The sequence below is a fragment of the Camellia sinensis genome, chromosome 2, assembly GCF_055761805.1.
Source record: "Camellia sinensis isolate YWXY chromosome 2, ASM5576180v1, whole genome shotgun sequence".
Lineage (NCBI taxonomy): Eukaryota > Viridiplantae > Streptophyta > Magnoliopsida > Ericales > Theaceae > Camellia > Camellia sinensis.
Genome location: NC_138962.1, coordinates 90,643,295 through 90,709,570, shown reverse-complemented (window position 1 = coordinate 90,709,570; position 66,276 = coordinate 90,643,295). Strand labels below are relative to the sequence as shown.

The window sequence follows — 66,276 nt, the reverse complement described above, 5'->3', positions numbered from 1 at the left end:
ATCAAAAAAAAAAAAAAAAATCCAGATACATCAACCCGGCGAACTGGTTCACTGGTTCAACAGCCGATTTTCCCGATTCTCTCTAAATAGGCCGGTTTTAGTTTCGAACGGTTGAGAAGGTATATCCGGACCAGAACCCTGACTGTTCAACTGGTCGAACCAGCCGGTTCGGCTCAATTTTCAAAACCTTATATGAAATATTTATTATATTTGTCTTACCTTGAACGATATGTGTACTTTTTTTATATGTTATGATAAAAAATATTTTTTAGAAAGGTTTTATTTACACATTCATTTTTCTCAATTTATGTTATTTTATAAAAAAAAAATTGTACAAATAGAAACTCTTTGGATTATAAATTTGATTTTAATATTATTAGATATTTTATAGTAGAAGTAGGGGTGTAAATTTGACTCGGCCCGACCTATGTCGGGTCTTGCTAGCTCCCGCCAAAATTCGGGCCGGCCCACGAGCCAAAAATTAAGCCCCAGGTCCAGGCCTAAGCCCAGGGGTATTCGGGCCTTGGGCGGGCTGGTGGGCCGGGGCTCGGGCCAACCCATGGGCTTGGGGTGAGCCTGACCATTTTTTTTTTGTTTTTTAAATTTTTGACAAAATTTTATTATTTTTCATTAAAAAATACACTGGGCCTCGCGCGCGGGCCGGGCTTTGGACCAGGCTCTAAGTGGCCTTTAAGCAGGCCGATGGGCCAGGTCAAGTTTCAAAACGATAGCCCAGGCCCTGGCCTAGAAGCTCGGACTTAGGCCCAAACGAGCCTAAACAGGCCGGACCCATTCAGAATCGCAGGCTATTTTTACACTCCTATCTAAAAGTGGCTAGTGTTTAAAAATATTTGTTGAGATCTGTCTGTTTAAAAAATCTTACATGTGGAGATACTAGAAAGATAAATTGCAATCAATGTTAATATGCATTTTTAATCAAGAACCGCACTGACATGAAATCTATGATCAAAATTATTGAAATTAGAAAGTGACGATGAAAGTAAAATATAAATAAAAGTAGGATAATAATTGCACAATTTGCCCTTTCTAAACTTCCATAGCCAATAGTATGAAGTCTAAACCTTTCTTTTTCACAAACTTCCTCATTACCAAGATTGTACTAACAGATAGAGTAACTCCAATAAGAATATTTTGATGTAATAAAATGGGAACAGCTTCCCTTCAGTCATAGATCGAATTGTAGAGTATTGTTAGGTCTGTAAAGTCTATTACGGGTCTCATTTTGATAATCTGAACCGTTCAATGTATAAAACTCGTTGACTACTATATGTTTGTAAAAAATCATGTTTATTGGATATCGATAGTTATGTGATTAAATCAATTTTGTATAAAACAAAATAAATGGTGAACAAATTAATGGCTGACAAAAACCTCCGTCATAGATCGGATTAGAGGGTGCTATTGGATCCGTGGGGCCTACCACTAGTCTTGTTTCGATAATCTAAACCGTTGAATGTGTAAAACTCGTCAGCTACTATATATTTGTAAAAAATCACGTTTATCGAATATTGATAGCTATGTGATCAAATCAATTTTGTATAAAACAAAATGAACGGCAACCAAATTAACGATTGACAAAAAAATCAATAGCTCCTTTCAGTCCGATCTAAGACTAGAGAGAAGCTACTCCTAATAGAATTAATCTTTTCCCCTTCCTTCAACTGTTGAATTACTTTGGCTGGCTTATGAGAAGTTGAAGACTCATAAATAGAGCAACTAAAAATCAGGTAATGATACTAAAATTTTGAACATAGGTCAAAATACAAAATACAATTTAAACAAATTGATGGTTCAATTCAGTGTTAAATTTTCTTTCACCTCAATTGAACCAAATCGAATCACTTACACTCTTTGTGAAAAGAGAAAAATATAATAATACTAAAGGGGAAAAAGTTTAAAATTTAAAATGGACTTTTGTATTTATTCATCCCCCCTTTTCCCCCACCCCTTTGACCCCCTCTCTCTTTCATTGGTTACTTTTTCTTTTCTTTTTTTCTTTTTTTTCCTGCTTCTCCAATCACCACTCACCACATGACAAAGAGGGTGAGGGAGTGACCCCCAAAAGGGGGTCCCAAGCATTATTCTAAACAATAATACACTTCCATTGTTACCTAAGTGTAGAAGTCTGCAAACAGGAAAAACTAAAAAAAATTTGGGCCTTCATATAGAACGGGCCTTTGGCAGCTGCTAAATGGCCTAGTTGTAAGTCCGGCCCAAGGGAAGTTATAGGTCATGGTGTGTTGGACTCGAAAAATCACACGTAAGCGCATCCTGCTGTAAGTAGGGATGCAACCACGGTAAGGTATGAGTCGAGGCCCTCACCCCACCTCCTCCCATCCAAATTTGTAAGGAAAATGAGTGAGAGTACTAATTAGTATTATCACTAATGATGTGATAGTGGGTCCCACCAGGAATAATTTGATGTTTTGGCCTTAGTGTTGTATTTTTTTTCTTTTTTTATTGAGTGTCATATCATTAGTGGTCTTTTTAGAGCTCCAAAATTAGTGATCTCTATCATTGTTGAATTTGTAAACATAACCCTCACCCTAACCCTACTCGATATGTAATACAATCATAAATTCAACAATAATATTTAAATTTAATAATATATATATAACATGATAGAAAATAATAGATTGTATAGATATTATATTTATTCTATATTATATATAAAACATAATAGAAACTCAATAATATATATATATATATATATATTACATATATATATATATGTAATACTATTATTTATTTATTATTATATTTGCGGGTCGGGTAGGATTCAAGGTAAAAAAAAAAATTTATTGTTCTTGACCCGGATCCAATCGAAATTTTCAAAAGTTTTTCCAAATCCAACCCTACTTTATTCAACCATGCCCAAACTCATCCCAGGGCCGACTCTGATTTTTTCGAAGCTCAAAGCGAAGTTTCAACACGGGACGTTCATATATATATATATATATATATTTAAAATAATTATGTGTCTAATTTTCTTTTTCTTTTTCTTTTTTTGATATTTGACAGTACTCGTAAAAAGGTTACTTCCAATATATATATCCATTAAAAAGTACTTAAATATACATTAAAGTTTACAATTAAAAAAAATAACTAAAATAATCTAAAATGAAAAATAGAATGTAACAAAAATCACTTAAATATCATTCATCTGACATTTTTGGCTATAAAATTACTAATCTAGTTCGTATAATCCAACTTATAAGCTAAATCAATTTCGATAAATAAAATTGTAATCAATTTAATATTTCATTTGACACAGTTGAGTAAAGGTAAGTTTTAATCAACTTTAATTTGAAAAGAGTAACTGTAAGTAACATAATTAATCATATTCTATTTTTAATCCATACATTTGGAAAATAGCCATTCAATAATTTCAAACAATTCATCAGTTCAATTAGTTTTAAATCATAACTAAATTTTGTTGAGACCCTTTAAATTCCAAATGTGATTTTTTTTTATTGGTTAATATAAAATTTTAATTTTGGGACCTTTTTGTCAGTCAATTTTTCGAAGCTCAAAGCAGCAGCTTCCCCGGCTTGTGCCCAAAACTGGCCCATCCCATTAGGATTGCAGAGAGTCAGGGGCTCGACGAATCGGGATATTTTGCCATCCCTAGCTGTAAGTGCGGGTGCAAGTGTGAGTTAGTTTGGGTTGGGTTGGGTTGGGTTGGTTTACTAATATTTTTGAGCCAAAATTATTTGAATTTAGATTTAAATTTTTTTGCACCAATTTGAATTTCATATTAAAATGTTGCGTAAATAATTTTGAAATTCAAATTCAAATTCAAATTCTGATTACCTTCTCCGATTAGTCATATTTTTTTGGCATATGAAAACGATTGTAAAGTCACCTCTTTTCTAGTCATCCAAACAAAATTTTCTTGCTTATATAAAAGCAGTTTTCCATTCATTTTCTCATTCAATTGAATCATTGCTTTCGTCTTCTCTATTCTAATTTGCATATCATATATTTTGAGAGTCAAAATTGCAAGAGTGCAAAGCATAGTTTTTGATTCACTGTACACACATAAATTGTTATGTGTCATGGTGATTGCTATACTGTAAAGATAGGACGTTCGTAATTCTCAAGTACAAGTGAAAATGACATAATACTGCCTTAAAAATATAATTTTCAAACGCTGACCTCAATCACATTTTATCCATCGCATTGTACAAGAAATTTGTAAGTCAGTTTACTATAACTTTGTGGTTCATTTATTTATTTTTTTGTGTTTTTAACATGCATTAAATTAATTCTCTAAAATTATTTCCAACAATACTTTTCTTTGCCACTTTTTTCTTTGAAAAAATTAGTTTAAGGTCCTTCTTTCATTTTTAGTAATAGAATAGATTCACAATATTATTTTATAATATCTAAAGTCCCTAAACCCCATGCCCATGTATTAGAGAGAAATTTGATATATCTCACGACTTCAAACCCTCACCCCTCTCTCTTTCTCTCTCTCTCTCTCTCTCTCTCTCTCTCTCTCTCTTTCTCTCACTCTCTTCTCTTTGTTAGACTGACGCCTTCTCTCTTCTCTTTCCTCGCTGCTTTTCTCTCTCTCTTTCTCTCGTCGATCCAGCTTGATTAGTCCAACAAGCCGTGTGTCAAGAGCTCGTTTCTTAGGTCGTCAATTTTGATTTGTTTTGTTCTTCCACAAGGCCATTCGAACCGAGCTCAATGGCCTCCATCGCACTGCCATGTCCTTTGCTTTCGATCAGGATAGTGACTTGAATCCTCTGTTAGAGTAGTATCACTTCTTTCGGTCAATCTATAAGCACGACTGCAATGCAGAGGACGAGATTTGTTTACAAATTAATTGAGAAAATTTTAAAATTTGGACATACATCTTGATTTTGAGTTTTCATGTGTGTTTAGATGTGTATCTTTCCGTTCTATTACTTTAAAGCAATTGAATTTGGCTTCTGTTTATTTGTTTAATCTGATTATTCTGAGGAGTTTAATATGATTATTCGAAGGGTGTTGTGGACATTTCCACATCTCATATTTGTCTCCGTAAAATGCCATTGCTGTAAAGCTTTTTCTCTATCACTCTCTGGGCCATTGTAATCGTGAATATACAGGTATTCCAAATGGAGAACAGTGAATTTCTCTAAAGAGTGGGAAGACTAAATTGTAGACATGAAGAATTTCTCCAGGTTCAAACCAGAGTAAATTCAAATTTCTCTAAGTTCAAATCAAAGAAAATTGAACAACACATAGAAAATTCAATAACACAGAGAAAATTGAAATTTCTTTGAGTTCAAACTAGAGAAATTCAGAGAAAATTGAATGTTTTGAATTTTCTTTAGTTTGAATTCAAAGAAATTCTTTAAGAAGTTCAGAATTTCTCTGGGGAGAATTTCTCTAGGAAGAATTTCTCTGGATTAAAACTTTTCTGGATCAATGTTGAGAGACCTAAATATCAAAGACCCTAAAAAAAAACCCTAAAAAAACACAAACTTGAAAAAAAATTTAATATCAATGTTTTGAATGTTTTTTATGTTATAAAAGTTTAATATCAAAGACCCCAAAAAAAAAAACCCTTTTTCTTTTAGTTTTATATCTTAAATTTTCAATATTAAATTACAAAAATATGGTTTTACAGACCCGGACTTATTATGGTTGAAGAACACAAACTTGAAAGTTGATCTGCACAATTTGATATTAAAAAATATCGGGATGATATATAGTGGGATTGTAGAGTAAAGAGAGAGAGAGAGAGAGAGAAATATACATACGAAAGTCGTAAAATAAAAAAGAAGAAAATCCTAAATATCATTATATTTTAGGGAAAATTCTAATGCACACATTTTTTAAAGGAGTGTATTAATATGCATTTTTAATTATATTATTTTTTTATATTATTTATGACTAATTTTTTTCTTTAGTTATAATATTATTTTAGTTATAATTTATGATATTTTTAGTTATATTTCATGTTTTGTTACTCAAAAAATATGAAATTATGCTATTTTCTTTTTTGATCATAAAGTGTACATGATACACATCCCTTGAGAGAGGTATACCATAGTGTTTCCCACATTTTAAACATTAATTGAAATATTTTTAAAAAAACAAGAAAGATTAGGAGCATTTTCATAACAATGCATATAAGCGGGTCGAGTACTCTCCCATGAATCCAATCAAATTCTTCATTTCCAAACCAGGCTCTGCGGGGTTGGGATTTGTGAAAACTTTATTGTTTGATTATAGTTGAATGTTTAATTTGATGCAAGTCTCATGATATTTATATATAATCTCTTATGCTGTGTTTGGTTGGGGGATTTGGAGAGGGATTTGGAAAGAGAAAGGGAAAAGGTGTGTGAAACTATGTGAAATATAGGCATGATTTATTCACATTTCACCTACCTTTTCCATTTCTCTTTCCAAATCCCCTCCCAAATCCCCCAACCAAACACAGCATTACGGATTGATAAAAAAATAGTTATAAGTATGGGCAGAATTGTATAGGGGCGGGGAACGGCCTCGACCCCCTCCGATTTTTGACAATTTATTATTATTATTATTAATTATATATCAATGAATATTTATAACATGTATAATGAGATATTTTTAAAATTTTATAAAAATTATTTTACTAATGTTTTATTTCATTAGTATTTTACAATGTCTAATGAAATGATCTCTAATTATTTCACATTTTAAATAATAATATCAATTTTATTAATATAAGAGGTACATGTCACATATTTTTTGAATTTTAAAAATCCAATGGTATATATCTTTTTTTATGAGTAATGCTAGACAATCTAAAACTTACCCTTAAACTTATTGACAATGATATGGTAGGGATTAGGTCTTAGTTGATTGATTTCTAAACAAATCAATTGACATATAACACTCAAAGCCATTGAGTATAAATTTAAGGATCATGTTTTAGAGGTCGTAAGTATGTTTTACTTTTTATTTATTATATTATATGAATCAATAAAATAATTAGAAACAGTAATTTAACTGATTGTATACTGAGATCTAATAATTTAAAACTGGAAAACTATTTTTTTTTAGATTTATTTAGTTTTATTGTGAAATATTTCTTTAGCAATACTTGTATAGAAAAAGTTACATTCAATTAATAATGTATCAAAACTAATTCAATATTTTTTGTGCATATACATTGATTCTGCGTATAAGACTTTTTATAAGTGAATAATTAATGCTCCTTGGCCGATAATGACTCCCAAGTATAGCTACCAGCTCCGTCGGATTTAGATCAAAAGTCAGTTTGAATAGAAGTGCTATTTTTTACACTGAATTGTATTACAATAAAGTCTGATGAAGATTAAATATTCGAATTCTGATTTCCTAGTAAGGTGTAAGAATTTTAATCAACAGATAATTTCAGTCATTCGATGGAGAAATTATGCTTATTTCTTAAAGAAAATTGTAGTCTTCTCATGTATTAGCATCCATAAGGCATTGGACACACACTCCTCATTTTTCTTTTTTCTAATGCATGAAAGATTGAGTCAAAATTAACATCACATGAAGCCTCTAAGTGGTGGCACTGGTCTAATTTACTGGTCTAATTTACTTCAACGGAAACTGTAATACACTTTTTTGCAGTCATTTGAAGAGAGATAAAGCAAGAAACAGATAAAAAAAAAAAATCAAAAAAGCTATTTGGTGAAATAAATATGATAGTTGTACCAAGATGGCCAACATATTAAATATAGCTAATTAATGGTGCATTATATCTTCTTCTTACATGGGGTATACTATTACTAGCTCTGTTATGCCATTGGTGAGAGCTCTTCACCATCTTTCTCTAACCCGACAATGCATTTGCTCGAGGCACCTGTGGTGAACCGTGATGCAACGGAGGCCCCAATCTCACAGGCTTGATGGCTTGCGCTGCTAGGTTTTGGATGATGGAGTTGAAGAGCCAATGACAGACGGCTAAACCAAAGATCGTGATTTTGAGAGCTAGTGCTATTAAGCTTTTTGTAACGAAATCGAGGAGCTTATTGTAGATTTGGTTCTCTCTTTGATCCATTTCTTGGAGTGTTTTTACTCTTTTGGATGAATTTGATGATTGGAATGAATGAGGTGTGTTTTGAGTGTTTGAGAAACAAGAGAGAGGTAGAGTTTGAGCAAAGAGAGATTGTTTAGAAGACATTCTTTTCTTTTCTTGGAAGGAGTCTATTTGTTTTTGTTCATCCACTTTTGCTTAAAGCACTAAATGCTTGCTTGTAAGATTCTCAAAGGCTTGTGGCAATAATGGTGGAAACTTTGTACTTCGTTAAATTTTGCTTTTGCTGTTGCTTTGGATTTTATATACTTTTGGCATATCCAGACCTCAGCACTAATCCTATTCTACAAGGACAATCTCAGAAAACTTCAAAAATTAAAACTTCAAAAATTAAAGCTTCAAAAATAACAGATTTAGGAAATTTGGCAAAAGGTAAACTAAGACGGTATTTGGTTGATAGATTTGGAGAGAGATTTGAAAAGGAAAAAGAAAACATTTTACCTACATTTTTCCTTTCCCTTTCTAATTTTTTTTTTTTCAAATTCATAAACCAAACAGAACCTTCAAAGACCTTCATACTAGAAGGTTGTGTTTTCATTTTTCTTTGACAAACTATTTTCGAGAAAATTTTCTAAAACCAGTCCATTTTTCGAGAAAACACCAATTAATTTTTTTTTTTTTTTTTTTTTAACTTGTTTTGTTAAAAAATAAAAACTATATGAAAACCCTTTCAAACTTTTCAATATTTTTGTTTCCAAAAACCAAAAACACAACCAAACAGAAATGCAGCTGAGCTTGGTTCTGACCCTAAATAAATAAATAAATAAGAAAAAAGAAGAGCTTACATTATCAGGGAGAAGTAGTTATGGTTTCAAGGAGGGTGGAAAGGTAGCCATGGTTGCATTGTGACCTCTGTGTTGGATGGATTTGGTACTCAAATTGAGTAGATTCAAATACACCACCAGTGTAGATTTTGCTTGCATCATCTTTCACTCATGCCACCCAAAAAATATATATATATATATATATATAAAAGAAGGAATAGAGTAGGCCCTGTTCATATTCATTTTTATTTCCTAGACACCAGGATACAAAATGTAATTTTTAAATAAAATAAATAAATGAAATGCCAAAATAATCAGATAAGAAACGATCTTTCTAACTCACAAAACTGGGAGCAGCAAATATTTGCCATCGTCAACACTGAAAGATTGAGCACTGGCAAAAAGGTAAGCCCGGCCCGGCTAGAACTTAATGTTCATATTCATTTTTATTTCCTTGACACCAGGATACAAAATGTAATTTTTAAATAAAAAAAAATTAAATGAAATGCCAAAATGATCAGATAAGGTACAATCTACCTGACTCACAAAACTGGGAGCAGCATATATTTGTCATCATCAACACCAAAAGATTTTGAGTACTGGCAAAAACATTAGCTCGGCTAGAACTTAACTCGTCCACAAAGACGCCAGTAGGATCCAGGGTGGAACATAGATTTCTCAAAAACCCATATATCACGGACAAGTACCTATGCAAAACAAGCGAAGCACCAATTATCTTTTGAAAGAAAAGATGAGAAATTACTGACATAGGAAAATTTGGTAACTCTATCAAGCTATAAGTAGTAACACAGACCACGAGGCCACGAGCTGTTACCTTGAAGAGGAGGTATGGGTTCAAAGACTGCTTGCATGCATATATCGTACAAAAAATAAACAAACTAATTATTATTGAAATAAACAATATTAGTTATGACAAAAGTAGCCATGCGATGGCATAGAATCGATCATTCCCTAAAAATCTGGACGTCAGAGTCAAAGGTCATGCTGACTATATGGTATGGATGCTTAAAAGTCAAAACAGGTTTAAGCAATTTTATACCTTATAGTGTTAAGTGTCCATTGGCATTTTATATAGTATTCATTTCAAAAAAATATCCATAATTGGGTCAATATGGAAAAAGTGGCCTTTCCATAAATTGTGATAATAAATCCTAAAACTGACCCAACACTATACGCCTTCTTGTCCTTTGCACCAGTTAATAGCAAAATAACAACATGAGTAACCATTCATTTTGTTTTCCTTTTAGTCCCTACAAATAGGGACTAATTCTTGCATGTGGGTGTGTAATTTAACCATAACCACACTAGCAGTGACGAGTTACTCTCATAAACCACCCAAAGATAAAACTAGGCTAAGGATATGGAAAATCAAGGTTTTAAGCATAAAATCAAGTTACCCTTATTACCCAATCTAATCACCCCCCCAATGAATACAAACTGTAGTAGAAATTAAGGGAAATCCATGGCGAAGGAAATCATTATTTCTCCAATGTTTGTTCTTATAGTCATAATACAATCATGCATGTCCTTTATCACATAAATATATAATATTTTTTTTTTCAGTCATTCATCTCTAAATGCCACTCACTATATCATATCTTGAAGGACCCTACCATAGGCTATTTACAAGTCTCTACAAAACTTCCACCAAGTCTTGTCGATAAATTATGGGAAATGTTATTCCCACTCCTATTCTTTACAAATGAAGTCCAAAATTTGTCTTCTAAGGTGCATTAAGAATCATGTCAGTTTAATTTTGCACACTAAAGACAAATTTTGGAGTGTTTTTTTTTTTTTTATTAAAAAAAATGCAGGGAAAATTGCAATCCCTAAATTAATAGCTTATACTCTATGTTACATGGACTCTTCAAAATAAATCAAATATCCATATTGAACACCTAACAATTGGACAAGGTTGTGGGACATGTGTCTGAAGATACTTTCATCAAACACTTCTAATTTATTTTTATTTAACACTATCATTAGTTGGGATACTGCCAAGTGCAAGTGGGGGAAGGTGTTGGAAGACTGCGTTAAAGACAAGGCAAGGGTTATATGAATGGATTGACATGCCATTCGGCCCTATTACAGTAAGGGCAATGCACCTACAACCTTTATGTGGCTGATGAACGATGTTCTTACGCCTTATTTAGATTAGATGAATTTGTCACGGTCTATGATGACAACATCAGGTTTATAGCATCGGCCCCATCAAGCAATTTATGTGTTGAAAACAAGCACCCTTACAAGTAAAGCGGCTCGAAAGCAACAAGTGAGAAAAGTCCTATATATTATAATAGTAAAGCCTAAATGCCCTTTACTAATATAATAGAAGCTGGCTTTCTTCGCATGCTTGAGCGCATGAATAAAACACATATATCATATGGTATATGTGTATATTGTTGTATAATTGCTATAAAATGAGTAAAATACCTTTTTGACATTGTATGTCACATGTAAGACTGTTTTATCCCACACAATAGATTAAAACTATAAAAATATGGCCATATTTTTGCTGAGTCCACGTACTCTTACATTGAATGTTTGATAGGTACAACATCTAGATACGCAACTGACACCCATACTCGAGTCCATACAGCATAGCTTCTATTCTTAGCCTCCCAATCATAAATACCAAACAAACTGTTAATGCTACTTCTAACATAATGCTATTTGAAGTGACAATCTAAACTCAAATCACTCTCTTCAAAATTTTGTGTAAGAATCATAAGCTTAATACCCATACAATGTGAACAATATTGATGACTCCCCTTATTTGTATAATAGGTACAAAAAAGACACACCACTCATCTGGCATTTTATTGGTTAGTTTTTTTTCTTTTTTCTTTTTTTATACAGGTAAATGTGTATATTAATCACAAAAATTACCAAAAGGGGCACAACCTCAGAAAACAGTTTGTATACAAAATAAAACTAGATCCTATGTAACAAAAATAAGTTCTCCTGTGAAACTAATAAAAGCAGAAGATGACTCTACTATGCTCATGTTAAATTGTACTGTCCAGCAATTTGTAAGTACCGAAACTTATAGATTGGCCAAGTATCTAACAAATGGAGTCATTCAGCCTATATCAGAAATGACATGTATACAAAGAACAGTTAAGAATAAGAATAGTTGCATTGATTATGATGCATATGTCACAATTATTTTAAAGAAATATTAGGGCAGAATTGACCAGGAAAATTATTACAGTTCTATATACCCTACCTCCTTATTTTTATCTCCAGCAACAACAGCACCTTTTGAATCATATGCCTCAAACTTCTGCAGGAACATATATATACTCGCAATGTTTCAAAACAGATAAAATTCATACCAAATAATCTAACATGATGATGCCAATTTAAAAAAAACAGTTAAGTATGTATGTAATGAACAACAGAATTATTACAATCCTCAAAGAGGAAAGAGGAGAGACAGCTGTGTTCATGGGACTTCCAAAAGCCACTTATGAACAATCCTAAATGCACTCAACCAAAAAAGTCACTGATGATAAAATAAAATGAACATAACACAAGTGCTTTACTACATGAAATATATGTTACGTTTTCCAACAAGACAGTATATATTGTTTTCTAATAAATACAAACATTAAAACCTTTGATTGCCACTTCTTTTCAACTCTTTCACACACCAAAAACCACTGACGATATAATAAAAAGGACATAACACAAGTGCTTTCTCATAATCTTGTGGCTAACGAAGAATTTGCTCCTTTTAATAATTAACTGAAGCTGAATCAGACTAGTCACACAGAATGCCAAGCATAAAACATAATAATAAACAATGAATGGAACACAATAAAATAATTTAGTGCATGAAATTAAAAATACACAGGAAGAAGATAAAGCTTAGCTGGTCAAACTTCAATGACAATCCAGTGAATACACAGCACCGATACGTATATAAAAATCCTTGACACGAAAAGAAAACACAAGACCCTCACTACTAATGTGTCAATAAACTAAAACATAATATTCAAAGGCAAAGCAACCATCCATCAATAAATATTTTGAGGGCTTGTCATAGTGCAATAAAATCAAGTCCTTGGCTAGAAATCTGCATCATAATTGCAATCCCCAAAACTACTCAACAATCTACCTGGCGTAGAGCCCATAACATTTAACATATGTATTACAACTAAGCAACAAAAATATTTCTTATAATATATTTATATTTATTTCATCTAGGCACTCCCAACCTTAGACACTTCCACGTACCCTGAGCCCCCTCTGTGAGAATATTATGTTAATTATGTAAATATATTAGATTGATTGTAAGAATATAGGTTTATTCTTATTTCCCTTTTTAGGTTAGATCTATATAACTCGGTTGTACATTTTGTATTATACATAATTGAATATACAAGTTCTTTCAGAATTCTTACATGGTATCAAAGCTTCTCTGGTTCGCTCGAGTTTGCTCTGTTGGTTCGTTGGGTAGCACTCATTAGAGTTTGAACAAGCGACCTCTATTTGTTCAACCCATCTCACAACCCATCACTGGTTTGTCAGGATTCGACCAATCTACTCCTCCCATTTGTTTGTCACATTAGTTCGTCAAACCCATTGAGTCGCTTGATTCATTTGGCTTGTTCAACCTATCTGGTTGGGTCATTTGGTTTGAGAAGAACAATTTGGTTGTTTCGTCACATCTGTTTGTGGTTTTCTCCCTTGATTGCGATCGACTTGCTGCTTGTCTGGTTCTGCTTCATCAATTCGAAGGTCATTCTCTCTCTCTCTCTCTCTCTCTCTCTCTCTCTCTCTCGTTCGACTAGTCTGCCTGGGTCGACTATTCATCCGGTTCAACTCGATCTATCTAGTTCTCCTCTGGTTTGTGGATTGATTTCTGGTGTTGGTGATTCAATTTCTGGTGTTGTTTTGAAGCTCAACTCTCTCTATCTGGTTTTTATTTGCACCCAGTTCTCCCTCTCTGGGTTTGGGTTTGAGTTGTGACCCATTTGCATTGTCCTTAGTGGTTCTCTTGGTAACTTTTATATTTATTACATATTGGCCCATCTGGTGTTAGCTTTGGCTTATTATAGTTTGACCCCTCAGATTTCTTGTTATTACTCTTCGACTCCTTGTTTAGCTATTTTTTTTCTATTTTGGATTTATTACACTTTAACCCCTTATCTCTCTAGTTATTACGATGTCTCTGACTTTTGATGAATGTGCCTTGCGCCATCAGAGGGGTCATTGGAAGTATCATTGTCCTAAGAAGGGACGTCTGCCTGTCTCGTCTTCTCAGCAATTTCAAACCCAGTTCCGAGCACTTTTCGGCCTCCCGCTGGTTCTATTACATCTGCTTCGACTCCTGATCCTGACTTGACTTCTTTGAGTGCTCAGATTGCTTAACTTCAATATATATTGTCTACCTCTCAACCATCCCCATCTGCCTCCACTGTTTCCTCTATTTATTCAGGTTTGCTTGTGTCTTCTTTAGGTATCTCTTCGTCTATCTGGATTTTTGACCTAGTGTCTCTTATCATATGACTCTCCATCTCTCCTTACTTCAAAATTGTATTCTCCCTCCCTTTCCTATTATTGTTAATGCTGCAAATGGGTTTGGTATGTCTTTTATATCTGTTGGGTTTGTCGTACCGTCTGCTATGTCTACTGTCTTTATTCCATCTGTCCTTCATATTCCTCAGTTATCTGTCAGTTTATTATCTATCAGTCAACTTGATATCTTTAGTTTTGATGTTATTTTTTCTTCTTCTATTTGTTCTGTGCAGGATCGGATGTCCAAGCAGCAAATTAGGACCGACAATAGAGTTGGAGACCTCTCTGTAGTGGAGAGCTTGCATCTGCCTATGACTACCTCTCCAACTACCTTTTCCTCTTTTCAGTTAGATTCTCTGTCAAGTCCTTTCTATTTGTAGCATTTTAGATTAGGGCATTTGTCTGATGACCACTTACAGTCTTTACCTTAGTCAGGTATATTGGGTAAAGTTTATCCTAATCAAATGACCGAGTGCCGGGGGTGTAAACTTGCCAAAATGATAGCTTTACCTTTTTGTAAAAATATTTCTATATTTGATACACCATTTACTTTAATCCATACTGATGTCTGGGATCCTCCTCTTGTCAAAAAAGGTTCTGCATACTATGTATCATTTGTTGATAATTGCACCCGTTACACTTGGGTTTATCTTATGGCTCCTTAGTCTGACTTCTACTAGATACATCGTACTTTTCAGTCTATGATCACTACACAGTTTGGGTCTACTATTAAATTGTTACGATCTGACTTGGGTGGGGAATTTTTTTAAAAATGAAGCTGCGAGTATTTGGCCAAATTGGGTACTATTCACCAAACTTCTTGTACTGATACACCAGGCTAAAATGGTCGAGCTGAGCGTAAACACCGTCATCTCCTTGAGACAACTAGGTCTCTTCTTCTCTCTACCTCTGTTCCGGCTCTGATTTGGGGTGGCGTAGTTCTTACTGCTGTTTTTCTTCTCAATCGTATGCCTACTCCCCTTCTCTTTAGTCGGTCTCCTTATGAGGCTCTATTTTCTCAACTTCCTAATTACTCCCTCCTTCACGTGTTTGGGTCTGCTTGTTTTGTCCTTTTATCCCATAAAGATAGGACTAAACTTAGTGCTCGGTCTGTCTTGTGTGTCTTTTTGGGTTATAGTTTTACTCAGAAAGATTATCGTTGTTATGACCCTATTTCCCATCACCTTTATATCTCTCGCCATGTTACTTTTCTCGAACGTCTTACTTTCAGCTTCCTCCTCTTATAACCCCAATTTCCAAAGAGGATTTGATTCACATTGATCCATTTCCTTCTGAGGTTCTTTCCAACGAGTACATCTCTACTATTCCGCATAAGCTTGTTCCCTCGTCTCCTCCTACCACCCCTCCTGTTGAGTCATTGTCCCCCAAGAGTCTGTTCCTTCTTTTCTTCCTCCTCCTCCTCCTTCGTTAGTCTATTCTCGTCGCAAGGTTCTCCCTCCAGCGATTGCCTCTGCCACTGCTGCTGATCCTCCTGCTTCTGATGACTCTAATCTTGTTAACCGTAAGTATCCCCTTTGCAACCGTAAACAAATTGTCAAACTTGATGTTAAAATTGATGTATATTATTGATTGATATAGATATGTTGATTTGTTAAAATTGATGTATATTATTGATTGATATAGATATGTTGATTACAAGATAGTTGTATTACAATTCCTATACAATCTATATATAGAAGAAAATGTGGTAGTAGGTGTAGTGGAGGTGATAGTGGGTTAGGTGAAGTGGAGTGTGTGGTGAAGTGGAGGTAGGTGAAGTGGAGTGTGTAGTGGAGTAGGTGAAGGTAAAGATGGGAAATTCTAACACTTGATTTTACTAAAACATGTCTTTCTCCTTCATACTGTACCTTTTTGTCTGCTATTCACTCTTTTCAGAACCTCAGTCTTACAAAGAGGCCTGTCAGGATCGTAATTGGATTCAAGCTATGAAGGATGAGTTGTCTGCTTTGTAGAAGACAACTACTTATGAGTTGGTTCCGTTGCCTGCTGGCAAAAATTTGATTGGTTGCAAATGGGTCTATAAAGTCAAGACTCACTCTGATGGCTCTCTTGAGCGCTACAAAGCTCACCTGGTTGGTAAAGGTTTTTCACAAGGCTATGGTATTGATTATAAGGAGGCCTTTGCCCCTATTACCAAGATGGCTATGTCCGTACTTTGATTTCTATTGCTGTTGTTCGTCATTGGCCTCTCTATCAAATGGATGTTAAGAATGCTTCTTTTAATAGCCATGTCACTGAGGAGGTTTACATGCGTTCTCCCCCTGGCCTTCCTCATTCCTTTGGACAAGTTTGTTGTCTTCGGCATGCTTTGTATGGTTTAAAGCAATCCCCTCGTGCTTAGTATGATCGTTTTCAAGCCGCTGTCACTCAACGTGGGTTTCATCCTTGTGTTTAGGATTCTATTTTGTTTCTCCTTCACACCTCTATTGGTTTTATTGCCCTGTTATTATATGTAGATGATATAATTATCACTGGCTCTAACTCTTTTGTTATCTCAAAAGTCAAGCAACATCTCTTTTGCACCTTCGAAATGAAGGATCTCCCTTGCGATATTTTCTTGGTATTGAGATAGCTTCTTCTCCTAAAGGCTACTTTCTGTCTCAAGCTAAGTATGCAAATGAAGTTATTCACCGTGTCGGTCTTACTGACACTAAGATTTCTGATATCCCCATTAAGCTTAATGTGAAGTTTAACACAACTGATGGTGTCCCTCTAGATGATCTTGCTTTGTATCAAGAGCTTGTGGGTTAAGACTGTCAGTCGTCTTGATTTTGCCTATGTTGTTCATGTGGTTAGCCAGTTTGTTTCTGTTCCTCATTCTACACATTGGGCTACTTTGGTTCGTATTCTTCGCTATTTCTGGGGTACTATATTTTAGGGCTTACTACTGTCCTCTACTTTTTTGGACTTGGTGGCCTATGCTGATTCTGATTGAGCTGATGATGTTATTGATTGCAAGTCTACTTTTGGCTTCTGCATGTTTTTTAGTGATTCCTTAATTTCTTAGAAGAGCAAGAAACAGACTATTGTTACACGTTCCACTACCGAGGCTGAGTATCGTACTATGACTTATGCCATTGTTGAGATTGTTTAGCTTTGTTGTCTCTTATTTGATTTGGGTGTCCCTTAATCTCCTCTGACCTCTCTTTACCGTGACATTCACAGTTGTCCAAAACGCTGTCTTCCATGAGCGAACGAAACACATTGAGATTGATTGTCATTTTGTTTGTTAATATTTGCAATCTGGCTCCATCTCGCTTCCTTTCGTCTCTTCGGCACTTTAACTTATTGACTTCTTTACTAAGATTCACATCACTGCTCGTTTTCAGTTTCTTCTTGACAAACTCTTAGTATTTTCTGCTAAAATACATTGAGTTTGAGCGAGAGTGTGAGAATATTATGTTAATTATGTAAATATATTAGATTGATTGTAAGAATATAGGTTTATTCTTATTTCCTTTTTTAGATTAGGTCTATATAACTCGATTGTACACTTTATATTATACATAATTGAATATACAAGTTCTTCCAAAATTCTTACACCCTCTTGCCCTTGCCCCCGTTCCCACTTCATGCAACTAAGGTCCAAGGCATTTTCAAGACAACACATTCATTTAAGAAAAGAGCATAAAAAACTCTGGATCCTGAATCAAATCAATGGAACGCTTATGATAGAGAGCCACCATATATCATATGTGAAACTTTGACCTATTGACAGATAAAATATATACACATCTATACAGATATATGCGGCTACAAGTGAAGTGTTTTTGAGACAAAGTGCTTGATTTGTGGAGAAGCTATCAAGTAGAGGGCAACCCAAGTTTTGTCCTTGCTAAAAGGCTGAAACTCTTATAAAAAGACCTTAAGAGATGGATCAAGGAGCTTAGTAGACTAAAGGTGCAAAAGGCTAAGGTGTTAGAGGAGATCTCAAGCTTTGATGAGATCAAAGCTAGGGTTGGTCTTGGGAGGAAATGGTCAAAACAGAGGATTTGAAGGCAGAGTTTGGGGGAATAATTAAATGGAAGAGATAGTTGGAGGCAAAAGGTTGTCCAGTGAATCAAGGAAGGGGACAAAAATACACTGATCGGTCATTCATAGGATAACCAATGCTCACCCAAGGAACAATCTCATATGAGAGTATGTATTGATGGCAAGGCTCTTAAGGAGTCGGAGATCAGGACAGGGACTACAAACTTCTACGAGGGGGTCTACTTCAAGAGAGGGGAGGGTGGCACCCTCAGCAAAATGACATGGATTTTGATAGTATCTCCTTGGAAGGAGTAGAGTGATTGGAGACACCTTTTTCTGAAGATTAAGATTCTTAGAGCTCTAAAGGACCTCAAAGGGGATAAAAGCTTCGAAGCCGGATGATTAGAAATGATAGGGGGTGGAGAAAAAGGAAGTGAAGGAGGAAGTGAAGGGTATGAACTTTGAAACGAGTTTGAATGCAATCTTTTGCTCGATCCCTAAGAAATGAGGGTAGAGCACACTAGCTATTTCAGACCTATTAGCCTAATTGGTAGGCCTTTAAACTGTTGGCAAAAGTGTTGAATTCTCAAAATGCATTTGTGGAGGGTATGCAGATTCTTGATGTAGTGCTTGAAGCTAATAAACCTTTTTATTCTAGATTAAGGAATGGAAAGGCAGGCCACAGGATGATCTGCAGATTTGATATTGAGAAGGCTTATTATCAAGTGAATTAAAATATTTTATAATACAAGTTAAAAAGAATGGGTTTTGGGAGTAGATGGCCAGGATGGATTTCCTTTTGCATATCTACAGCTCAACTATATATTTTGGCAAATGGTCATCCTGCTACTAACTATTTTTAGAGTTAGAGTGGCTTGAGGCAAGGGGACCCATTCCTTGTGCCAAATCCAATCCAATTGAGTTATCTTTGATATGACCTCTTATGTTTTGAGGTGTTCTCACATTTGAAGGTTAATTTGGCAAAGTTTGAGCTAGTTCCATTGGGAGGATGTTTTGCAAGCTAGTGATTTCATTTGCATTATGAGTTGTAAGATTGGATCCATCCTAGTTACATACCTTGGCTTTCTTTTGGGTCCCACGTTGTCGATTCTTTTGACCTATTTTATGTTTACAAACTTTTCATTTATTGGTTGCCAAGATGCTTGAAAAATTATAGTGAGATTTTTTGTGGAAAGGAGCAGGGAAGAATGCAAATACCATTTTATGGACTAGGACACAGTTTGTACGCCAATGAGCCAGGGGGGATTAAGGATCAAGAGATTATGGCCATTTGCTTATGATAGGGATAGTTATTGTAGGAGGGTGGCGGTGGAAAATTATAGTCCTTTGTTGGGGTGACGGGACAATAGTACAGGTTGTTATGTTATGTCTATAAGAGGGGGTTTTGGAAGGGTATTCGATTAGTTTGGGAGGACTCCTTGAGATTAGTTAGGTTAAAGGTGGGGAGAGGCAATAGGGTGAAATTGGGGTGTCATACATGGTATATTGGTAAGGAGTGGGAGAGATCTTTTTTGTCCTTCTTTCTTCTGGTTGTTGATAGAGAAGCCTCAATGGTAGACCATTTCTGCAATCGGGCTCCGATGTCTTTTGGGAAATTTACCAGATTGGGAATTGGATTAGCTTTCTAACCTTCTTCACCTTCTTTACTTGTATAGGGGCGTTAGAGAGGGTAAAGATTCCTTATTATGGCAATAGGAATGGGAGTATTGATGTGAAATCTTTTTAAGGAGCTTCAATAGGGAATAGAGCGGTGACTTTCCTTGGACTGGTATTTAGTATGTTGAAGCCCTGTCCAAGATTGCTTCCTTTGTGTGGAATACATCTCACAAGAAGATCCTCATAATTGATAATTTTACAAGGAGAAGACATCTTTGTGAATTGGTGTTGTTGTAAGTGTGACGAGGAGACGGTCTCTCACTTGTTCATTCATTTGTGAGATGGCAAGGGATTTTTGGGAGTTGGTTTTGACTTTCTTCAGTTTGCATTGTGCCTTTCATAGAGATGTCATAAGGGTTATGTTTGAATAGTGGGAGGTTGAGTTGGGAAACCAAGGTGGAAGGTGTGGTTGCTAGCTTCTTTGTGCTTGATGTGGCTTTCATGGAGGGAGCGACATAGGAGGGCTTTTCATGGAGTAGATGTGCCTCCCAATAGGCTCAAGAGTACTCTTGTGGCTACTTTCTATAGTTAGGTTTCAGGGAGAGTTATGCTTAGTCTTAACTATTTTGTTGCTTTTGTAGATTCTCTTCATTTCTAAAGAGTTATAGGCCTTTTCTATCTTTTGAGTGTATAGACCACTTTTGTTGTGAAAGGTAGAGGTTATCATGGTTTAAATTTTTGTACATTGTTAGCATTCCTTTCTTATTCTTTTTTAAACCGAACTTAATTTACTTATATGTGGAGTGATTGACAGATTGGTCAGAGTTTCACTGGGGAGTGGTAAAGCACATTAGAAGCACCAAAGACAAATGGGATGGTTGGGGAACTTCGGGGAGACAGAGTTGCGTTGAAGACATCAAAGTACAGACAACAATCTGAGAGACGTATCTAATCATGATTTAAGGGGAGTACCACCTTATAAATATATAAGTGAGCATGTGGCTGTAACAAACTTCTCTAGAAATACATCATATTTTTAGGAAGGTAGTTAGGCTTTGTTAGAATTCAATTAGGCTTTTAAGATTGTCTCTTGGTTCTGGTAAAGTCCAGTGGTGAGGTCTCCCTCTCAATAGGACTGGTCTAAGACAGCTAGACCCACACAAGCACAGTCCAAGGCGGAACAAATCTATAGCCAATGGCAGCAAATCCCCAAAGTCCCTCAGTGCATGCCAAAAACTTCGACACACCTAGGCCCAACATTGTGGTCAGGTTCATGAGTTGTGCAGTAAGATATATGTGGTAATGGAGTAGCTCAACTACTTGCAAACAAGTGCTAGAGCATACAGTAGGACTACTGCCGTAATGTGGTGCATTAGATGAGCATGGTTATGAGGCACACAGTATGACCAATGTATGGGTGAAGTTCAAACAAAAGCATATAATCTTGATTCATGTGGAGATGTCAAATTTGGCGAGCTTTGTAACTATAAAATCTAGGACTTCGGCATATTTCAGATGCCGTGAGTCTATAAAACTCAATCATTTAGGATCGAACAAGCGGTCTGTGTATGTGTCCTACGAGGATTGATACATGTAAGGCACATGTCATCGGTTATATGTCTATGACTCGTGACATGCCAAGTAGTATTGACAATATGGACTTGACAAAATGAAGATGAGAATAAGTCAATGAGTAATGCTAGAATTCATGAAAGAAATATTATGAAAAACTTCATGAAGATTCTCCACCTTTTTGATTAGTTTGTGGTGTTTTATTGTATGTATAATCCAAGGGTGGAGAATCTTCATGAAACTTTTCATGATATTTCTTTCATGAAGCTTAGCATTACTCTAAGTCAATTAAAACTCCCAGCTGGACCATTTGAAATTAAGAATTAACAAGGATTAGAAGGCAGTAAGTTGATGCACAACTAACTAATGGCTGTTGATGGTATCCTATGCCACCCCAAGATGGAGGTGCAGGATTCACAAGTTTGCACGACTGAACTGATCCCCCACGTGAAGTCACAATTGATACTCTCAAGACCAAGCTTAGGAACCCACAAGTGCAAAAACCACATACATAAATGCGAGGACATCATAATATTTTTGGCAGCTAACATGTACAACAGAAACTGAACCTTCTTACAAACAGTATACCTGCTTTGTCAGAAACTCAAGTGTAAGCTGTATAAACGTTTTGTTGAGGTCATTCTGATCAACGCCGATCTGGAAAAGAAATAGGTATGCTATTAGCATACAGTAATGGTAGTAGTTGCTGTCTCATGGTCAAAGTTATTTATCATTGAAGATTTTACTACTTGTTATAATAAATCCAGATTTTTTTTAAAGCTATGATAAATCACCCTGACTGGGACAGAAATAGTAATCCAGAATGAAAATAGAAGAAAAACCCAACTGACCCAACTGCCTTTGTACCATAAACATGGATGATAAAGCAATACCCAGAATTTTGACAAATCTATGTTGGTCATCTATTGTCTACATATTGCCCTCCCCCTGTTTTCCTCATGCTTTTTCACACACACACACACAAAAAGAAAGGATTTTTTTTGCCAAAACCCCCTTGTTGGGCCCCTTTTTAGTGAAAGGGACAGCCCACCTTTTTTGATTTGAAAATCCCCTCAAAAGCGGTATTTCCTTCATGAAGGACAAAAAAAATTATTTTCAATTTTTCATGGACAATCTTGCTCTTCGATACATGTGGTATAGATTTGAATTAAATCTTGGAGATCACCACGTGTTCTCCCAACTCTACGTCTATTTATCCTTGCCGGATCTACCACAACCGGATTATCTCACCATCTCTGTAGCCCTTAGATTTATAACCGATGGTTTTGGACTCGTCACTGACAACACTAGATCTATCAATAATCTGTTAATATATCTATCAACAATCGACGCCGATCTGTTTTATTCTTGTTTGCTCTGGTAATATGTGGCTTGTGTCTTATTAGCTAATATGCTCTGTTTTAAAGTGTCTGGTTTGTTATGGCAATATGTAATCTGTCTTTTGTTTATTAACTCTGTTAAAATCATCATGTCATTACTTTAATAAATTTATTATTCAATATTTCGACTTGTAAAGCAACTATGGTGTTTAATGATGACGATGGTATTTCTCTATTTAAATACTAAAATTTCACAATAAAATTTACTATGAATCAGAGTAAAATTTTGCAGTGAAACAGAATAAAATTTTATTGGTAACCTTAATTTTGACAATAAAAGTTTGGATTTTTTTTTTAAAAGAATTTCATGGCTAACATGGATCTTGTTTAATAGATATTGATGAGAGGATTTTAAAAATATCAATTTCATTAAAAACCAACAAATAGATCAAAAGTCATATCATTTTAAAGTTTAAAATATTATATTAGTCACTGAGGATATTTTGGTAATAGTGATGCACGTTGGACGTTTCAAGAAAAAAAAAATATGCTTGTCCTTAATGCATAAAAGTTTTTTTTACAAGGGGGCATCGACCGAATTCCCCAAAATAAAAAAGGCAAAAGAAAATGATTGCAATTATTTGATGTTTAAGGGCTTCTACAAAAACCAGATGACACTTTTTTAAGGTAATAATAAATAAAAAATAAAACCAAAACACACAAAACTGCCAGAAAAACGAAAATAAAAAGACAAAAAGGTGAGAGAGAGAGAGAGAGAGAGAGAGAGAGAGAGAAATAACAATCAGATAATGTTTCTAAAATTGAATCAAACTTTCAACGAGACCATATCAGTGACTCACCAAATGGCATGTTAACACATACCATCTAACCAATTGTAGTGAAAAAAGAAGTGCATATATATATATATATACCATGTGCAAGGGAAGGGCAATGGTTCATTTTTCATCTTTTCATCCTGACATTAGTATTTCTATTTTGATAAACTTGCAAAACATAAAGACAGATTCTATGAGTTTTGTCAAAAAACACTTGCCAGTCGAGCTCGTAGAGTTCTTATTTTCACAACTGGTTCTACCAGTTCCCAGTAAACCGCACTCCACATGGATTCCCTTTGTTTAATTTCATTCTTGAGGCCCTGTCTTAGAGAACCAGAAAGAAAGAAAGAGAATGAAACACATACACACATACAGAGAGAGCAGAGAGAGGAGAAAAAATAGGTAACATTTTTGGTAAGGTGTCTAAAGAAAGAACGCAGCAAAACTGAATTAGCAAATAGAGATACAATCATAAGAAGCAGAAGCTTACAGAGTACATTTTTTCTGTAACTGTTTTCCTCAATGATGTTTTGTCTCCATTTGAAATTTGGGTGTTTATCTGCACAAGGAAAAAAAAAATCTTGGAGAAAGGGAAACTAGCAGCAAGATAGCATGCAAATTGAACATGGCCATACCCAGCGAGATTACTGCAGAGAAGTGCAATTGAACATGGTATAAAAACAAAATGACAATAAAAGAATTCTGGAAACGATTTGCTTGTTTAATGCATAGCAATTTGTTGGTGGGATGGGGTAACCCTTAGCACAGTATACAACATACTCATTATAGGCCTGGTTCACCTGAGCCTGAGCTTCCGAATTTGAATTGATTTGCTGATCAGAATCTAAAATTTTATTTATCTGGTGTAGAAATTTAATGTATAAAGAGAAATAGAGAATTGTATTATTGATTGATTTATGTTTGTTGTATTTATTACAATGATTCATGATTCCTATATATAGAAGAGGGTGAGTGTGTAGTAGGTAAGAAGTAGGTGAAGTGGAGGTGGTAGTGGTGTAGTGGGTTAGGTTTAGTGGAGTAGGTGAGGTGGTAGTGGTGTAGTGGGTTAGGTTTAGTGGAGTAGGTTTAAGTGGGTGTAGTGGGTTAGGTTTAGTGGAGTAGGTTTAAGTGGGTGAAGTAGGTGATAAATTTTAACAGCCCCCCGCAAACTCAAGGGGGATAGGAACTAGCCAACTTGAGTTTGGAGAGAGTTACAAAACAAGAAAATACATAAAAATAAAAGAGGATAGGTGACACTGTATGGTCGTGTCAGACTGTTAAAATCCACCTACTCTCCACCTACTTTACCCACTTAAACCTACTCCACTAAACCTAACCCACTACACCACTACCACCTCACCTACTCCACTAAACCTAACCCACTACACCACTACCACCTCACCTACTCCACTAAACCTAACCCACTACACCACTACCACCTCCACTTCACCTACTCCTTACCTACTACACACTCACCCTCTTCTATATATAGGAATCATGAATCATTGTAATAGATATCAATATATCAATCAATAATAATACATACAATTTATTCTCTCTCTTTCTCTATACATTATTTTTTACATGGTATCAGAGCTGGTTTAAAACCTAGTATTTTCGCTTCCCCGGCGGGCGGCAACCTCACCTTAGCCGCCTGCCGGACCTCAACCTATTCCGCTGATAAAATCAACAAAGATTTGTGCAACTGTAGTCATGTGTGAGGCTGATGGAGAAGAATTCTTCACCTCATATGACGAGACAGTCTGGAACTGGAAACACTGCAACATTCTGCTCTGGAATTCTGCAGCAGCTAGATTATAGTTTGGTTGAGTGCCAAGCTTTGGTTCTTTCACCCACTCTTGAACTTGCCCAGCAAAGTGTGAAGGTTCATGCTTGTGTTGGAGGGACTAGTGTGCGCGAAGATCAGCGCATTCTCTCCAGTGGGGTTCATGTTGTTGTTGGTACTCCTGGTCGTGTGTTTGACATGTTGCGGAGACAATCACTTCGCCCTGTTTACATCAAAATGTTTGTCTTGGATGAAGCTGATGAAATGCTGTCACGAGATTTTTTAAAAATTAGATCTATGATATTTTCCAGTTGCTGCCACCCAAAATCCAGGTTGGGGTGTTCTCAGTTGCTGCCACCTAAAATCCAGGTTGGGGTGTTCTCTGCCACAATGCCACCAGAGGCTCTTGAAATCACCAGGAAATTCATGAATAAGCCTGGAAAGAGAAAAAGCTCATGCTAGGATTTGCGAAGTGATTCGCTGCAGGAATTTTGGCTTTGGATGAAACCCTTACCATACTCCACTCATTCTCTCCAACTGTTCTAACTTTTTATTTTTATTATTATTATTATTATATCAAATAATCAATGCACTCATGTTCCCCACTAACAGTGTCCACTTTTGACCCAAACCATTTTCAATCCATCATTTCTCCTTCACCTTTTGCACCCCACTCACCGACTCTCTCTCCACTTTATCACATGGGTTTGTCCCTCTCTCTCCTCCATTTGATTTCAAAAATCACTTATTTTTATTTATTTTTTCCAAGTCACTTTTCCTCTTTTTTAAATACCCCACTTTATTTTGAAACAATCGCACTGATGTTTTTCATATAATCCATCTATAAATATTTTTTATCTATTTTCTTTCTCCCTTGTTTTCTTTCATTTTATTTTTATTTTTTCAACAAAACACTCCCAAAAAAAAAAAAAAAAAAAAAAAAAAAAAACAAACATTTTACAAACTTGTCATTTCTTCATGCCGGGGATCAACCCCGATCAGCATTTTACACCATAAAAAAAAAAATAAAAAAAATAAAAAAAATAAAAATAAAAAAAACACAAAACAAAACAAAACACAACCAACACAAATCGGAACAGTGGGATTTTTCTTCTCGCCTATTCTGCCGGTCTTTTCTTCTTGCCACCGTCTTGGGCGGCCCTTGCCGGTGTTGCCTCCGTGTTTCCCACTCCACTGGGCATGATCACTACTCCCTGCTCCTCCACTGCAGCATATGGCGGCCCTCCAAATCGGAACATAAAACTGGCCTTCCGCTTCAGCTCCTTGTTTTCCGCCTTTAGCACACTTATCTCTGCTCGCGCATCCTTATACATGCGTTGGAGCAGAGCCAGTTGGGCGTTTAACTGCTGCACCTCATTTGTCCTACTCTGCAGCCGGTTCGACAAATTTGTAACCGCAGTCATGGTTTCCACACATGACTTCAAGGTATACTGATTGGCCTCCACATCCGACTGCACCGCCATTTTTTGCTCCACCGACCGCATCGAAAAGTTCAACGGAGCAAAACCAGAGGTGTTTGGTTGAGGTTCACTGGCCACCGCACCAGTTATTTCTCTTGTGGACTCGTTCAGTTCTGGAAAGAGCGTGAGCAGACCACGGGAAGAGGAGGCCATGTTCTGGGTAGCTGGACGGGAAGAAGAGGCCATGTTGCTGAGTGTTTCAGAGACGGGTTGGTTACAGAGTATTACAGAGTTTCTTTCTCAGCAAAGGAAGAGTTGTTTTCAGAGGATTTTTCAGAAGTTTTTTTGTCTGCCTCAGCCTCAGCATCAACCTTGGTTAAATAGTGAGGCAGCCACGCGTATCGCGTGCCTCTTGCCACCAGACGACAAAACGGGCGCGCAAGCCAAGGCGCCCACGTGCCTCGCCATCATGTCCGGCACACCTTTTGATGAATTGGGCACGCCTTTTGATGGCACGCCTTTTGACAAAATTGGGCACACCTTTTGAGGGTGCAACTTCTACAACGGTCCGACATGACCCTATAAACTGTCCCGACATTAATTTCGGTTAGCTCCTTTATGGGTCCGACAAGACTCTGTAAACTGTCCCGACATAGATTCCGGTTAGTTTCTACAAGGGTCCGACAAGACTCTGTAAACTGTCCCGACATAGATTCCGGTTAGTTTCTACAGGGGTCCGACAAGACTCTATAAACTGTCCCGACATTTGATACCGGTTAGCTTTTTCAAGGGTCCGACAAGACTCTGTAAACTGTCCCGACATTGATTCCGGTTAGTTTCTACAAGGGTCCGACAAGACTCTATAAACTGTCCCGACATTGATTCCGGTTAGCTCCTTCATGGGTCCGACAAGACTTTGTAAACTGTCCCGACATTGATTCCGGTTAGCTCCTTCATGGGTCCGACAAGACTTTGTAAACTGTCCCGACATTGATTCCGGTTAGTTTCTACAAGGGTCCAGCAAGACTCCGTAAACTGTCACAACAACTGTCACAACATTGTCCTCTACATGGTTATGACACCCCCATACAGTGTCCTCTACAACGTTATGACACCACCATCCAGTGTCTTCACCAATGGTCTGACACGACCATACAGTGTCTCTTATCCTCTTTTATTTTTATGTATTTTCTTATTTTGTTACTCTCTCCAAACTCAAGTTGGTTAGTTCCTATCCCCCTTGAGTTTGCGGGGGGCTGTTAAAATCCACCTACTCTCCACCTACTTTACCCACTTAAACCTACTCCACTAAACCTAACCCACTACACCACTACCACCTCACCTACTCCACTAAACCTAACCCACTACACCACTACCACCTCCACTCCACCTACTTTACCCACTTAAACCTACTCCACTAAACCTAACCCACTACACCACTACCACCTCACCTACTCCACTAAACCTAACCCACTACACCACTACCACCTCACCTACTCCACTAAACCTAACCCACTACACCACTACCACCTCCACTTCACCTACTCCTTACCTACTACACACTCACCCTCTTCTATATATAGGAATCATGAATCATTGTAATAGATATCAATATATCAATCAATAATAATACATACAATTTATTCTCTCTCTTTCTCTATACATTATTTTTTACACAGACCATTGGTGAAGACATTGGATGGTGGTGTCATAACGTTGTAGAGGACACTGTATGGTGGTGTCATAATGGTGTAGAGGACACTGGATGGCGGTGTCAGACCGCTGTAGAAGACAGTTTATGGGGTCATGTCGGACCGTTGTAGAAGACAATGTGGTGACAGTTGTTGTGACAGTTTACGGAGTCTTGCTGGACCCTTGTAGAAACTAACCGGAATCAATGTCGGGACAGTTTACAGAGTCTTGTCGGACCCTTGTAGAAACTAACCGGAATCAATGTCGGGACAGTTTACAGAGTCTTGTCGGACCCTTGTAGAAACTAACCGGAATCTATGTCGGGACAGTTTACAGAGTCTTGTCGGACCCATAAAGGAGCTAACCGGAATTAATGTCGGGACAGTTTATAGGGTCATGTCGGACCGTTGTAGAAGTTGCACCCTCAAAAGGTGTGCCCAATTTTGTCAAAAGGCGTGCCATCAAAAGGCGTGCCCAATTCATCAAAAGGTGTGCCGGACATGATGGCGAGGCACGTGGGCGCCTTGGCTTGCGCGCCCGTTTTGTCGTCTGGTGGCAAGAGGCGCGCGATGCGCGTGGCTGCCTCGGCTATTTAACCAAGACGGAGGCTGGGGCTGAGGCAGACAAAAAACTTCTGAAAATCCTCTGAAACAAACTCTTCATTTGCTGAGAAACTCTGTAATACTCTGTAACCAACCCGTCTCTGAAACACTCAGCAACATGGCCTCTTCTTCCCGTCCAGCTACCCAGAACATGGCCTCCTCTTCCCGTGGTCTGCTCACGCTCTTTCCAGAACTGAACGAGTCCACAAGAGAAATAACTGGTGCGATGGCCAGTGAACCTCAACCAAACACCTCTAGTTTTGCTCCATTGAACTTTCCGATGCGGTCGGTGGAGCAAAAAATGGCGGTGCAAACTGATATTGAGGCCAATCAGTATACTCTGAAGTCATGTGTGGAAACCATGACGGCGGTCACAAACTTGTCGCACTGGCTGCAGAGCAGGACAAATGAGGTGCAACAGTTAAACTCCCAGCTGGCTCTGCTCCAACGCATGTATAAGGATGCGCGAGCAGAGATAAGTGTGCTAAAGACAGAAAATAAGGAGCTGAAGCGGAAGGCCAGCGTGATGTTCCGATTTGGAGGTCCTCCATATGCTGCAGTGGAGGAGTATGGGGGAGTGAACGTGCTCGGTGGACAAGGAAACACGGAGGCAACACCGGCAAGGGCCGTCCAAGACGGAGGCAAGAAGAAGAGACCGGCGGCTGAATAGAGAAGAAAAATCCCACCTGTGGATGTAGTTGTTTTGTGTTTTTTTTTTTTTTTTTTTTTTTTTTTGGTGTAAAATTCTGATCGGGGTTGATCCCCGGCATGAAGAAATGACAAGTTTGTGGAAGGAAAACGAGTTGCGTGTGAATGGATTTTTTTTTTTTTTTTTTGTGAAAGAAGGAAGATAAAATAAAATAAAGAAAAGGGTATAGTGGGATCAGACGGCGTGGTGTGAAAGTGGAGAGGGTTTGAATAATATAGGATAATAAAAAGATATATATATATATATAAAATAAAGAAAATTTGGAACAACATGATGGCGGTGTGTATGGATGTGATAATGAGAATGAAATGGGTGTGATTAAATAAATAAAAGAAGAATGGGTGTGGACCGTGAGATGTTGAACTAAAAGTGGACTTTGGGCAGAGAGAGAGAAGTTTGGGTTGTAAAGAATTTGTTGACACTGGATTTTTTTTTTTTTTTTTTTTTTTTAAAATATAATATTATATGCAATGACAGCCAGAAAAAGCTACCCATGTTGGACCCCACGTGAGCCATTCATGAACCAGTCAAATACAACCACAAAACCCAACAAAACAGCTATAAGTTTTGAACAAAACAGTGGGCAGAATATCACCCACTTGTACACACTGCAGTACACACGTATGGGCGGGAACGCACTGTCCAATGGCACGTGAACCCATGCTGTATCACACTTAAAAGAACCACTCACCAATGGAGCATGAAACACACCCTCCTCACGCACTGTAGTATCAGCGCCGGAGCTGGTACAAGACACCATGGCCAACGTTGAAGCTCTTCACCAAACCATTAAAACAGCCCACCGGCGACCACGACTGTAACGAACACACCAGGTAACAAGCTGGTACATGCCGCAAACGAGACCACCCGTGAGCAATGAAGGGACGACATCGAGGGGTTAAGGTTGACAGTGGTGACAACAGTGAGAAGAGGACAGTGGTGGTGGTTGTTGTTGTTGTTGTTGAATCTGCCATGAAAGAAGAAATTAAGGAAATTTGTGTTTATCCGGCGGACGGCCAAGGCGAGGTTGCCGCCCGCCGGTGAAGCGGAATGACTAAGTTGTTAACCTTGCTCTGATACCATGTAGAAATTTAATGTATAAAGAGAAATAGAGAACTGTATTATTGATTGATTTATGTTTGTTGTATTTATTACAATGATTCATGATTCCTATATATAGAAGAGGGTGAGTGTGTAATAGGTAAGAAGTAGGTGAAGTGGAGGTGGTAGTGGTGTAGTGGGTTAGGTTTAGTGGAGTAGGTGAGGTGGTAGTGGTGTAGTGGGTTAGGTTTAGTGGAGTAGGTTTAAGTGGGTGTAGTGGGTTAGGTTTAGTGGAGTAGGTTTAAGTGGGTGAAGTAGGTGATAAATTTTAACATCTGGGGACAACCAAGCGTAGGGATTAGGGCAGGCAGGGAGATGGGAGAAAGGAAGCAGGCTACTAGTAGTACAGCTTCAAAAACTTTGTAGTTTGAGGAGATTAAAGATACATTTATCTGCAAAACAGGAATGGCCAAACCAAAATATGTCTATTTCCAGTTTGATGAACACAGCCAAGATGCAAATAAATGATAAGGGTATGGAGCTATGTGGGGAGATGGTCCTCGATGGAGGTATCTATGTCATATGGCTTGGCACTTAGGAACGGCATCCAAATAGGATGGAATTATTTTACGAGCCATACTTGGTTTGTTGTTGGGAATGGTGATAAGAAGCAGTTTTGGAGTCAACTGTGGTGTGCAGAGGAGAAGCTGGAGACATCACTTGCTGCTCTTGCTCGGATTGTGATCAATAAAGGAGCCTCTATCGGTGATAATATGAAAAAAGAGGGTAACCAAGTCTTTTGGCCAATGATTATATTGTGTTACACGGGAAGCTCAATGATTGGGAGGTGGAGTCATCGATGGTGCTGTTTTAAGAGGCACATAAACATCTCAAATCATCATATAAGGACATTGGCCATAGTAGAAAGAGATGTTTCTAGTTGCAATGTCAGCACTTCAGTGTTGCGCTACAACAATATTAGCCAGCCGGGTATAGTTACATCGAAGGTGAAATGATTACTGGGATGGTGCCTCATGAACCTATGTAACTGACAAATAATGTGGGGGAAATAACTCAATACACCTCCACAATATTCTAACAAATTTCTGTGGTCGCACACATTCAAAATCAACTAATATAGAGCAAGGAAAAAAAATATCATTCTCAGTAGATTATATGTCCTTTGGTTTCCAAGCACATAAATGCCACTGAAGATTTTGCTTTTTTATTTTTTTATTTTTTATATATATCCAAATATGGCAGTAATTGTTCAATGCCAAGACAAGAGAAACACACTTAACAGAAAAGACACAAGGAGAATGATAAAAGTCGGCCCACTGTATCTAGACATGATTTGTACATCAGACAACCATGGCTACCTATAAGCTTGGCTGAGGGGCCACCTCTGCATTCCAAACAATACCCTTAATTCATAAATAAATTTGAGAATAAGTTCATGCAGAACAGGACAGATTTCGCTAGAGAAGACATCTCCTATCAAGAAGATAGGACCAAATGCAGTACCAATGAATCCAACTACCGATTTTGCAGATTGTTTGGTAACTGCATGACCCTTGATCTGTCAACTGCAAACAATTGCAACCCTAAGCAATGATGATCAAGCACCAGTGAAAAACAGAATGTGCTGCTATCTAAATGGAACCATATCATTACCTATCCACCAATGATTTCCTCAAAATTGTTTCTCACTGTAACCCATTAAATAAAAGATCCAAATCTTCACAAAGCCACAACTTTATTACGACACTATATTGTTACATCATTACATGGTAATGATTTAAACCAGTTCATCGTCTTCAAGCCAACTTCCAAAAAGAAGTTCAATAGTGGACACAATGCTGCAGCCTCAATTCCCTTCTTTATAACAGAGCATTCTCCAATAAGCCTAATACCATACTGAACCCTACCCAAATTGCACAACTTGTTCAATTACATTATGCAGACACTTCAATTTCATAAAGTGTGCCAAACATGACATAGTATATCGGATATTTGCATAATTACGTTGAAACATGCCTGATGCTGCAAATGTACACATGAGTAATTTTCATTAAAGCAAGAACAGCCCATAATCGGAGCTCCCCAAAAAAAAAAAAAAAAATTTCCAAGGCTATGTTCTTCATCTATTCCCTTTATAACATACAACTTTCACAATAAAAACTTTTTCATAGCTATGTTAAGACAACAGATCAAAGAAGAAATCTGACAATTTACACCGGCATCTGAGTCCTTATAGTCGAAGGCTACATGGATCTGACTTATAAGTACATAACCGAAACATGAGACAAAATTCTACTCAATCAAATATGATTGATTACAACCAAAGCCAGTATCCGGTAAGGGATTGAAAGTTTTAGTAGGTGCAGGATTACCACCCCTTGACAATCATCTTAATGTTTTTTATTAATAAAGAGAAGGGTGCAGAAGAGAAAAAGGAGGAAAAGTCCACCAAAAGAAAAGAAAATCACAACTACAAATCACACTTTTTTCCAATCACTCCTAATAAAAAACAATGGGATCCCTTTAGAAGGAGGAGGTCCAAAAGGATGTCAAATAACATATTCAACATCTCAGTTTCAGTTTGCAATCTTATAGCAAAACCAAAAAATAATAAATGGCAATTTCTTTCATTTACTTCATTGATGTCAAACTTCCCATTAGAAACAATCAAACACAATTTTTTTTTTTTGGATAAATAAACACAAAAAACCAATTTTGAAAATGAAAAGAATCTATAAAACTGCAATTGCATATTAAAATTCAAGAAAGGAGAAAAGCACACCTCTTTGTATAAATTCAAGGCTTCTTTGTAGAACTTCTGCTTTGAATATCCAGATTTCCGTAGTTTATTAATTGCATAAGCACTTTTGAGCTGTAAATAAGCCAAACTGAAAGTGTGACCAACTAAAAACAGGAAAAAAAAAAAGAAAAAAAAAAGGAGTCAACCTTTGCCAAGCTGAGACCTTATTGTACAACTCATATCTCCATTACAATTTATTAGTCACACGCCATCAAGTGGAAGTGGAATCTAAAGTAATTATTTATAGTCAAGCCTACAAAATCTTTGAAAGAGTACATAGACTGCTAAACAATGAACCAATAAAAGAAGAAGAGTAAACCAAAAGATACACTGGTCAATTCAATTGACAGTTATAGCATGTAATAGTGTCACCTCTAAAATAATATCCTCCTTTGTTCTTCTCCAACCGCTCCTCGTGAACCATCTAATACATGTGACGACAAGTCAGTGCAGCAGGACAAATTGTGTTTGCCATAAGCTCAAAATGTCAAATAGGTAGTAAGGCAAGTATAAAATTGAAAATTAAGGTTCATCTCTGATATGCAACTCAAGTTTAGTGAAAGTAATCAAAGATGGACAAACTATATTTACTCAAGAATATCAAAACAGTTGTATTATACACAATACCAATCAATTATGAAGTATGGATATTTAAACAAGGGAGTTGTATCTATATCGGATACTGAAATTTCTTGGATACTGGCATACATGTCTCCACTACTTACAAATATCTCTATAATAAAAAACATTTTAAAATAATTTTGGAGATTTTATGATAATTCTACAGTATTCCAAGATACGTATCTGAATGTTGACTCATGGCAATTATACTATTGCAATAGAGCATAAATGTTCAGCAAAACATAAAAAGGGTTTTAAAGACTACATAGAACACCTTGCCATGTCCAATTTCAGAGCCAAACGCTTGTAAACACAAGACAAGGTCTGCAAGTATCTTATGCCACATTAGATATGTACATGCATAAAAACCATCTTGGAGCCTAAACTAGGAATAAGTAGCCACAGTTTTGTTTTGATTGATTGTAAATTAATTGGTTTCTCCATTATTAATTAATTAAACTACATTTGGTTGATGCGAAAGGGCACATGTTATAATGCTTTAAAATGGTAAGAAATTTTTTGGCATGATTGAAGAAATTTTTTATTTGGTCCTTCCATGCATAGACACTGTCCATCACTTGGACACATATGAAATTAATTATAATTTGGGTAAATTACACTCGCCTCGCTTGAGATTTGAAAAAATTACAATTAGCTCCGCACCTATAATTACATTGGTTTCCCTCGACATTTTAATTTACATAATAGTTAGGCCCCTTTTCATAACTAATTCGTTAGTTGTATGAATGAAAGAATGATGTTGTCATCTCTTTTCTTCTAAAATGTATATTTATGTTTGTTTATTTCAATGTCTACCTACCATCTGCATTAGTTTCGATCATTTTAGCCTTATTAAAAGGAAGATCAGTTGAATTATGACAAAAGTGTGAGGCTAATTGTATTTTCTCCAAACCTCATGGGAGGTGAGTGTAATTTACCCTTATAATTTTAAATAAAATAACCTAGGGTACAAAGATAGAGAAAAATAATGTAGATTTATATTAGTATTATGTTGCACTTTTTTTATCTTTTTGAATGATATATTCATATATATGACATGATAAATAAATATATAAAACTATATATTTTGTGCATGTCCCCCAAGTGTATGTCTTGCATTTTTTCAAAATTGTCATGGCTGTATGTCCGTGTCATGTTTGTGCCATATCAAGTGTCCTTGTCCGTGCTTCTTAGCCCTTATATAACATGTCACCTTTTTTTCTTCTTTTTAAGACCTCAACCGAAGCTCTGTTAATTTGTGGAATTCCTAATAAAGAACTTAATATTTAAAATAAATGAGAGAGAGATAGAGAGAGAGAGAGAGAGAGCAATCTTATTATGAAACATGAGACATAAAAGCAAAGGATGTGGAGTCCATTAGGGCAAAAACAGAAAGAAAGCTAATTAAAATTGAGTAAACAAAACCAGAAAGTCGCTTCACTTGAGGAGAACAAACTCATAAACTTACTGACATAGAACAAGATAGGAGAAGACAGGGAGAAGAACTCAAAACAGCCACAGCCTAAAACTCACAATATTTTCATCCCAAAACTAATCACTACAATGTCAAAACCCTAGTATCTATAAGAAGAAAACAAACCTAACCAAAGTAGGAAACCTAATCAACTGATATCTCTTACTAATATTTATGTAATTAATTCTAACTAAACAATTCTAATAACTGCCACTTACATTTATGAGACCAAAAAGACTTTAGGACCACAGGTTTCACCCTAGCCTTTCAAATCCGATAAGTGGCCTCCAACCAATCAAGGGTTGCACCATCACTTATCCATGGAAATATTCCCTTTTCTCTGCTTCACCATTGATGGAGTGGTTACACCTAGTCAGATTGAATTTCTTTCGTTTTAAGCAGCAAATTTCCTAATGGAAGAAAAAAAAATGTAGAATGGAAATAAGTGGATGAAAAACAAGATGAACAAAACACGGAAGGTGAGATCCTAGAGATTGTGGACAAAATAAGATCAGACAAGCTAGAGAAACAGGAAGTCAAAGTGGCAAAAAATTCTTATGTAGGACTACAACAAGGATGCTCCTCACTTTGCTAAAACCACCTTGCATTTGCTGAATTTAATTTCTTGAGAAGGTGCCACCAACTTCAGGCAAAACACAATAGTCAAAACAAACTTGTCCCTTAAATTAAAAAATGAATTATAGCTCTTCTTCAACTTCATCATTAGGATAAAAGTGTAAGCATTATCTTGTTGTTTTCAAAACACATAAGAAAACTCACTCAGATCCATGAAATAAAATCAATTCAATCAAGATTAGTGGTCTTTGTAAATTTTAGGCATATATATGTAGGTGAAAATATTTCCAACTCCTATAGCATGTTCAATTATGCTAAAGCATAAGACTCCCATGCATGGTTTTAAATTGTTGTAATCGAGACACTAGCAGTGACGATCGCGGTGCAACTGTATTGGGAGTGTAGAACGATACATACCGAGAATTGGATGATGCGGTATCGGTTGTGAATTTCCTTAAATCATCAACAACCACTCTAAAACTCGATAATTCATATGTTTGGACTATTTTAATCTTGCCATGGATTATATAAATTTTAATCATGGCATCAATTAGTTGTCACCATTTTAAACAAACAAATTTATTTGTACACCTAAGCAACACTAGGTTATAAGGATGATAGCAACTGTCCTTTTCCAAATTCACACTTCATTAATAAATGTTAGATTTAAATGAATAATTTGTGAATTGTTAGCCAATCATTTTAAAAGTATTGTTTGTTTTTGTTCTAAACTAAACAGCTTATCAAGTGGGTCAAAATCCCATATCGACCATAAAATGGACTTGAGTGTCCTATGTTCATAATAAAAATAAGCATCATTCCTCATCTATTCTATCTCACATTGGTAAGACAAAAGGCTATAAGGATTCCCACTTGCTATAAAAAAGCTTCAGGGTCTCCTACAATGTAACTCACAGCTCTTCACCTAGTATCCCCACGTGGATGATAATTTGAGTTCTTTATTTTTTAGAATTGAAATTTAATAAATATTAAATTGATGAACCCAACTGCTTTTGCGATGGGTCGGTAATCAATTCTAGTTCAAAGCGATACTCATCGTAAACCGATCAGTTCGCTTGAAACTTTTTATCACCTTGGTAAACCGGAGTGTATCCAAACTAAAGGGATCAAAACCCAATACAAATTGTCCACTTTGCTACATACCGGCTGATTTTTAAAACCATGCTCCCATGTCATTATTTTATAGTACAAATACCATTTTGCACAATTTCCTCTTGCAGAGCTTCTCATTTTAGTCTAGTTGTTTATTTTCAGACTAGAATGTTTGATGCTTTTTAGTTTATTAGGTTAGTATATCATCATATGATGTGAATGGTCAGAGGTTTGGTGTGAGCTTATATGAATACAAATGCACCTAATACTCACATGATAAAATAAATGAAGTTTTTCGAGTAATGTTTGCAAATTCTAAACATTTGTTTCTTATATAGTTATATTTTCTTCCTATTACATTGGGCATAAAGGGTCATACCTAGTCATTCAAAACACTTGCGTCCCAAACCTAGCTGTTAAGGCATCAACATTGCAGAAACAATTTACAAAATTAGGATTAGATGCCCATTTCTTTTTTTTTTTCTTTTTTTGATAAATAGGATTAGATGCCCATTTCTTCTTCTTGTTTCTTCTCCTTTTCTTCTTCTTTGTTTCTTACTTCCCTCTACCTCCGTAGGTGGATCAAATTGCAGAACACAAAACTTTTATGTACAAGTCCATTGCATGTTCTTTATGTTTAAGAGGCTGCATAATCAGTGCCACACCATCATCCCTTTTGACAAGACCCCTATGTTACTCCCTTCCTACTTTCTTACCCCTCTATATTTGACGTCTTTCTTTAATCTGCAATCTTTCTTTTTTATTTATAATTTTAAAAGGCACATTCCCCTGTGGGTTTGCTGATTAGTGATCAAGAATATTACAGCTAGCAGCAACCAATGAACTACCAAAAACCTGACTAACCTCCGCCAGAAAGAAATTGGTTCACGAGGCATGTACGGCTCATAGATGATTCCAGGACTTGACATGGACACTTTGAATGATCCCTGCTTGCATGTAATTGTAAGCATGTGAGCAACTTAATTTTTCAATGCAAATAACCAAAACCAAGAAAGCTGACGGAAAAGAAAAACAATCTATTGCAGCACAATTAAAGAAAAAATTGTAGACCGCTAGGATGATAAATGTCATAGTGCAACCACCAGACCTCTATTTTCACTGTATTTGCCATAGTCTTATATAGAGTTACAATTTTGGTAACAAATGGATGTCAGTCATGAAATTTTCCTAAATAATACTTGGAAACCAGGATCAAATTTCATTCAGTGTGTTGTTTCGATTAGCACGGAAGCATAAACATTTCTGAACCTTTCAGAAATTTTTCGAAAACATTTTAAAAGAGAAAAATATAAAATTTTAGAAACATAAATTGAAAATCTATCTAAACGTATAAAAGCCTAATAATTGATTAGTAAATCATATTGAGAATTGAATGGTCATTCACATAAAAGAACAAGTGCAAAATTTAAATATCAATGTTGCTATCAACAAAACAAATATTAAATATTGTCAAATAACTCAATTTTATTAAACATAAGTGTATTATTAGTTCTAAAAGTGCGTAAAATGCAGACAACATAAAGTATAATAATTCACTTAGACAATAATAATAATAATAATAATAATAATAATAATAATAATAATAATAATAATAATAATAATAACAGTAATAATCAGTACTTAGATATTAGTAATAATAATGTTACTGTTATTGTAATAGTATATATTAATAAAGTAAATACAATCTTTCATATTTTTCTATAGAAAAATTTACGTTGCATTTGGTTAAGGGATTTGAAAAGGAAAAGGGAAAAGGTATGTGAAACTAGATGAAATGTAGGTATATACATATTTCACATACCTTTTCCTTTTCTCTTTCCCTTTCCAAATCCCTTCCCAAATCCCCCAACCAAATACAACATTATGGAAATTTCTAAATTCATGTCAAATACAACTTATTTTGGTGTGTTTTGCTATGCTAGTGTGTTTCGATGGAAACTCTAGAATTTCATTACTCTACAAATGTTTCATTTTGGTCTATTAGAAAACAAAACATTTTGGCTGTTTCCATGGAAACAAATGAAAATTCTGTCCCTTGCTTGGTAATTAACCTCAAAAACATCAAACAAAACAGAAGCATATGCAGGACAGGAAAATGCCGAGATGTATTCTATTGCATACTTGCAACAAATTTAAAGTGGCATTGAAAAAAGGAGATCCTTAACGTCATGTATTTGCTTGATGCAGTCCCACATAAACTATTACATCATTGCATTCAAGTAGATGTCAACATTTAAATACAATATGATGAATTTACACAAAGGAATCTAGTAAGAGATCACCCCAAACTCTAAGGTGCCTTAGGGATCTAAGATGCATCATCCTGCATTTTAAAGGAGTTTGAGGTTAACCTCGAAAGTGTGAGATCATATCATACATTTAAATCAGTTTTCCACCATAATGAGGATTTCAAGTAAATTGTTTCCTAATAACATCTGACCAATGTTTCTAGTGCACAAAACTAGATAGAAAACATGACAATAACAAAAATAGGAAGAAGGATAAGCAAGGCTGCATTTTCTCAATTGGTACTTTCTTTCTGAAAATAAGTAATGACCCTTCCTTACAGATTTAAATACAAAATCTAGCCCTTGAGCTAAGAAGCATAAACACTTCTACGAAGGTGTTGTGCTCTTGTTGGGACACTCAACACATGTTGGACAAGCATTCAGATGTATCCTATTATTTTTCAATGGTTTTAGGGCCAGCCATGCTCTGAACACATGAGAGACATGCTTCAGTATCATTAACTTTAGATAAGATATTTTATATCCCTTTATGCAAATTAACAAACGGTAAACTACCAATAGGTCCTAATAGTTGAACTTAATTCCCATCAAGTCCTATTGAAAATAAGTCCTAATAAAATTGCCGCTAAAAATAATTTTTTCTGACAATTTTTTGCATGTTGTTAAAAATTGACAATTAGTGACTTTTTTTCTCACAATTTTTATAAATTGTCATTGAAACTTACAATTAGTGATATTTTTCTGTGACAAATTTTTCAAATTGTCGCTAAAAGTTGAAAATTAATGATTTTTTTGTGACAGTTTTTTTAAACTATCACTAAAACTTATAGTTAGTGAAATTTTTTATGACAATTTTCAAATTGTTGCTGAAAATTAACAATTACTGACATTTTTTAATAGTATTTGATGAAAAATGCCATTAATTATCATAAGACCTATTGGAAAAAATGTCCATCTATTAGGACATATACGTAAGTCCCCCATTAACAAATGATAATCTTTTAGAACTAATAAAAAATTTGCCACATCATTGTCTTTCGTAAGATGGTTGAAGTTAACCACATCAGATCAAAACTTATACCACCATTAAGACCGCATCAAATTACAAAATATGATGTGATCTCTTCCTCTCTCTCACACAAGTATAATCGTCCTAATATTTGGAAGGCCCAACCCACCATTACTCTCTCTCTCTTTCTCTCTCTGCACACACAACCATCCCAACAACTACCATCCACCTCCACTGCCTCTAGAGCCACAGGAACTCCACCATTGTCACACCCGCCTCCCTCTGTCCCATCTTTCATCTGACCTCTCTAACTCACACACCTATACACGCCACAATTGCCACCCCATCACTACCAGAATCCTACCATCACCGCCTCGACCTCCCCCTTCATCTCTATGTAAGCCGTGAAATGCAAACCATTCAACCACTTTTTCATCCTAGCCCACCATATCACAGATCTGATCAAATTGATTTCTCTTGTTCTCCCACATCCCCACACAAAACAAAAATTGCCACCACACCAACAATGCCTCCACCACCTCCACCCCCCCTCTCTATCATCTTCCTTTCTCTCTCATCTCTCTTAACATACACACACACACACACACACACACAAACTCTCACACACACACCAAGTTATCCCCCCACCACAAGCCATTCAGTGGTTTATGTGTGCAAAATAATGTTAGAAGTGGTGTGCGAGATGATGAGGATTTGAGTAAAAGTGGTGGGAATTGTTGTTGATTGGGAAATGATATAAAGATTGCACATGCATACATAAAAGTATTATAGGACTAAACAAAGGTATTTCTACCCACACAAGACAGTACTTACCTGATTCTCTGGAGTCTATTATTTTTAAAAAGAAGAGCCCGTTAAGCCCATGTATGATTCCATACATGTTGGACGTATGGAAAGTGAACACTTTCTTGTGATGCCAATGAAACTCTTTTACTCATCCAAAGATTCATCATGTAGAAGTATATAGGTATTGCAGGTATACAATAATGCAATTAACTAACAACCATAAACCACTTCCCCATTTATGCAGGAACAAAAAGTTTCGAGAGAAATATATCACACCATCTGCCGTGCTTGAGGAGGGGCTTTTGCTTGCGTTGTTACCAACCTTATGTCACCCATGGAAACATATGACTCAGCAGCCTATAAACAGAAAAATGAAAGGAACTTGATATTTTAGCAAAAAAAAAAAAAAAAATGCATTTAGTGGGTTGGAAAAAAGACAAAAACAATAAAACAAAAACAAAAAAAATTCATAACACTAGTCTGTCCACCTAAAAAATAAAAGAATGAAAGCTCTTGCAAAAAAATAAATATTAATATAAGCAGTTTTTAATCTTTCTTTTTTATTCAGGGGTGTGTGTGTGTGTGCGCGCGCGCGCATGTGTGTGTGTGTGTATGCGCGTGCATGGTTTTAGGGGGGTAGTGGGTGTTAATGAAGTAAGACCAAAACAGGTACAGCTAAGCTGTTGAACCAGCAGGTATATTGGTGAAAGATATATAAGAGATAAATTGGCATATACAGCATAGTGGATTTCAATTTTGTGATTCAGAAAGTTACCATCGTAGAGCGAAGTGCCTTTGTATTTGTAGAAGTCCAAGGAAGACCATGGTTGCACTTGTATAAGCAAGAAGAAATGCTCCGATAATTAATTTCAGGAACTGATCACAGAGGAAGCCAAATGAAAAACATTTCATGTTATACTCCTAGATACTTTGAGAAATAAGAGTGATGGAATTTGGAGGGGAAGTTCTAAAAGAATGAAGTGTCCTCATACTTCCATTATTCCAAGGAACAGAGTTGTGACCCTTGTATAAGAAAGAAGATTCTCTCCAGTACTTCAGATCTGATCACATAGAAAATAACATGACTAATTACACACTTTCATTAGACCAAATTATGGACTGTACGCATCGGACATAACAAAAGCTTTTTTAAAAAATCCAGCAATCAAAAATTCACAACATGAAATAACTCAGTGAATTCTTGACAAAATAAATTAAATTTCAAATCCTATTTTGTAATTAACTTGATTACACACAAGCGTTGCACACTCTAAATTCCCAAACTTTCCTTAGCCAAAAGCAAAAAACTCAGTGGCCCACATCAAGATATTCTCGCCCAGCTAAATGACATTACCAAATCCGCTAAACTCACTCAAAAAAATGATTTCTTTTACTGTGTTCAACCAATTAGAATTCCACCACAAGATGAAACAACTCAATTTAACCTACTTTTCATATAACTTCAGTTCGAAACCGATATATGATGTGTATAAAGAGATGCACAAATGTGAAGACACGTGTGGTATATATATATATATATAGGCAATTTTACCTTTCACAATAACATCTGAATAGCTTGTTGAGCTTCCAAACCTGAAAATTCAAACAATAGTTTTAATAACAAGACATTTCAAGATTCCAAAATGAAACCCAAAAGTAGCGTTTGGTTGCTGAGAAAATGCAGGAAAAGCAATGCAAATAGAAATGCTAGCTCTTATATTGTTATTAATTTTTTTTTTTTTCTTTTTATTTTGTTCGATATTCTCAGCAAGCAAACGGAGGACTAAGATAGAGATGATGAACTTACAGGGAAGAAAATTTTCCAACTTCAAACGTTCCATATAGATTTCGAATTTTCTGCAATCGCCCCAAAGCCATCTTGATGAAGAGAGCAAAAATCGAACAATTGGGTTTTGAAAAGGGTTTAAGAATAAGTATAGGGTGCATCGCCACTATTCCGAAGTTGATGATTACTCGACGGATGATTGCCACGTCAGCATGTCACCTTAAAGAAGGAGAAATTGTTAGGAAAATGCTAGAGGTCCCAAATTTTCTACCAAATAAATGACCAAATGTCTCACATGGGTGTGGGGCCCACAAAATTGCGGACCCCACACCCATGTGAGACATTTGGTCATTTATTTGGTAGAAAATTTGATATCCCTAGCATTACCCAAATTGTTAACTAGTTTAGATGGTGTTCCAAACGAGGAGTTACTGGTCTAAGAGTTGGTTTGGCAAGTCTAAAATAATTTAAAAAGTTAAAGAGTTACAAAAAAATAAAAAAGTCATTACTATTTATAAATAAAAAAATTAAAAAAATATTTTATATATTTTTATAATACAAAAGTTTAATGAATGCTGTCAGTTGTACTTGTGAAGCAGGAAGGCCATTATACACTTTTTGGGCTAAAAAAAATTACATAGGTAAAACCACAAAGTTTGATGGTAATGTTAGGCCCTTGGGGGGCCACTAAGAGTTCCTTTTTGATAATCCGAACTGTTCAATATGTAGAACTAGTCGAGTAATATATTCTTGTAAAAATCACGTTAATCGGATATCGTTAACTATGGGAGTGTTTAGGAACTTGGTTTTTGAATTTTTTTTTTTGTTTTTTTTACTACAAGACAAATGTTTTACAAAACAAACAAAAAAAACAAATCCAAACAAAATATCACATCAAATCCCATAATAATTTCACTTTTTCTCTCACAAACATCACATCCATCCACAAAAAAATCCAACTATCTTCTCAAACACAAAAAAAAATTTCTCCAATAATATCCTACAACTAAAAAAACCTATAAAAAAACTCACTTCCCAAACACCCACTATATGAACAAATCAGTTTTGTATAAACAAAACGAATGGTATGGTAGTTAATTGTTGAAAAAAACTAATCCGATCATATAGTTATCGATATCCGATCAATGTGATTTTTTACAAACATATAATACTCGACGAGTTGTACATATTGAACGGTTCAGATTATTAAAATAGGACTCATGGTGGCCCCACGGACCGACCATCATTGTCCAAACACTTTATCCCGAAGGAGGCAATTATTTTCTGGGTACGACATGCTGGGACAGTAGTGCAGCCGTATAACCACTCATCTTTCTTTGACTATACACTTTATTTATACAATTTTTTATTATACTTTTTTTTATAAAAAGACAAAAAGTTAACTCAAGCATCCATATTTTTTTCTCAATTTTTTAGTTCAAAAAAATAAAAAATACACTTATTTAAGACACTCCAAACAGTCCCGCCCGTATCACTTTTATTAGAATTTTGGAAGAAATAAAATATAGAGCATTACTTTAATATTGAATAATTTCTCATAAAAGAAGGTGTTTATTAATTAATTAATTAATTTTTTAAATTGTTAGGGTAGAAGTAACTCAAATGACAACCAAATTTTTTAAATTTTTTTTTTTTTTACACGTTATTCATTTGACTATCATGATTATTCCTATTCTCTATTCCTAAGGACGATCTTCAATCCTTTATCAATTTTTTAACCAATTTAAGTACAACATTTGATTTGATACAAACTATTCTAATATTTTCATTAAATATTCTAAAAAATTATTATGTTATCCCAAATTTTCATTTTCATTAAATTTGATGGGGAAAAAAATCCCTAATATTTTATCTTTTTAAATTTTCATCAAATTCATATTTGATAAAGGATTTGGTAAATTCTCATTTTGATAAAATAAATAAATAAATGAGTCCCCTAATTTGATGAACATTTAATGAAAAATTAGAGGTGACTTTTATGTACTTTTTCATTAAATTTAAATTGATGGAGAAAAAAAGAAAAAAAAAAAGAAGGATTGAAGATGGTCTAAACCTGGGTGATTTATATCATTTACTGATTGTGATTCGAACTGCTGGTAGCTTTACTACTTTTATCCCAAAGATTTGCCATTCATGCATTAAGATGATGCAACTAACCCATATTAGCTTGGAAAAACATGACTTTCTTCTCCTAAATCTGTATGTATGTTGGATTTTGGAGCCGATATTAAGGCTTATTTTGAGAAGTTACAATTTTAACCAAAAAGTTACCCAAAAAAAAAAAAAAATTGCACGTCTTCTTGTAAAAATTCAGTAAAAAAACTGATTCCCTAATACTGTGTTTGGTTGAGGGATTTGATGAGGGATTTGGAAAAGGAAATGGAAAAGGTAGGTGAAATGTAAAAAAAATATACTTACATTTCACATAGTTTCACACACCTTTTCCCTTTCCCTTTCCAAATCCCTCTCCAAATCCCCCAACCAAACACAGCATAAAAGTAAAAAAGGCGAGAAGTTGGAACATGAACTCATTGTTATTAGTAAGGAATGGTACTTGAGCTATGTGTTCAATTTCAAAACTTTTGGAATATAATAGCCTCAAATTCTATTCTTTTGGGATAAAAAATAACAATAATAATGTGAAAGACCATATTACTTCTATCCATATGTCTATCTATTCACTTATCTATTTAAGTGTTATATATCCATCCACGTATCGTCTTCTTATTTTTCTATATGTCACCTATTTGTCTGCATAATCTATTTATTTGTCCATATCACCACCACCAACGGTCGCCACTGTCCACCTCTGCCAAATTTTCCGGCAACAGTGAATTTTCTAAAAAACTTTTTGGTGACTGGCCAATGACGGTTCAACAATAGTCTAGTGGCAGTGGGGTGAAATTGGAAAAAGAAAAATTATTCAAAATAATAATTTGTCATTCTCACCAAACAATTTCATTAAACATATCCTTATCATAAAAAATTATTAAATCTTGAACCAAATATCATATGGCCTATAGGCGTTGACTTTTCACCAATTATTGAACCTCTTTTAAGTCTAGGTGGTTGAGTGAATTTATGAACGAGCTATAAACATAACTTGGCGGAGAAACATTTACTAAGAACTTTGCAAATGAAAACATACACTTACATTTATTCAAGAGTAAACTACATAATCTTTATGGAAAAAGTGTTCAAAAAATAAAATCAACTCTACTGTACACAATTGCGGCTTGTATACCTTCCTCATACTTCTCTTCTTCTTCTTCTTCTTCTTCGTCTTCTTATATATGTATGAAAAGAAAATTAATTAAAAACGTATATTGTTGTTGATCTTCTAATTCAAGAAGTTTCATCAGCTGCACCAGTTGGTGAGCTTGGAACAAATGGAACAAAGCCCCTCCCACCAAAAACCGGTCTCATAAACCTGTCATCAAATTTCCTCCAAAAGTAGTGAACTGTAGAAGAAGGGTGTGCAAGTAACAACCTTAGACTGTTTCTCCTAGGCACTGTTTGGCCGCTGCCATTATCAGTCGGATCTCCATTTTCGAGGAATAAAAGCCTCAAGTCTTCTAGGCTTGCAAAATCACCTACATCTGAAACTGATGTTGGCTTTGCATGTCTTAACAGCAATGCTTCAATCAGAGGCTTTGTTATTGAACCAAACACCTGTTTCAATAAATAAGTTACACATTGATATTCAAGAATGTAAAAATTCTTGGGTTAATTATACTCACCCTTAAGTATACGTTTTGTTATACTTTAGTCCTCAATCTTTTAATATTTTAATTTGGTCCCTAAAATATGTAATCTATTACGCTTTAAAAAGGGTAAGCAGAGGAGGGATGTTTTTCAAATTTTACATGAACATCAACAAAATCAGAATAACCAAATACATGCATGATCTCAAGTATGTATTTTTTTATCATCTTGGTTCCTAAAATATGCATTTTGCTTCATTTTAGTGTCTGAAGTGTGCACTTTCCTGCATTCATTCGCCAATCTTTTAGTTTAGCTTCTTTTTTTTTTTTTTTCCTTCTTTTTGCAAAATATTGAAAATACCCCTTTTCTGTTACTGACTGGAATGGTGCTAATACTAAGGACTAAAGTGTAATAGATCAATTAAAAGATTAGAGACTAAACTATAATAGAATGCGTATTTGGAGAGCATTTGTGTAACTAAACCCAAAATTCTACCTAAGGAAGTGTGTAGTTTGATTATATTAAGAAAAAAAGGCATTGAAAGTTCAGGGGCGGTCAGCTTTATGATTGAACTTCTAAGTTTAGCAAAAACTAAGAAAATACCATTTAGCTTACTTACCACTGTACTAAACAGAACAACAATTATTGTACTTGTAATCATTAGAGAACGCTCAGGCGAATCTGTCCCGCTAGAAGAAAACTGTAAAAGTAGATTATGACATCAATAATCAGTCAAAACCTACACATCTTAATAAAGAAATTTAGGAACTGGAAAATATATTATGTACCTGGTTGTAAGATAAAGCAACAGTAACTGCACCTCGCATTAGGCCTGCCCACCATACAATAAACTGACATTTCAAAATAGTTAGCGAAGCTTGAAAATCAAATGACAGCAATACGTGCTTAGATGCCCTCAAATCTCACCTGTTGCTTTAAAGCAATTTTGCTGCTGTCTCTTCTTTTAAAACAATTAGAAATATTCGCAAGAGGGTACACGAATGCGGCCCTCCCAACCAACACTAGTGCGAAGAAAGTTGAACTGACGGCAACTGAAGTTGATGCACTGAAACAAAGAGTATGAACCAATTTAGATGAATTGGGAGTGTTTGTCATTTATTCAAGTCTTGAATTAAAATAATTTGTCAGTCATCTCAAAACATTTTTATGTGATTTAATTGTGATGTGGTTATGTCTCCTATAAGTATAACCTTTGTATACCCCCATGTCATCATCATCAATTAAAGCCCTTGTCAACAATTGGTTTTCGACTACTAGATTTCGGTGAAAATCGGATTAGTGCAATTACCTTGCTTTGCTTTGTCTCCATTTGTCTATGTCTAATGCATCCATACCGACATACAAGAATATGAAAGTCTCTGCAATGAATGAAATAGTTGCAAACCCGTGCCTGATATTATCAAACAAAGTAAAGTTAGAACTATTCATCTTTCTCATTCGTCGACAAAGATCAAAGACCTCCTATCTCTATCAGCACCAGATCAAGCTTATTAAACTCGTAGGATCTAGCATTACAGAACAACAAACAAAAGGAAAGAGACACACAGCTAACTAAAACATGGAATAAATTGCACAGTGAAAATGAAGTATTTGTTGGGCTTATGTAATTATTTAATGGATTGATCTTATTGAGTTGTGTTTTCTATTAGCATGTATTTACCAAAATATTTTTTCTAGTTATCTGACCTTCCATACAACAGTAGGTTTGTTCTGTTTTGTATTTTTTATTTTATTATTTTGTCATTTTTGGTCAGCAGTAGGAGAGGAACAGGAAAAGAGGAAGCTGCACCTGGGCATCATGCCTCCCAAGGGGAGCACCTCAACTACTAGGCCAACCCTTTGGTCTAGTAGGGTTGCTTTTGATTGACACAACAATGAATCAGAATCAATGACAACATTGCCATCAGAATCTGCTTATAGATTCTTTTCATTTTTTCTTTTAATTATGTTATTTTGAGTGAACAATATTATTGTCCATAAATAAGTAATTTTGCTTGTGGTGCACTGTATGCATCTGTAAACACCAAGTAATTTGGATTCTATACTTGCAAGTAACTGACTATTCCCAAATTTTGCATGGTCATCTAGCCTCTGTTCTAATGAGTTACTGCCATCCTCATGTTTTCTTAGATTGATAAAACCTGCTACTGTTCTTTTGCTTTTGTTTTTGTTTTATTTTTTCCTCTTTTGGCGCTACGTCACCTGACCAGTAACTTACACAATTCACTTTTGCATCAATTGATATTGGCCTTTTTTATTATATTTTTGATTACCTATGAACGGTTTTCAAAGTGAAACATGCATGACGTATCAGATGTTAGTATGTGTAAATGTATAGAAATGAGAAATATCCTTACTTGGTTGTTAGCCGCGAGCTTTCAGTAACGTTGTGCCATGTGTAGTGCGACATGACAATGCCACAGAAGAAAATTGTCAAAATCCCACTAAGAGATAGCAGCTGCAAGATGAAACGTATATACTATCATTTTTCAAGAAATCTCCAACACATGGAATGTGCTTATGATCATCAAAACCATTTTTAAACATCCAGAAAAGAAAAATGAAATAAAATATCAGAATCGATCCTTTTATGCCAAAGGTTACGACATTAAGTTTCTTCATATTGGTAAACAACCTTTTTCCAACTTACTTTAACCAAATTCATTTCTTTTTCTGTCATAGGAAATTTCAATTATTCAAATTCGTAAACCACCTCTCTGGCATGAAAATATAAAAGAAATAGCATGTTCACTTTTAACTCAATCAAAGATTCAAGACTTCAACACCAGCTGAAGCAGAGATGAGAGCTATGAATGTCCTTGAAAAACAACAAATGGTGATTATTAAGTGGTCTATGTTGTAGAAAAAACATAAAAATGTCTACTTGCACATTTTTTTATTCAAGACAAACAATATAATTACCAAAATTATCATTTTTCTTGAATACTATAGGGAGAATTTTAAAGGATATATATAGTTTCTATTTTTTTTCTTTAGAATTCTTTGGTACCTCAGCTATCATGTATGACAAATAGGCCAGAAGCATCATGATTGCAACTTCACGATCTGTGGAATGTCTGTTAAGAAAGAACAACGATGTCAACATAAAAATCAAACGATACTAGATATAGTCCAGGCTTAGAACGATGACAATGATGGTTCAATGAAATAAAGGCTAGTATTATATACATTCGACTATTTTTTGTTGGTACAATTTTTCCTTATATGACTCTATACAACTGTGACCAACCCCCTATGAAACCACATCACATGTAAAATTTGATTCATCTCCTATTTTCAAGCGAACTGTTTTTTACACTTTCATCATCAGTTCTGTTAGAAGTTCCATTTCATTTTTCTTAACTTCATATCAAAGTAAGACTTTTGCAATTGGATATAAAAAAACAACAATGCTAGGTAGCTCAAAATTTTGTTGCTCAAATGGCTCAAATCACTCAAAACGACGTCGTTTTGGGTGTAAATGAGTGTAAAATGACGTCGTTTTGAGCAATTTGAACCACAAGATTTTGAGCTACCAAACGTTTTCCATAAAAAAACAAATATGACATCCTTTTCTCTTTGTGCTAAAAATATAAAGGACTACTGAGCAGCCAATATAACACTAGAGGATGGGAAGAAAAAGCTAAAACCCATCATTGTACCTTCCAAAGTAAAGTGTCTTTATGGTATATGCACTTAAAAGCCCCACCTGAAATGCACGAAAAGCTAGTCAAAAGGCGATGATTTCCCATTAACACTAATTTTAAATACAGTATTTGGAACAAAGTTTGAGCCATATATATTTGAGTCTAGGCTGCAGAATAGTAAAATGCCAAACCTTGAAATAATCAACATTTATAACTTTGCATTGCAGTATTAAAACTTACTGCTATTCCAAGAGCAGTACTAGTGAAGAAGAGGTATAAGAAGGTTCCCAACAATTTCAAGGCTGTCAAAAAGTCAACATTCCTGACATCAAGAGATTGAACTGCATTGAAAAGCACAATAGAGGTAGCATCATTCACAACACCCTCGCCAAAGACAACACTGTAAAGGAAGGGTGTGTCATCTTGATTCAGGACCTTTAACACGAGAAAAAAAGATCACAAATTAACAGTATGTTTCAGTATTCCACTATAAATCCATGGTTTTTGGACTAGATATTGGATTGTACCTGCAAGGTACAAACTGAGTCGGTTGCTGAGAGTATGGCGCCAATAGCTGCAAGTAAATGATGCTCAAGACAATCAATATTTAGGAATGAATAGAGACCAGTACTGAAAATTCAATTAAAAAATGAGTAGAGGTCACCTAAGTAATCTTTAATTTCCAGGGATTTTACACCAATCCATTTGAATAGCCAATAGGCTCCTACAGTTTCCACAAAAACCACAGTCACATTAGACTCTGTTGAATTTTATTCGGTATAGTAAAGTAGTGTAAAATAACAATTTAATGAGTAATGCATGAAAACATAAATGCAAAAAAAAAAAATTAAAAGCCCAACCAAGATTTCAAAAAGCGGTTGCGGTCACCGTAATGATTGTGGCGCGCAGTTGTGGTTATGGGTATAAAAGCCATAGTGGAATGGTTGCAGTAACTGTGATTTTTTTTTATTTTTTTGCACAATTTGAAAAAACCTACTGATACGTATTTTTTTTTCCCCTCCAAAATCACATTTATTGAGGTTTAAAATAGATTTTGATCATTTTTTGTTAATTTTTAAATATGATCTAATATATTTCCTATTTTTAAATCACTATAAAATGAGTTTTTTACATTTTCTTTCAATAGTTAATGACTTTAAGAATAATTGATTTAAAATGTCTACAAAATTATTTTTTACCAGTACCTGAACTAACTAAACAAAAATTATTTACAATTATTAAATGAAATGATTATAAAAATAAAAATTGTACCATAAACAAAAATTATCTTTGAGCTATTGATTTTTTTTTAAAATATATTTTTTAGACAATATTTTACAGCTAACTAAATAAAATTATTTACAATTAAGTATTAAATGAAACAATTATAAAAATAAAAATTGTGCCATAAACAAAAATTATTTTTGAGCTACTGATTTTATTTATTTTTGAGCTACTAATTTTAGGCAACACATTAAGGTAACAAAATAAAAAAATATTTACAATTAAATATTAAATGAAATAATTATGAAAATAAATACAACCACTATTTATATATATATTTTTTATTTTACATGTTAATGTAATGAAATAAAAAATTAAAAAAAAAATTATAAAGAAAAAAAATTCATACAAGTTTTTTTTTTTTTTTTTTTTTTAAGGACTTAGATTTCTTGAGTATTCGTTGTTATCTTATCTTTTTTTTTTTTTTGTAAAGTTTTGTTTTGTTTTGGTATTTTTTTTTTGTTGGAAATGAAATTATTCAGAATATTATAAAAGTGTGTAACGGTGTATAACAGGCTGCTACAGTACTGTTACGGCCGTTACACATGCGAATTTCCGTCACATTGCACAAGCGGATGTAATGTAGCGCCTACCATCGCAACCGTTTCGTAACGGCCACAACCGTTATGTAACATCGTTTTTTGAAACCTTGCATCTGATATTTCTCCACTCTCCACCAAATTGTTTGTTTTGTTTATGTTTGTGGGTAAATTACGCTAATAGTAATTATCCTAACGTTATTTTTAGTAAATTTTGGAGAAAATACAAGTAGTCCCATAATTTTGATATAATTACACTGATTTCCCATTTAGTAAGTTTAAAAAGGGACCAAAAAATTAATAGAAGATAAAATAAAATAAAATATATATTTCAGTGTAAAAAATATAACATTATTTTTCCATCCATATAATTAATGAATTGTTGATGAAAATGAGACTAACGGGGTATTTGAGATGATCTAAAAAATTATACTTTTTAATTTTTTTACAAAAAGTTGTGCAAAAAAATAGAGAAATGATATGACTCAAATAAATAGACTTGTATAAGTTATACCAAACACCTTCTAAGAGTCACGTAAATTAAAGTTTTAAGAGAGCCGGACGTAATTATGCCAAAACTCTGAAACTACATTTTTTCCAAAAATCAAACAATTACAAATATGACAAGTACTATATCAAACTGGCTGCTAGCCTAACAATCGCTATTAGCCAAAACTTGAGAAAAAAAAAACAATTCTCCAAACAAAACCCCATAATGGGGAGAGAAAATACACACTATAAGTATCAAACTCATCTCCATAGGAGTTGAACCTACAAATTCACACGTGGTGCAACACAACCACTAGGCCAAATGGCTTGATTCACTTGTTTCTCAATTTTGTTGTCTTTTTTCTTTCTATTTTGCCCTTTCTATATTGGATTTGGAGTGGAATCTGGGAATACAACTGAAAATCAGCCATCTTCGAATCAGTTTCATAGTAAATTTTTTTCCCAAGATCCTCTTTTTTTATCAAAATATCATAATTTGGACTATGACATAGTAAATAAGCATGATTGTCTCAAACATCGGAGGGCATCAAAACAGTCCAGAGTAAAGATATGGATTAGAATGCGTCGTGATTTGATATTGGAGATCGAAAAGAAGTCATGTAATTTGGGAATAGAAGAAACTGTGCTTAACAAAGTTAGATAGAAACACACACACACAAACAACCTCAAGCAATTACAAATCTTACCTACTGATATGAGACAGAATGATATTATTGTGCCACATATTCCGAACATCAATATTATTGAGAAGTTCTTGAAGAATTGCTTTTTCTTCACCTGGAAACTATAACCAAACATGAATTCAACAGATTAAAACCCAAGGCTAATCACAATTAAAGGGAAAATAAAAAGTCACACTTTTAACTAGATTTACAAAGAGGTAACATCTCAAACACTTGGTGGAAAGTATACTACAGTGAGAACAAAATCCATTATATCCATGGATTCACCAAACTTTCTTGGCTAAAGAAATTCCATACATATATGTATATATCTGTGCAGAGAAGAGAGAAAGAAATGTTACCCAGCATTGAAAATGATTGGAGGAAGCAAATAGATGAAGAAAAGATCTTCACTGAAGACCAGTAAGCGCGAGCTTTGGCATTTAGTGATCAACAATACCACTAACCCAGTTGCCAAACCCTAACCCCCATAGACATAATATTAGATATGTGAATCAAAAAACACACAAAGAGGCCAAACTTGTTGAAACCCATCTCAATTATTGACTATACAAACCAGAAGAAGAGCTGTGATTGATTCATTAGCCCACCGGTTCTCTTCAAGAAGGTGACCGATGACAATGCAAGCGCAGAGGAGTGTGATGAACACCGTAACGGCAATGACAGTGTCCGTGTTGAGAATTGATGAGGAAGTGGGTAGAGAGAGGAGGAATGCGAAGGTTTCAGAGATGGCCATTTTTTGCTAGTTGTTTTCTCTGAATTTAGCATTCACAATTGGGTAATTATTAAATAAATGGGTACAACAAAGATCTAGTGAGAAAACTTTTGTTGTCAACAATTAAAATAAGGTGAAGATGATGATGATGATTGGTGTCAAAGCTTCTGGCTGTGTTTTGATTTTAACGTTGTTTGGGACTTCCAGGGGGTGAGGGAAGAACGGTAGTTGGATGATTTTTTGGGTTCTGCAAATGATGACAGTTTTGATTGTTGCACTCGGCATGTGTCACTTGGCTATTATGCCACGTGGAGGGTTAAAAAGTTGGGGTTAACCGTAGAAGTACTATTCACTTTTCTTGAGTTTTACGACTTTCAAAAAAATCTACTTTCTTATTTTTCGTATTTTTTTTATTTTTACTAATTTTTTTTATTATTTTAAGTAATTATTTTTAATTTTTAGACACACTTAATATAAATACACTTAAAAAGTAAAATTTTTGTAAAAAAAATCTTCAAAAAATTTACTAAATACCAAAAATACGAAAGTTCAATACATTTTTCATATTTTTGTATATTTATTAATTTTTTAAAATATTTTTTTACAAATATTTTACTTTTTAGATATATCTACGTAAGATGCATCTAAAAAAATATAAAAAATATTTAAAATTTTAAAAATATTCACTAGAAACAAAAAAAAAACACGAAAAATAAAAAATTCAATTTTAAAAAAAATTAATTTAAAAAACTAAAACCAAATAAATTAAACTTTTTTTTTGAATGACTAGATTTTTAGGTCAATTTAGATCCATCTAGACTAATCTCGAAACTCATATAAAATACATAAATCGGATAAATTTCAAACAAATTCCATAAACACGACTCTAAAAAATTTATAAAAGCTAGTGAGAGTTGAACTGACTTATTGAAAATTGTGATTGGTGGGTTGTATTGTAGTGGTTGCACTATTGGAGGCTTCAGGGTTCATGACATGTGTAGTGAGTGAGGCCGTTAGTTGGCGGCTTAAAATTTTTTAGGGTAAATTACATTTACCTCCCCTGAGGTTTCTGACAAATACAGGGACCTCCCCTGTAGTTTCAATAATTACACTAACTTCCCCTACTTTACCTGACATTGTACAGATTCCCCCAATCCGTCAATTATACATAAACGACGTTACTTTTGTATACAAAATGACCATATTACCCTTTTATTTGAGCATGAAAAGACGAAATACCCTCTGATAATAGTATTCAACTTTGTTTTTAATTTTAATTTTAATTTTTTTGTTCTCTCTCATCTCATCTCATCCCTCAATCCCAACTTCACTCTGGTTTCCAATTGCAACAGTAGTGTAATCTGAATTCTCTAAATCACTCCCCAGATGTCCCTCATCTTCTTCTTCTTTCTCTCTCTACAGCTCCACATCTCTCTTCTCTCCTCTTCTTCCTCCACCACTGCCTCCACTGCCCGCCACCTCCACACCACGGCCTCATCATGTCCTCTTGATTTCGACGTCCTTCGTCGACTCATTCAATCCTCAAATCGTCCAAAACTCGACTCCGATTCTGTCTCTTGTCACTACATCAAGGCCGGTCTCCGACTCATTCAGTCCGATTATCTCCGAACCACCAACAATTTTCTTCCTCCGATTGACTCCGCCGAGTCTTGTTGGGTTTCATACCAAACCCTAATAAATGATTTCTTCCTCAATTTCAATGATATTCGCAAATCTGCAGTTTCCAGGCCTCTTGGATCGCCGAGGGTTGTATGAACATCACTACTCTTGATGCATTCGAAGGCAATGTTTCGAAATCGGCGTTAGACGATGCCGTGAAGGCGTGTAATCAATCTCTTGGTAACGGTTGGCCGTGCGCTTCTTGCACCACCAGTCTCTCGAGCCTCGAACCTTCGAATTTGAACGGCCGATCAATTGGAAACCTCTCCGATTGCATGACATACCCTTCGATTTACGCCGCGGTGTTTATCAATCGTTTCGGCCCAACCAATGAAGATACTGATTTTTCTGATTTGAGCAATTCGAATGGTAGAGTTAGAACCATTGTGATTTGTGTAGTTGTGATAGATTGTGGGTTTGTGTAGTTGTGTAGAAAGAATTTCTATCTCTAGATTTGTTCAACCTAGAGTTAGAACCATTGTGTAGTTGTGTAGTTGTGATGAAATTAGGGAAGCAACAAAGAATTTCTCTAGGTTGAACATAATTGGGAGAGGTGGGTATGGGAATGTATACAAAGGGGTATTGTCGGATGACTCTGAAGTTGCGTTAAAGCAGTTCAAGAATTGCTCGGTGGGAGGTGATGCGGTTTTCGCCGACGAGATTGAGGTTATTGCGAGCGTTCGACATGTGAATCTCATGGGTTTGAGAGGGTATTGTACTGCTACTACTCCTCTAGAAGGCCACCAGAGGATAATTGTGTGTGATTTGATGAGGAATGGTAGTCTTCATGACCACCTATTTGGATTTGAGGAGACATTTTTGAAGATTTATGAGAGAGTGAGAGAGAGAGAGAGAGAGAGATGGTAATGGAGTTAGCAGTCACAAAATGAAGGTAAAGGAAACTACCCACCATTTTCTCAAAAAATACACTGTTCCGGACATAGATGGGTTGAGGACACTTGAGGGCATTATAGACATTTTAATGTTTGGCTTTGATGACATCAACTTTTTCTGTGAAATAAATAAACGGAAGTCAACAGAAGGGGGAATCTTGACATTGTCAGGTAAAGCAGGGGAGGTTATTGTAATTATTGAAACTACAGGGGAGGTCCCTGTATTTGTCAGTAACCTCAGGGGAGGTAAATGTAATTTACCCAATTTTTTAAATACTACTTGTTTGGAAATCTTTTTGACTCTGATTGGAACACGTTGCAGCTCAAATATGGCTATGACATGTCAGCTGTCATTGCGATAAAGTGCGCTCATGTTTCTGGTCGCTTCGAAATTTCAAGATTATTAGGTAGAGAAATATTGATCAAATTAACAAATTTTATAGACTAAATTATAAATATATATTTTAAAATTTGTTTAAAATATGAATTGTTTTATGTTATTTTAAAAATTATATTCTGTCTATTGAAATTTTTATTTTTATAACAAATAACCTCTTTTGTTAATAAATTATTAAATTAATTAATAATTTTTAATGATGTCAAAAATTTATTTTAATTAATAATTCAAATAATTTTGTTATTATTATGTAGAAGAGCAGTTAATAATTTTATTTTTTCAATTAATTCTGTTACATAAAAAATTCTAATAAAAGAGTATTTGTAATTTTTCAAACTACAGAGGACAATCTGTCTTTTAAGCAAATCTCAAGAATGTATTTGTAATTTACTCAATTTGATAAAACTCATATTCCGGTTTTAGCAATCAGTTTTTTCAGTTAAAAAAGGAAGAAAAAAAAATTTTAAAATATTATATCATACACATTAATCAATATTTTTTTTTTCTCACAATTGTGTATTTAATTAAAAAAATTATTCCAAACACACCAAATTTTTTTTTTTTTGGCAATGCTGCGGATTCATTTGGTGTGATTAGTATTTTTTTAACTTTATAAAAAAATAAAAATCATTAAACAAGTCAAGTTATCAAATGGGTACTCACTTGGGTACCAGTATGCAATTTTACTTTAGTTTGGTTGGTGAAATTTCACAATTTTGGTCAATCTTTCATTGACTTAGACTGAAAGTTAGATTCCGATTTTTCATTGATTAAACAAAAAGTAAATAAAAATATATTTTTTATTTTTTTTTAAAATGGCTTGTCTTTAAAAATTTTGTAAGATAATTTTTATAAAATTGACTTTTACTTAGGCTTTATTTGGCGTTGGCTTTTGATAAAATTGGCTAAATAAGTTATTAAGACAAAATATTAAATCCAAATCATAATCATTTTATTTTTTCTCTCACAAAAGTAAAAAAAGCTAAACCAAACAAATTTTTTGTCCCAAGATAAAGTAGCCAAAAAACCAACTAGAAAAGTCAATTGCCAAACGGCAACTCACTACATTTTCAAAAATAATATCTTAACTCACTAAAAATCATTAATAATACTTTATTGAATCAAAATTTCTCTTTTAGGCAATAATTTTTTTTTTCAAGTGTTTACTGTAGTTGGTTTTTCATGCTCCTTGGAGGGGTTAGTCTCTTCGGGTACGATAATCCTACAGTTTTGACTCCCGTGGTTCTAGATCTGGTTTCACAAGTATAATGTGAAACAGAAAAGAAGAAGAAGAAGAAGAATGAGAGTCCAAGTCCGGCAAATCTTAGAAAATCCATTTATCATCAGAGATGTCAAAAATAGACTGTATTGTCAGATTTCAGAGTCGCTACCTAAATATTTTTAGAAAATTTAAGAAACTTGTGACTCGTGCCGAAGACCACTTGTCCGTCATAACAAAAGTGTCTTGGCTCGGAACTTAGGTACGAGAGGGGAAGGTCATGAATTGAGCACCCCTCCTTATCCGATCAAAGATCGGCCTTTACTAATCATGATGTGATTTTTATGTATAGTATATGCTTATGTTCTGATTATTATTGCTAACTTACTATGTGAGGCACACAATTATAGACTACGTCACCCACTTTGGAACGCTTTGATTTCATGTTTGTTTGAAAAGAAGTTTACATATGTGCTACTTGAAAAAGTGAGCTCATATGTACACTAATCAAATTCATCATAATTTAAGCGAAATAGCCTTCATCCATAGGCATTCAAAGAGATATTTCAAATAAGCACGTAGCCTCTTAGTAGTATGCTTGATATGACAACACAAACACTCATGTAACATGCTAAAACAAAAAATGCTTACCTAGTACTCAACCGAGACAAGCTAAAGAGAAGAAAATAATTAGCAAAATGTATGTTCTTAATATGCAAAGTGATTAATACAACACACACAAAATGCAACTACTAGGTTCGACTTTTTTATCATCTCATATGGATCATCTTAAAGCATGCGGTAACTCATGTATTCAAGTAAGTCGGAAAATAACAATGATATTGAAATGATGAACCGAACCCAATGTATGTGCAATGGATACGAATCATGGCAATGATATGAAACTAAAAATACGATACTATATACAACCACGGTAAGCATATAAATAAATGAGAGAAAGAAAATGGGGTTGGAAGACACACAAATATTATAAGTTAGCCCTCGCATAAGAGGGTCCGAATGAATGTCCTAATTAAACTAATTATTACAACACAATTGAATAAACTAAACTAACTAATTATTACAAGTCCGAATGAAAGTAAAGCAACTAATTAATTACAACATATGAATATGAATATTAAAGCAGCTAATCTAATGGACTCGAACGGGAGGCGAAGAACCACATGTGCATCATTGAAAACGCCCTCCAGAAACCTCTCTGTTTGTTGCCAGGATCAGCTCTGTTTGTAGTCAGAAAATTATTCTGTTTTGGCCTTAGATTCTGCTATGTTTTGTTGTAAAAATGCCACTGCCTGTACAAAATGGGTGGTCGGTTTGCCTAAGAGAGTGGTCAACCGTACAGAATGATGGCCGGCCGGCCATTGCTTGGGAAATACCCTGCTACAACATAACTAAATAAAGCAAAAACATAGTGTTTTCAAGAGATGTTTATCCTCTCTGCCCTTCCATATCATGAAGATGATCAAGGGAGGAGTAGATTCGATTATCAATTCATCAATTATCACAAATTTGTTGCATGACAATCTTAGAAACGATAGGATAAGAGCTTAATAAAATGGAATAAAAGACAAACAACACCTCCTCTCTATCATGGAATTACCTCAAGGGAAGGGGTAGACTCATCTCATAAATCACCAAACATCACTTAAATAGTATGGGATGATTCAAGACGCAATAGGTTTAGTATAACGTCCGACTGAATCTAACCAAATTTTATTATCTTTTTACTTCTTTTACTCCAATTTTATTAGCCCATTTTTACTTTACCTTTCCATTTGTTTATCTTTTCTTTCTTTTTGTCCACAAGTGATGATTATGTCCACTAAGTCTAAAAGCAATAAAGAGTAGCAAGCATGACTTGACTCGAAAAATGAGCTTTTCAAGCCCTTTTCTACAGGGAAAATTGCAAAAGAATGATCAAACTCATTTACAAGCGATACTGAATTCAAAGTCAAACTCAAAACGAGCGATAATGACTCCAAATCCAAACTTGATAATAAGCTATAATGAACCTTTCCTTTGTGATTTTCAAGGGTCTAACTAGAAAGTTAGTCCATTAGAAGTAATGCACCGGCAATAAAGAGAAATATCAAACAAGAGATCACACCTAGCATAAGAGAGATGTAATGCCCTAGTAATGAATCTCCGAAGAGATTAAACCATTTAGCATGAGAGGTCTCTTTCTTATGCCTTGAGTGGTAATCTTTTGTTTTATACAACTCTTAATCAAAGAAACAAAGAAAGGAGGGAGGTTGCAAAGTGCTATTGAAAAGTGAGTGATTACAATGATGTGAACATATATGAAAGTTATATATATATATATATATATAAAACAAAAACAAAAACAAAGACAAAAACAAGAAAAAACTATTAACTCAAATAGATTGGAAGCCAAAGCCTATACACCAATCCATGAGGACTTACAATAACACATCTATAATATTCAAAGCATAATTTAACACACTAAAAAGCTCTGAAACAGCACAAAAACAGTGCTGAAAATCAGGTTTTTGAGATGGAAAAGTGAGCAAAAATGAGATAAAGCCAAAGGGTTTCAACCAACTAACAAGTCTAAGGAAGGGTGGCTAACCCCTCCTCTTTTTTTTGTGACTTAAAGTCACATATTTTAAGCCTCAAAACACTCTGAAAATAGTATGAAAAAGCAAAGAAAAGAAAGAGAAAAGATGGTACAAAAGCTCAAGGATTACCTCTTTCAAGAGATGAAGAGCTTCTAGTTCGTAAACCACAAGTTGAACACTCTCAAGAGGCTGAAATTATCTTCACAAATCTCAGCAAAACGTCCCAAGTTCCATCTTGTAAGGTGTATGTAAATTGTAAGAGAAGAGGGAAGTGTGTTGGACAAGTTTTTGGCTCTTGGAGAATTTTTCTAACCCCCAACCCTTAGGGAAAGCCTTGTGTTTATAGAAAAACAGGTTTTTACGTCGAAAATATCAAGAAAGAGACAGCTGGTGCAAGGCATACACATGGGGATACCTGGTTATCTCAAAATATCTGTTGTCGCTGAACATAGTCGGCCGACCATGAGGAGGTACGGCCGGCCCAATAAAAATGGCCTGTTGGCTAGCAATTCTCTGAGTGGTTAGGCTAGAAAAAAATAAGGTTTTGGTCCAAAAGGGGAATAAGATTTAGGTTTTAAGCCTTGAAACCGAGGCCTTTTGCTGAAGAAAATCGAACGATTGCACAACATAACATTTCATCATCGAGTGTTCAGAGTGAGGCGCCCAAGTCTTAAGGGCGGTTAAAATAGGGTGTTTACATTAACCAAACTCCAAAAAATAAAAGTAAAAACATTTTTCTATGTAAAATCAATTTACAAAAAAAAAAAAATTTTTCTGTAAAACATTTTACGTCAAAACAAACCGAACGTTAATGAAAATTTTCTAACCAAAACTATTGAAATTTCACTGTGATAAGACATTGAAAATTCAATTCGTCTAAGAGCTACCAAAAATGCTCATTTGAAAATTGTCATTGGTGGTCGAAGGTTATCAACATCGGTTGGAGGTGGCGGCGACATTGAGGTTGTAGAGTAATGAAACTTCACCAAGAGTAAGGATAGTTATTTATAATTAAAAAAATTAAGGAAAATTAAAAAAAAAAAAGATTTAGGTTTGACCCTTATAATAGAAAAAACTTTGAGTTTTAATTTTATCAATTTAAATGCTAGTATTTTGATTTGTTTTCAATCTAAACAATCCATCTATTTTCGTTAAGTAAAATCGACCAAAATAAGGGTAGTTTAGTCATCAAATTCAATGTAGGCGTATATAAAATATTTAAATTATCATTTTCATTGAGTTTAATGACAAATACTCTTTTTTGTGTGTGTGTTAGATTTACTTAATGGAAATAGGCATATGGTTTAGATTGAAAGCAAATTAAAAAAATTAGGGTTTAAATTAATAAAATAAAAAACTTAGAGTTTATTTTGTTATACAGGTCAAACTTCGATTTTTTATTTATTTACAATTTTTTCAAAAATTAATGTCCTTAAGATAACAAATATTTTTAATTATCCTTGAACTAGTAAAATATGTTTGACTTAAAAAAAACATTTATCAAATTATTGAAGTCAATTGTGTTTTAGATTTCAAAATTTATTATTATATGTTTCGATTAATTATTAAATTGATTAATAATTTATAAAACATTTTTCTTATGGGCGCTTAGACAAAAAGTCCAAAATTAAATTTTCATTGGCCAGAGGTCTAAGCGCTGATTTTCATAGCGATTCTGGTTTAGACCTAACCCATTTGATGTTTTGGATTAGGGTTTCATTGCCTTATATAGTTGTTCTTGTCTTGTTTCCCCTTATCCCTCTTTGAGTTCGGCTATTGTGATGTGTTGGTTGCGTTGGGAATGGGTTAGTAGTTTGTTTTTCAAACTGTTGCTGCCCAAAATTTTGCTTCTTCACTCGAGCGTCACTTCTTACACTCGAGCGATCTTTGTGAACTTCCAGTACTTTTGCAGGTCTACAAAGATACTGGGAGTTGGCATTTTTTGCTCGAGTGGTATTTCTTGCGCTCGAACGATGTTCACTTGAGTGAGCCTTCTTGTGCTCGAGCGGTGGTTCTCTGTCTGTAAAACTTTTGGGAGTTGGTATTCCTCGCTCGAGTGGTACAACTTACCGTGTCTGGTCACTTGAGCGACACTTCTTGCGCTCGAGCAGTCTGCACATATGTCAGTTCGTAAAGTCACTTTTCTGAGTCACTTTTTCACCTCTCTCTCTCTAAACTTTTCAAAACCATATTTTCTCTCACTTTCTCTCTAAAACTCATCTATTTCACTCAAATACACCTAGATTTGTCGACCTTTTTACCCCTGTCCCTTTGTTAAAAAGGTAGAGCTCAACGAGGGTTTTGTTCTTGAGTTTATTTTCGACGTCTTTGAGTTTCTGTCACTCTCTCTCTCTCTCTCTCTCTCTCTCTCGTCTTCTAAGCTTGATGTGGGGATTTTTTTCTTTCTCTATGAGTTTTAACTTAGTTATTTGCTATTTCTAAATAATATTGTGATTTTGGGAATTTTTGAAACAAAATCTAGGGTTTTGGGTTAAAGATCAAAAGAAAGGTTTTCAAATAGATTCTTGGAAATGATTGTGGTGTTGAAAATAAAGTTGAGTTGTGATGAAGTGGTTGATTTTGGTACATGTGATTGATTTTGGAAGAAAAAAAGGATTTTTCCCTAAATGTCTCAAATGTTGATTTTATATAAATGATGAATTGATGTTAGAAATGTGGAATTTGGTTGATATTGATGAGGATGATAGAGTTGGATATGTATTATCACTCACATCTTGAAACTTGGAAAGCTTATTCTTATTGGAAATTGTTTATGTGTTTAGAGATATCTGTTTTAAGCTATCGGTGGAGAATGGTTATGATTATTGTAGAAATTGCATGAGAATTAAGAGAATTGAAGTTATTGTTTCATCCATTTGCATCGAGCATTATTTCACATTTATACATTAGGAATGCTTATCGTTTTGAGAAAAATGGGTGAATCTGGGAAGTATGTGTTGTCCTGTTGAAATAAGTTGACCCGAGTGTCCATGGTAAAAGTCCTAAAAATCGCACGTATACATGGGTGCCGATCCCGCGGACGAAATTTTCATGAAATGACAATAGTAATGCTTGTATAACCTACGTTTACATGGGTGTCAGTTTACGGTTTCTCATGAATGAAATTTCCGTGAAAAGGTTGTATTTGTTTTGAGATTCTCAGAGTGTGATTCACTGCCCTGTTTTCTATTGTAAAGGAAATGATTCACGAATTATGATATTAACCTGGCATTGCATGTTTTTTTGGAAGGAGATATAAAATGTTTTGACATGAGCATTGCAAGTGCATTCACCTTATATCTTTTTTAAGATTCATATACTGTGTTGGATTATTTCAACTGGGTTTTGGTTCACCTTATGTGGGAAAAACATTTTTAGGTGCTGATGACATGCCTCCACTAAGGCAATAATTTTGGGAGGACTTAGAGCAAGGGCTTTATTTTGTGTATTTATTATGCTTATTTTTATACAAGCCAAGGGCTTTAACTGTATTGGATTTAAATCTATTTTTGTTATAACCAAGTATTAACTTGGAAAGTTGTAAGCCCATAGGGCATTTCTTATTTGTTTAACTTCTATTCTATTTCTTTATTATGTAACATATGCTATAGATTCATGGTTAGGCTTGTGAATGTATACCTGCATATATTACTCTTCTGTAATGTGATTGGGACTAATGGAGGATAATTACCTTATCAAATGTTGTATGTAATCAATATTGTGGATAGCTTATAGTAATTATTTCGGGGCGTTACATTTTCTTTGTCCATAAATACAAGTTTGTGCGAAATGACGACACTACCCAAATATATCTATGATATACATGTGAATCAAAAACCAAACCCTATGTTCGCTCTTTCTCTCTCTCTCTCTCACTCACTTACTCTTATGCGATGTCGCCTCTTCGCCGGCGAACTTCCCGTCGCATCCTCGCCGGTGATCTATCTGTCGCCTTACTGTCACTCACTCTTTCTCACTCACTATCTCTTACCAATCTCTACAATCCCTTCTATTTCCATTTCACCTTCACTATCAACCGTAAAACCCTAGTTTCGATCTCGTTCAACACCATTTTCCATTTCAGTCCAAGCACTTTAGGTCATCCTTGATTTAGCTCTCCTAGATAAGAGAACCGTATCAAAACAACAACAATAACAATGATGAAATAGGGTAGGACACGATTTTGTTCAAGGGTTGTAATTACAATCACTAGCTCATCACTATGGATTTCCCCAAAGACCCAGCACTGTCTCGTGAAGAAATGATTGTGACCTACCTCTAAACCCTAGCTAAAGTCGTTGGAAGGTCTGTTTCACCTATCCCAATTTCATACAGGTCAATATAGGATTTTGAATTGCTTATTTTGTGTTTGTGTGTGTGTGTGTGTGTTTTTTTTTTTTTCTCTTTTCTATTATCTCTGATGTTTAGTTAAGTTTTTTTTGTTGTTGCTCAGTTGTACTATTCGGTGTAGTTCTAATATAACGCTTCTACCAAAACCGCCCTTTCTTCTGGGTACTATTGCCCGGTGCTAGCTAGTTGATCTCTCTTTCTTTCTATGATGATGACGACGACTCAGATCTAGACTTCCCGCCCTCTTTCTCCATCATTGACTTTGCTATATCATATTTGGGCTTCGCTATTTCAGATTGAAACTCCGGCGGTCCTTCATTTGCAAGATTTACTCCATATTGACTCTTTAGTTACTTTTGACTGTCGCATTCACTGTCGTCATGATCATTATCCGTTCAATCTTAGTCTTCTTCGCCACCATCGGAACAGGCTTGGCTCTCATAGTCATACATTTTCTACAAATCTGTGGTGGTGGTGGTGGTGGTAATGAAACTCAATATTTTCAAATTATTTTTTTCTATTA

General features: G+C 35.0%; 2 protein-coding genes and 1 pseudogene across 4 annotated transcripts; 1 reads left to right on the top strand and 2 right to left on the bottom strand.

Annotated features, from left to right (window-relative positions):
* Positions 1-9,172: 9,172 nt before the first annotated feature.
* Positions 9,173-43,730, bottom strand: LOC114288142 (Mitochondrial inner membrane translocase complex, subunit Tim44-related protein). Of its 2 annotated transcripts, XM_028231626.2 has the most exons (13): positions 43,511-43,730; positions 43,256-43,296; positions 42,696-42,764; positions 42,479-42,579; positions 41,980-42,060; positions 38,482-38,564; positions 34,206-34,257; positions 33,816-33,905; positions 24,252-24,320; positions 23,980-24,081; positions 22,174-22,242; positions 12,107-12,163; positions 9,173-9,563 (listed from the first exon to the last, which is right to left on the bottom strand). In XM_028231626.2, the coding sequence occupies exons 1-13, from the start codon at positions 43,648-43,650 to the stop codon at positions 9,477-9,479; spliced, it is 1,041 nt and encodes a 346-aa protein (XP_028087427.2). In that variant the 5' UTR covers positions 43,651-43,730; the 3' UTR covers positions 9,173-9,476. The 2 variants fall into 2 exon arrangements, with proteins under 2 accessions (XP_028087427.2, XP_028087428.1); XM_028231627.2 differs by lacking the exon at positions 42,696-42,764 and having other exon boundaries at positions 43,511-43,622.
* Positions 43,731-46,639: 2,909 nt separating this feature from the next.
* LOC114288141 (sodium/hydrogen exchanger 2) lies at positions 46,640-54,851 on the bottom strand. Of its 2 annotated transcripts, XM_028231625.2 has the most exons (14): positions 54,456-54,851; positions 54,241-54,359; positions 53,903-54,000; positions 51,548-51,607; positions 51,411-51,457; positions 51,124-51,318; positions 50,899-50,945; positions 50,247-50,313; positions 49,594-49,694; positions 48,525-48,626; positions 48,143-48,281; positions 48,004-48,066; positions 47,835-47,915; positions 46,640-47,182 (listed from the first exon to the last, which is right to left on the bottom strand). In XM_028231625.2, exons 1-14 carry the CDS (start codon positions 54,633-54,635, stop codon positions 46,856-46,858), a joined length of 1,626 nt encoding a protein of 541 aa, XP_028087426.2. In that variant the 5' UTR covers positions 54,636-54,851; the 3' UTR covers positions 46,640-46,855. The 2 variants fall into 2 exon arrangements, with proteins under 2 accessions (XP_028087426.2, XP_082771183.1); XM_082915057.1 differs by lacking the exon at positions 51,548-51,607 and having other exon boundaries at positions 54,456-54,780.
* Positions 54,852-56,386: 1,535 nt separating this feature from the next.
* LOC114299666 (putative LRR receptor-like serine/threonine-protein kinase RKF3 pseudogene) lies at positions 56,387-57,635 on the top strand (annotated as a pseudogene).
* Positions 57,636-66,276: the final 8,641 nt, after the last annotated feature.

Excerpts from the sequence above, each read along its gene's own strand:
- LOC114288142 (XM_028231626.2), bottom strand. The coding sequence starts at position 43,650 with ATGCACCCTATACTTATTCTTAAACCCTTTTCAAAACCCAATTGTTCG. Across the intron at positions 42,765-43,255 it reads TTCAGATGTTATTGTGAAAG|ATCTGAAGTACTGGAGAGAA; the intron begins GTAAAATTGCCT and ends CTATGTGATCAG. Across the intron at positions 24,321-33,815 it reads CCTTGAATTTATACAAAGAG|ATAAACACCCAAATTTCAAA; the intron begins GTGTGCTTTTCT and ends TTCCTTGTGCAG.
- LOC114288141 (XM_028231625.2), bottom strand. The coding sequence starts at position 54,635 with ATGGCCATCTCTGAAACCTTCGCATTCCTCCTCTCTCTACCCACTTCC. Across the intron at positions 51,319-51,410 it reads ACTCAGTTTGTACCTTGCAG|GTCCTGAATCAAGATGACAC; the intron begins GTACAATCCAAT and ends CTCGTGTTAAAG. Across the intron at positions 48,282-48,524 it reads TGGAGACAAAGCAAAGCAAG|TGCATCAACTTCAGTTGCCG; the intron begins GTAATTGCACTA and ends TCTTTGTTTCAG.